Here is a 54077-nt window from a genome sequence, read left to right as displayed (position 1 = left end):
GATTCTGATATTTGAGCCTGTGGCATAAGTAACAAGCGATTCATAGTACAACACAGTGTCTCAGTTGGAGATTATAGACACAGAGATTTTAAAAGAAATGATACATTTAATTGGGAGTTAAATGTTTTAAGAAATGATAATCGACCTTGAATGATAGAGGTGAGAATTTTTATTTGTTTATCCCATGACCAGTAACTTCTTTGTCTCATCTTTGTCTTCACCATGAACAGGACGGATGGTACCGGTTGTTGATGTAACAGAACATTACACTTAATGGACGGTTGTAATAACTAGATTCACTGAGTATAAACTCAGCATTGATATATTGATGTTTGAAGATGTCTAATGGATTTTGGTGATTAAAAACTGTCATTAATTTGTCTCCATATGTTTACACTATTAGGCATTCCAAATGGCTCTGATGGCTCTTGAATGAACTTTCCTGAGCTCCAGAAAATACCTGTTAAAATTTCCTAATAGGAAAGAGCGGTTACAGTGAGCATGAGGTGATTTCTCAAAGACGGGCAAGATTCTCTAATGGCCAACGGAGGACTTCCTAGGCAGGGTGTCACCGCCACTGGGCACCAACCCTGAAGGGGGGTGTTTATGTGAGATGGGTATGGTTGAGCAGATGTTTGTTAGGCCAACAGCATCATTGAGGGTTACAGCAGTCTGCCCAAAAATGTGAGCTCTCCAATGCCTGATCACCAGACACCGCATTCCTTGGATGTGACAAGTGTCATAACTTGATACAACTATGCCAGAGGGAACACCCTGGGGAAAGGAGATTATTTACAAAAGAGCTGATGGGAAAGAGTTTTCAAGAACTAGCTGAGACCATGAGGGTGATTGTCTTTAATTCTGTGGAGACTAAAACAAACATTGTTCATTTATTTTAGAAATATAATGTTAGTTTCCTTATGGACAACATTGTCTAAAGTTTTAGATCTTGAATCATCTGTGAATTATTATGTCTACCATTGTTTTCCCTTTTGCAGATCATTATACATGGCATTTGGACAATTATAAGACATGGTGTTGTTAAGGATGAAGATTGTTTTTGCTAACTCAAGAGAAGTCTGGATAACAGGGGATAAATCAATTCATTATTTAAATGAAAGATAACTTTAGAAATGCTCCTTTGATGAACAAATTGATAAAACCGAGAATGGGACATAAGGAGTGAAATAGGAGATTTTACACATGCTACATTACTTACAAAACACAACCTCACAAACAATGAACACCCGCTTACTGATTTTCAACCCCAAGGGATAGGATCCTTTAACATCAACGTTTATTTTAGTTTATTATTTTGGTTGTTGTTTTGGCCGGGAACTTGAGGAGTACTTAACGAGTCAAGGCACCGGCAGAAGATTTATTAGTTTTTCTTTTCTTAGATGATTGGGGTACATTTTAAATACTTACACATAGACGTTAAATGACACATAGTATGTGGGGACATAACATGGGTTGGGGTTCTTTGTTATTTGTTTTGTTTTCTTTTCTGTTTCCATTCTTCTGTCCTTTTATGTCTATGTCTAGGTCTGTTATTTCTCCTCCTCACTATCACTTCAATAGATTGGCCACCTGGGAATGAAGGTGTGGAACTGACTGTCGTAGTTCCAGTGGAGGGAATGAAGACTGAAAAATGTACTGTTTAATGTTATTTTTTAGTATTATTTTTCTTTATTAATTTTCTTTATAATTCATAATGTATTTTGTGAAGTCAGACTATGTTTGTACATGTGTGCTGAGCAGAGAGCTAGTAGAGTTATGGTAAAGTTATATTTTGCTTAGAGGTATGCAATGTTCACTTAGCGGAGATGTTCCAATGATGACGATACTTCAAATGTGTACAGTTCGTATGTTCTTTGCAAGGAGAATGAATGTTTCAACTGATGCAAATGTACCATTTGTATAACACTAATGTATACACCACTAATGTATACACTGAAGAAATAGTTTCTTAATGTGGATAGTGGATTGACCATGTGCATTAGGTAGACATTCCATCTTTAAACATAAGCAATATGTTTTTCTACCTTACAAGGAAGTTGTAAGTCTCTCTGTGATGTATATAAGCTGAATCGTACTGTACCAACACGGAGAAGCATTAAGGCATGATGAGGGGGTGAGAGGAAGGAGGAAACAGAGATTATGGGGTAAGGAAGGAGAAACCCAGAAACCATTTACATCTAACATGATGAGGTGAGAAGATAGATAATGGAGAATAGAGAAATCTAGAATGAAGACCTCCTCTCATGTAGCCTTATTCTTATATGCCTGTGTTTCTCTCTGTCTGACACATGACACATGTTCAAATAATAAATCTCTTGGCAAGATATCAGGTGTAGCTTCTGTGATTCAACAATTATGGGGGAAGCACGATTTTTAGAATCTACAATTTACTAGTGTGTTCTAATATGTAACTTATAAACTGAATTGAACTGAAATGAATGGTGGTGAACTTAATAGAGATATTAAAGTATCCTAATGTACAATCTAAGTACTGTTGCTTAAACATGCATTGAGGAGAATATGTGAATGTTCTTCTCCCCCTCTTGATCACTACCCATTTGCTTCATCTTTCGGTTTCCTGTCGGTCATGTTCGGTGTTGGTATTACACTCATGTTTAACAATGCTTTGCTCAGGGTATAAGAAGGAAAGGTAACTGTTGATCTGGGAGAAAGGCTTTAACCCCGCCACTCCCGCACACCGGTGCGTAACCTCAAACAATGAGAAAGGCTTTTACGGCCTCTTCTGCACAACAGTCCATTATTTGTTACAATTAAGTTTTCTATACAGTATGTTGTTCCATTTTACTGTCTGAATATTAAAACATGTAACTTAATAAATGACTTAACCTGCTTTAAAGGCTTTGAGAATCTTTCCTTTTATCGCTGATGATGTTGAAAGCTAAAATGATTATAACTTTCATTATCTAAACGTTCAGATTAAATCCTACGTTTTTTCCTAGCAGTTCTAAGACCTTTACCTTTAAAGAATAAGAGGTTAAAGAATAATAACAACTTTAATGTAGTCAGATTAATTATATTGGAGTCAGATAAATATTTGAATTATACACGTCATCCTTCAACTGCCTTTTGTTCCGATTATTGGCTCAAAATAGCAGCGTAAGCTTCCAGCTTTAAATTTTCTTCTAAGAGAGTTGAAAAATAAGCAGATCTAGCAGTTTTTAAGACTTTTCTGTGCGCAATCGTGCTCTCTCCACGAAATCCGAAATACTGTTTTATATTGTTTTCTTCCAGTTGCGCTCCATTTTTCTGGCTGCTCTCTTAAGGGCCTGAGTGTGCTCGTTGTGCCACGGCGTTGGACTATGTTCTTGTAATATTCTTAAAGCACAGAGGAGCAACTGTGTCTAAAGTGCTGGAAAAGAGAGAGTTAAAAGTTTCTGTTGCAATATCAAGTTCTTCTAAGCTATCTGGGATGCTGAGGAGATGAAATTGATCTGAAATAATATTAATAAAGCAATCTTTAGTGACAGAAGTGATAGGTCTAACATATTTGTAAGATGGAGTTGGCTTTGCAGCCTTGGCTAAATGAAGTTTACACGAGACTAGATAATGTTCTGAGATGTCATCGCTCTGCTGCAGAATTTCAACGGCATCAACATTGATTCCATGTGACGATCTAGAGTATGATTATGACAATGAGTGGGTCCTGACACGTGTTGTCTAACTCCAATAGAGTTTAGCATGTCTCTAAATGCCAATCCCAATGCATCTTGTTCGTTATGTATATTAAAATCACCAACAGTTAGGACTTTATCTGCAGCCAGAGCTAACTCTGATAAGAAACCTGCATATTCTTTGATTAAGTGGAATCTACATTGCCCATACAGGCCCGCAAACTCTGGTTTTATTTGGGTAGCCTATTTCTAGAACCTATACCTGTGGGAGTATTACATAATAAACTAAAACAAAGTTTATCATATTTTCTGGCTAGTGTAGCCTACACTGAAAAAAGGTTTTCAAGCAGCAACTCATCCAATTAATAAATTATCTTTCAATTCAGTTTACCATTATTTGTTTTATTTTTCAAGTAATATTTTTTTAGTTTAAAACATTGATAAATATAAATATTTTTAACTAAGAGCTCAACTAAGAAAAATTTGTTTCGACGAATGTACAATTTCAAGGTTACACACAGACCAGCGCGCATGTGCATTACACACAATCTCGAGTCACCACCAGACCGCTTTGTCGACGTATTCGTCTGTTACCCGGCCTCCGTGTATCACTATACTTTCCTGTTCCAGAGAGAATCAAGCTGCAACGCGGAAAAACTTTGGTAAGTGAAACAAACAAACATTTAAATGTGCTGCTGTGTTTAGTAACGTTAGGCTGTTGATTTTATGCCAGACATGGCGCTCTACTGACTTTCTTTGATATAACGTTAACGTTACGTTAGTTTGGAAATGTTAATTTGGTGTTAACGTTAGCTAGTTTAACCTAGGTAACATTAACGTTATGTCGACGTTATGATTAACGTTATTCCTGTCCGATTGCAAAAGGGAACATAAGTTAAAAAATATCCGTGGCTTATTTTGATTTTACAAGGGTAATTCACGGTAACTTAACGTAAGTTACGCATTGGACGTAAGTTATATTGAGTCAGTGTAATAAGAATAACGTTAAAACTGTACAACCTGATTAACAGCTAACTTTTAGTGAAGGAGCTAAGTTAACATTACATGTAAAGGGACTGGCTTAATGGTAACATTAGCTAATGGAGTTGTGACAATGGTAATTTAATTATGGCTAATAAGTATTGCTGCATTAACGTTAATTGGCGCCAATTGGCGATGTCGGTTGGTTTTCAAAAAAACGAAATACTAGCCAGAGGACCTTCAGTTGACAATGAATATAAATGCTTAATGTTTTAACGTTGTCTGTTAATGTAGACGTCTTGTACTTAAGTGTCAAAACACTAACGTTACGTTAGGCTGAGATGAAAATATACGGCCCATGCCTGCAGTATGGCGCTGGGAGACGTCTAATGGCGGACAATGACCTTAAATGTTCAGCACTAGCCATGAGACTGCAGGGTAGAGGCTAATACGGGCTGAATGGATGTGATAGGTCCGCTTTGATCTGAGCATCTCAAAATGATAAAGATGATGCACACAGCTCTTATAATGTAATGTCAATGTTATGATGCATTACAAAACCGTTAAAATTGATTAAAATGTGTGACGATTGAAATTTATTGAGATGATAAAATAGCGCTTTCTACTTTTGACTATTGCCAAGACTTTCTGTTTTGCTCTCTCTCATTCCCTTAACGTTACTTCTTTCTCTTATGCAGGGTATCGGAGTTCTCAGGTGGAAACATCTCATCGGCCTCAACCTTATTATAGCTGCTGTTACGGTGGGAGAAACCCTCTAGAGGTATTTTTGCAGAGTCCAATTTTTGTATAACGTATATTGTGATCAAAATTGTTGACCATAATGTCCGGCCCTACCCTTATGCCCTCATGCACATGTGTGACCATTCATATTCCTACATACACTAGCTCTCAATCTCACACTTAACAAACCTTGACACTCAAATTCATGGATTTTAATTTTTACTATCTTGATGCAGGATACTGACACCGCTACAAAGAGGGAGATTGCACTTAAATGTCTTATCCTTTACATGGGAGAAGCAGTGGAGGACCTCAAAGATTTCCTGGTAAGGCAAGATTACTTTAGAGATGTGAAAATGCTTGCTATATAAGGCTGTCCACTTCCAAATTAGACATCAGACTATGTTCAGATATATGTCTGAAAACAGTCTGAAGGCTAATTTCAAATAGAGATACAATTCCTTTCCACTAAAATTAGAGTCCCATGTGCTGGTAAGTTATTCAATTCAATTCAAATTTATTTGTATAGCACTTTTCACAATACAGTACACAAGTTATGCGACTGTTATATTTATATTTCAACATTGAATTGGAGTAAAAACATAATTTTATAATTAGTTAGAAGTTAATGCTAATTATAAAATTATGTGCAGTTTGTTTGCGCATACAATTTGTTATTTGACTGTTGCGCTTATTATATCTAAAAAATAAATAGCAACTAAAGTTAGCCTTATGGTTTGGGCTCTGTTGTTAACCTTTAATATTATAGTAATGTGCAAGCAAGGGCTACCTTAATAGTTTATAGTAGGGGTGTGCGATATCAAGATTTGATCGTGGACAATTAAAATGTCTTCACGATCTGCTTTTGAAGAAATATCGTAGGATCGTGCATTCTATCAGTTGCAGTTCTGGTGCCTCCGTCTCAACATACTGTACAACACAACGTATATTCACATCAAATGTTAACGCAGAGGAACGGGACACTACAGTTCATAAAAGTTCATTATTTGCATGTGGTCTTATATTCAGACCAATACGGTATTAGCTGGCCTGAATATAAGAATATACGGTATAAGTCTGCGGGCCGTTGGAATATTAATAGGGGGAAACCCAAGCTGTATCGATTCCTTATTCATTTTTCTTTTTTCTACTTAAATTATTTTCCAGGTGTCAGAGAAAGAAGAGGCTGGACAAATTCTTCAGCAAGAAACAATGGCAGTCTTCATCATCAGAGATGCACAAGCTACCCACAAACATTGGCATCATTCTTGAGGGTCAAGAGGTTCTGAGCAACTTGCCGTCTGTCGCAAATGCTGTTGCAATTCTCCTGGGCCTTCTTTATGCGTTCAATCTGAAATATCCTAAGACATTGAAACTGACATTTGAATATATCCAGAAAGTCATCATGGAGCTGGACCCAAAAGGCATGTCCAACAAAGTTAAAAGACCAGCTCTACAATAGAGCTTAATTCAGGGTTCCCACACATCCCAGTTTACACCCGTAACTGATGTCATGTTTGAGTGACTGGCTATGGTTCGGCGTTCTAAAGAAATGGGTTCAGTATTTCAGTAGTAGAACCTGTCATGCCTTGAAGCAGCCCAGTTCAGATACAATTGCGATGAGACTAGTTGGAACCTGCAACTGCTTGCAGTTTATACAAGATGAGATTCTGTACCTTCATTCAAATTTCTGAGTTTTCAACTGTTTTTTTTTTTTTTACGGTTGGATATCATTTGTAGCATCATAAAATACGAGCACAGAGATAGTGAGATACTTATCACAGCTGCATTTCTGACAAAACTGAGTAAAAATCTGACACTTGAGCACTGAAATTGTGGATGTGTGGAAGTTGTGTATAAGATAATAAATATCAATGCAATAAAAATGTATGTCTTTTGTTATTAGATTTTGGATAAGATTGAATATTAAGTACAATGTTCCTTAATGGGAAACATGTTTTATTAAATCCATATATTTTTGTTTGTTTAAAATAAATAATTTCTATTAACTTGTATTTTTAAAAATGAGAAATAATTGTTTAATTAAATCGATATATATTTGATTAGAGAAAACAAATAATTTCTAATACATATATCTTAAATGAGAAGTTTTGTTTTGATTAAATCTATATATTTTTGCTTAGATCAAAAATATAATTTAAATTAATTGACTTAATTCAACAAGAAAAATATACTTTGTGCCAGGTTTTAAAAAATAGTTTTCATTGAAAGAGAAAATATTGGTTAGGGCAAGTTATTTATTTTTCATTGGCTCAAGTTATAAAATATAGATCTGAACCATTACCCTAAATTTTTTTAATTGGATGAATGAAAAACTTTTTTCAGTGTACTTTATTTATATATATTTTTTTTTATCATAACCATAGCGTACTTTTACCCAAACTGAAATAAAAACAAGGTTAAATGGGTCAATTTTCTATAGCCTAAATATTTTTGAGTCTTAATTTTCTTTTCTGACATAGCCTACTCCAGTTCTTGTTAAAACACACTAGACATGAAAATGATGTGCATTTTGGGCACTTTTTGTGTGAAATCATATTTATTTTGAAGAGTGCGCAGGACAGGAAGTCGAGCAAAAAACAGAACAAACCAAAACAAAATAAAATATTCGTTTAATTTTCTAAATAAAATACACCGTGATCATGGCGGATCATATTTCCCTACACTACACCTTGAAAACATCATAATGGGCGGAGACAGGCCTGTTGAAGATTTTTTTCAGACACCTGTTTTAACATATCGCGCGATCACACGTGAATTAGCGAGATCTTGTGGGTCCTCGGCCGCAGCCGTTCCGCAACAAATCTGGACCTGCTGGGTATTGAAGGACAGCGGAGCACGGAGCACGGTTATTTTCAAACAACGTTATTTGAAAGAATTTTTTTAAACGATTTAATGGAAAATATTTATTTTAGATATATATATCAAATATTATAAAACATACGAATTATGTCTTGTCCTATTAACAAAATACAATATACTAGCCTATAATATGAATAGTTTTTTAAACGTTAAAATTATACTTTATACATTTGTTTTGTTGTGTCAAATTATTACAAATATAAATTTAACAAAGCTTAAAAAAATGAAAACAAAGCTTGAGTGTTTGAACATTTGATTTAATTGAAAAGCATGTTTAGACCATACACAACATAATTCTATGATGGACTGAAAAAACAAAAATGATTAATTTAAATAAAATGTGTTTTTTTCCCTCTGAAATAGCAAAAGCATCACACACTGAGCTGTACCAGCTCCAAATAAATAGCCTAATAGTAAATAAATAAAAATACAAAATCGAACTAAAAAATGTTTTTATATAAAACAAAATAAAACCAAAGAAAATAAATCTGGAAACATAATTCGTTAAAACATAAAACAAAATTTAGTTCGATTTTGTATTTTTATTTCATTACTATTGAATATTTGTAATCATTTGAAACAACAAATAAAGTATAATTTTAACTTTTAAAAAACTATTAATATAGACCTATAGCTAGTATATTGTATTTTGTTAATAGGACAAGACATAATTTGTATCTTTTATAACATTTGATATATCTAAAATATATATTTTCCATTAAATCGTTTTTTTAAATTATTTAAAATAACGTTGTTTGAAAATAACGTCTGGCTCCGCCCACTTCCGGCATCAGACCGTTAGGCTGGCGCTGTCGTCCTCACACTGGCGTATGGTTCTGCGGTTCTGCAGTTGGTTAGTATTGCTCTCGGGCTGTGGGCGGGATTGTTGCTCTATTGAGTTTCAGCGTCGAGTCTTCTGAGGTGAGGAGAGCAGTTTACGGTATTTCTCATATTTACACAACCATCACACACACTTTATACAGTTTGATTAAGCGATAGGCTTATTTCTGTATTGTTTTCATCGATCACAGCGATAAGTTACTTGTGCGTCTTTTCTGGCGTCGTCGAGCGAGCATGAGGAGAATATGTTGAGTTCATTCAGACCTGAGCGATTTTGAGTGCTTTTGTGTGTGTTTGTGTGATTGTTTCGTCAAGTCAAAAGTCAAAGTTTAAGATCTGTGAGGGGAATTAATGTGTGAATCGATCTCGAGTGTCATACTGGAACAATGCTAAACATTGAGCCTATGATGAGCCACGTGAGACATTAAAGCAATACTAATATGAAAAGCGTTTTACTCTTGGAACAATATTGCTTTTTGGTGCTCTTTATTTTGAAGAGTGTTATGATAATTAACAGTTTCTGTTATTATTTTAATGATCTTACTACTTTATTGTGATTAATGCTGCTATCATAAGATCAAACTTGCTATATTAGATTATTTTGGACATGTGCTTCTTTAATTATTTATCTGTAGTGGTTTATGAAGATGAGTGTCATTAGTGATTGTTTTTGTGTTATTGATGTTTTATCCATGTCATATTGTGAGAAATAACAGTATTGCCTTTCAGTATAGCAGTAGTTTTATAGGCTTTTATATCCTGACTCAAATAATGTGTTTCTAACAGCAAACACTCAGAATAAAGTGAGATGATCTGCTGATGATCCTGAATGGCTTGTTGAATGAGTGTTGATAGTCTGAGGCTCATCAATATTAACAGATCTGCTGAAAACACTCTTTATTTCATGACAATAGTTCCTGTTTTCACCTCATTTATTATGCTGATGTCTCCAGATCTCCTGTAAATTGTCACTTAAAGCTCATTTCATTGGTGTCAGCAGACTGAGGGGATTTGTTGGCTACTATATGAAAGTTATATTCTGTTTACGATTTTAACTGTTTTTCTTACCATTATTTATATTTGAAATTATTTATATTCTATTAGGGCTGCAGTATCAGGATATATTTAATTCAAACAGTGAAAACAAAGCAATGTTTTATTTTTATATTTTATGATTCAGTATCTTTTATTAAATAACCCTAATGTAGGATAACCTGAAACCCTGTGGTTTACGCTGATGTTAAAATAACACTTCTTATGCTACAGTAAAACACTAATGTTCACTTTCAGAAGTTATAAGGATGTTTTCTTGTCATAAAAAGAATGTGAAACACATGTAGGTTAGGCTATATAATTTTTAAATATATTTTAAAGATAATTTAAGTTTATTTTACACACTTTAAGCATTATCGTATCGAATATCGCATTATTTAAGGAGTTATCGCATATCGCATTTTTCTTCAATATCGCACAGCCCTATATTCTATCTACTATATTTCTAGATAACTGTATTTTAATGAAGAAGCAGAATAATGTTAGGATTAGCAATACAAATAATGAATGAATTGGCATCAGTTACTGTACGGTGAATAGATAGACAGACATAAATGCTTAGAAGTGTAATTTATTATAAAAACAAAACTCAGTAATTTATATTTTTGGCAGATCAGCTTATCCCACATCATCAGTTAAGCTCCTCCCACGCTGGAATTTATCATCAGTGAAGCTCCTCCCACTGCAATCACATCATCAGTGAAGCTCCTCCCACTGCAATCACATCATCAGTTAAGCTCCTCCCACTGCAATCACATCATCAGTGAAGCTCCTCCCACTGCATTTCTCCAATAAATGCTGTTAATCCCCGTCAGCTACAAGTGAAGACGAGCATGAAAGCATCAGGAAGAGCTGAAATCTGCAGAGACTGAGTTTATTAAAGAGGACAGTGAGAACACGAGTGATCCAGAACCCTGCAGAATGAAACACACTGAAGATCCTGAAGAACAGAGAGGTTGGTGTTTATTCTTCATTCGTTAATGATGCTGAAGAACATTCATGTTAGAAACATTCAAGCACATCATCTCATTTAGATAAACAGTTACACTATGAAATTGTACAGAATGTTCTGGGTTTTCTTCAAGTCATCTTCATTTATATTGCGCTTTTAACAATGTAGATTGTTTCAAAGCTGCTTTACAGAGATAAACGTATAATTTAAAGGAGAACTCCGGGCAATTTTAAAGTTAATCTTGATCGTTTAACTTTGTGAGAACTGTCTATAGAAAAAGAAAACGAACCGGATTAGTGCTTGCAACACGGAGCTGCTACCGCTAATGCCCAGAGCTCCACTCAGCTAACGGCAGTTATGGGGCAATAGTGTTTTAGACGGCTAGCTGTAGTCTCGCGCTGAAGTCCCGTGGGAACTCCCGTTGTAGCCGGGAAAGGTATTGTTGACTGAAGAGTGTGAGGCTAGTTCTTCGTCTGTATACTCGGGTTAGAATAAATAAGGACGACCATCAAACTCAAAAGCCTCTTCCATGTGTTCAAAATCTTCTATATTCTCCATAGTCACGTTATGAACCATTTCTTCTTCATTTGTGAGCAACTCCGATCATCACTCTTCACACACACGACGCTCCTCCACCTGCACACTTCCCTATTTACCTTTTCCGGCTACAACGGGAGTTCTCACGTATGTGCCTAATGTCTGTGATTGGCTACATCGCTCAACGCTGCAAACATGTTACAAATAGAAACTCTGGCCTGTGCCCAATCCTGCTCCTGGCGATCGACTGTCCTCAGTGTTTCCTCTAGGATTTTTTCCAGCTGTGGTGGCACGCCTATCGATCGTGGGCGATTCCCATTGAACCTTATACCAAGAATCACGAGCACTTACACAGGCCAGTTTCTGAGGAATTTAAAAATTAAAGGGGTCATGACATGAGAAACCAAATTTGCCTTGATCTTTTGGTATATAAGAGGTCTTTGTACCATTAAAACGTCCTGCAAGTTTCATAGCTTAAGACGTCCTCCCCATTATAAACGAATCATTTATTTAATCAAGCTCTAAATACAGCTCGTTCTGGATCCATGGTAAGAAGTGACGTCACGGTACGAAGTGACGTACCAGCGTTTGCATACGACCGCCTCCCGCACAAGACAGTTACGCTTTCAGCGCAAGGCAGCTACGCTCATTTCGTATCGTTGTCGCGCCCGCGCGCCGCTCGCCTCACAAGCGTTCAGTCGACGGACAGCGAGTGGGTCTGTGTACAGGGAAATTACGATGCCGCAGATGTGCTGTTCCTGGCTGTGGACAAACAACATCTTTGAATACGCTGCGAAAGATCCAGACATCAGGGAAAAATGGATGCACTTTATTTTTTGCGGACGTCTCAGTCACGGCAGTGTTAGTTTAAGCGTGTGTTCTATGACTGTTTTGAGCTTTGCCAGAAAACTGTTGCTCAAAGATAAGTCCGTGCCGACTATTCTTGGCTCAACATCGACGACGCAAACTGTAAGTAATGTATTTAAAACTTTAAACTACTTTTTAAATACGCTGAAAGATCCAGTCGTCAGGGAAAAATGGATGCACTTTATTTTTTGCGGACGTCCCAGTCACGGCAGTGTTAGTTTAAGCGTGTGTTCTATGACTGTTTTGAGCTTTGCCAGAAAACTGTTGCTCAAAGATAAGTCCGTGCCGACTATTCTTGGCTCAACATCGACGACGCAAACTGTAAGTAATGTATTTAAAACTTTAAACTACTTTTTAAATACGCTGAAAGATCCAGTCGTCAGGGAAAAATGGATGCACTTTATTTTTTGCGGACGTCCCAGTCACGGCAGTGTTCTATACATTTGAAGGATGACTGTTTTGAGAAAAAAATCCCAATATGATGCTTGGCTTTGCCAGAAAACTGTTGCTCAAAGATAAGTCCGTGCCGAATATTCTGGGCTCAACAACGACGACGCAAACTTACTTTTTACCATGGCTAATATAAACACATTTGTATAAGAGAATCTTGAAAATATGTCGCCTTTCTAGTAGGCCTACATGTGATATAAAATTAAAAATGTTGCCTTATCAATGCTGCATCTTCAAAGATGGCCTGTGCATGCATTTTTGTCCGTGGTACACCCTATCATTTCATTGGAATTAGTTAAATAATGTTAAACTGTTAGCAAATTAAGCTATAGGAAAATTATGTAACAATAATCCGTTTTCAAGTGTCTCGGGTTAATTTTTTTTTATTAATTCAAAATAGTTTCACTTTCCATGTGGACACGGGCTGATCCAGTCTTCGTTGTTGTGGTGATCGTTCATTTTCCTCTGATTCCGGCTCAAACATAATAAGGTTTTATCATTGCAAGAGCCATCGCTTCGCATGCATCACCCGCTATTAAACAGTTGCGCCGAATCCGCACAGGTTCTGGCTGGGGGCGTTAATAATTGATGCATAGGCACTGACGTTAGCCAATCATAGCAGTGGGCGTTAACACTGAACTCTTAAAGGGGAAACAACCCCAAAACAGACTGTTTGAATCAGAGGATGAGAAACAGGGTGGGAAAAGGTCATAAATCACTACATTTTAAAAGTTTTTTGTAAAAAAAACTATAGTAATACTATATTTGCACCTAAGGGAACATAATAATAAAATAAAAAAAACCATGTCATGACCCCTTTAAAACCAACCATCTCCATCAAAACAAATTATGCAAGATATTTATTTGCAAAGATATAAAGTGCCACAGTAAGAGAAGGCTATATTCATAATATATGGCAAAAATACTATTATAAATTAGTTTAGTGGATAATACATTAGCAAAAGTTATTTTAGAAAAATAGTGAATGCACAATCATTTGATAAAATCTGAACATTTAGTGAGAAAACATTAAGTGGAGAACAAATAAATGGTAAAATGTTCCACCTTGCTCTTTGTATTGTTACACAAGTAGGCCTGGCCCTACATCCTTTTGATCTTTAATTTAAAAAATTGGCAAAAATCTAACCTTTCATTTAATTTTCCATTAACCTATTAAGGCTAAGTTACCTGTTCGTGGTCAGTCAATAGCCGCGTGTCCAAGTTTGTAAATGAAGACTAAATGGCAGCGTCTGATATATTTGTCTGATATATTTGTAGCGATTCATTTTTTACAGGAGTTTCGGCCTCTGTGCTTGCGCTGGCCGTGGAAAAGCGGCTAATGGGTGATGGCATGAAGAAGACTGTACATTTGCGATATGGACGTATGCGCATTAGTCTACTCTGTTCTGTGTTTCCTTTCTAAGCAGTTAGCCTATATTTAGGTGGTGTTTTCATCATGTTTTCATCACGCAATCATGTTTTTAATGCGCTGGTGACGCGTTCGACGGCGGCGCTGCCGATAAAGCACCTAAAAGCTGTCAAAGAACCAGCAAAAGCAATGATTATGAATATGTCAAATATAGCAAGGAGACATTTTAATTGTTGTTTATTAATAAAAATTGATGAATGAAAAGTTGATGATGCTGACTCGCGATCTTCGCATGTAGTGAATGCGCCAGAGAGAAATGCACATTTCATAGGCTACAGATAAGCAGAGAGCAGTCTGTTTTCTTTTGTTTTTAATTGTTCTGTTTAAAAGTAGAAATTTCAATATAGATATATTTTTCAGGTAACCTATGTGAAGAAGCCTACCTTATACGCTGAGTTTCGGTTAATTTATGAGACGCGCTCCAGTTCACGCAGGCGCCTCCGTGTCGTGATTATATCGTCTGCTATAATTACTTCTTATTTATTAAATCCAGGCAATTGGTTGATGAAACATTTATTAAAATTAAGATACAATTAATACAAAACGAAATTCACTTTAAAGAAAGGCTTTGAGCCTTTTGTTTGAGGTGAAAGTTTTAAAGCAGTCTTTTAATGAAGTTATTAAACTCAAAGCTTAGGCTACGATGAATGGCACAGCAGCGGCCGGTGCAGTCGGTGTTTGTTGTCCTCATGTGTGGCCGCGCGCAGCAGATAGGCTACTTAGTAGGCCTACGTGTAACGTACTAGGCAGGTTATAACGGAAGGAGGGGAATAACAGTGAGCTCATCAGACGTTTCCTAAAAATAAACATTGATCACGAGTCCCGCAGCTCGAGTCCGAGTCGAGTCTGAAGTCTTTCGAGGACGAGTCTCAAGTCACTGTGTGTGCGACGCACTCGACTCCGAGTCCCCATCTCTGCACACACACACACGGAACGGAGAGCGCGGCGCGCACACGGAGCGGAAAAGACCCGCTCGTGAAGTTACTAAACAAGCTGCGTGAGAGTGAATGAAACCTGATCGTTTCATTGCATATTATTGGCTTATTTCTGACTTTTTTCTCTTTCGGTCAAAAACCGAAAATGACATTTTCAGCCGATAATTTTCGCGATGCGCTGTTTGAATGCGGAATGGAGAGTGACTGAGGAGAGATACGTTTCCATTAACTTTAACTTAACGACTTAAATATTCATTACCTCACATTAAGCTATTGAATGGCTCCAGAAACCTTGGAATATAGTGGAATAAAAACCCTTTTGGTGCTTTACAATGTTTTATGAATTTAGTGGGGCTTAACTATGACACAGAATAGTGCGCACAATATCAGACGTTACTGAAGCTGCAGCCGTGGCGGGAGGATTTTTGGTGTGGCGGCCCGCCACCACAGAATGAATGTAGCGGAAACACTGGTCCTGCACAGTTCATCTCCAACCCTAATCAAACACGCCTGAAGCAACCAATTAAGGTCTTCAGAGCACGTCAGGATCACTTGAAAATTAAAGGCAGGTGTGTTTGATTTACTGCAACAGATGAATAACAATTTATTAGTTTTTATGTTTTATTCATAGATATTTCTATTTAATTGTTTTATTCTCCCGCAGCCGCACACACAGAGTGAGTTTATTACCGCCCGCGCTCGGACATCACATCTATAGTCCCGCGCCGCACGTCTCTAGATCACGGCCCGGCCCGAGTATAGCGGCGGGAAATATCGGCTCGGGCAGAGAATCTGAGCTCTAAACAGGACAGAGTAACATGGCGGATATCGCTCATATACATTTTGTTGACGCATATGTAGCAAGGGCCCTCAACGTAGGTTGGAGCAATGGACCAGTTTCTAGGTCAGTGGAGAACAGAATATTGGCAGTAAATGAATCACAGACATTAAGTAAGGAAAGTATAACATAGTTAAGGCGGCAGGCGTGTGTTGCTTAGGCGGCCGCCAGTTCCAAAGTGCTGCGGGAAACCCTGTGTTACGCTAACACACCGGACACTATTCAGCTGTTGTTCTGTGTGCTGTTGTGGAGCTGAATAACCTTTCCAGATTAAATGTCTGTTCTTGGTCTTGGATTTTGTGAAATAAATTTCTAAATAAATGCGACTTATATGTTTTTTTCCTCTTCATGACGCATTTTTTGACTGATGCGACTTATACTACAGAGCGACTTATAGTCCAGTAATCAATTTATAAAAAGCCATAAAATTATCATAATATTTTATAGCAGTTGTCTACTTTCTACCATTACATCAGGGCTCACTTTCATATCCTTTCAGTTTATATTTCTCTTTGAATTATTTTGATGTACTGAAAATTAAATGTACTAGTTTTTCTTTCATGTCAGACCCGATGGAAGTGAAGGAGGAGAGTGAAGAACTGAGAGAAGTGAAGGAGGAGAGTGAAGAACTGAGAGAAGTGGAGGAGGAGAGTGAAGAACTGAGAGAAGTGGAGGAGGAGAGTGAAGAACTGAGAGAAGTGGAGGAGGAGAGTGAAGAACTGAGAGAAGTGAAGGAGGAGAGTGAAGAACTGAGAGAAGTGGAGGAGGAGAGTGAAGAACTGAGAGAAGTGAAGGAGGAGAGTGAAGAACTGAGAGAAGTGGAGGAGGAGAGTGAAGAACTGAGAGAAGTGAAGGAGGAGAGTGAAGAACTGAGAGAAGTGAAGGAGGAGAGTGAAGAACTGAGAGAAGTGGAGGAGGAGAGTGAAGAACTGAGAGAAGTGAAGGAGGAGAGTGAAGAACTGAGAGAAGTGAAGGAGGAGAGTGAAGAACTGAGAGAAGTGAAGGAGGAGAGTGAAGAACTGAGAGAAGTGGAGGAGGAGAGTGAAGAACTGAGAGAAGTGAAGGAGGAGAGTGAAGAACTGAGAGAAGTGGAGGAGGAGAGTGAAGAACTGAGAGAAGTGGAGGAGGAGAGTGAAGAACTGAGAGAAGTGGAGGAGGAGAGTGAAGAACTGAGAGAAGTGGAGGAGGATAGTGAAGAACTGAGAGAAGTGGAGGAGGAGAGTGAAGAACTGAGAGAAGTGGAGGAGGAACATCATGTCCAACCTGGAGGAAAACCTTTGAGTCGCTCAAAGACTAAACAGACATTTTTAAAGAAAAGAAGAGCCAAGAAATCTTTCATCTGCACTCAGTGTGGAAACAGTTTCACAACCAAACGACATCTTGAGATTCACATGAGGATCCACACCGGAGAGAAGCCGTTCACATGTGATCAGTGCGGGAAGAGTTTCAGTCGATCATCACACCTTAATGTTCACATGAGGATCCACACCGGAGAGAAGCCGTTCACATGTGATCAGTGTGGAAACGGTTTCACAACCAAACAATGTCTTGAGATTCACATGAGGATCCACACCGGAGAGAAGCCATTCACATGTGATCAATGCGGCAAAGCATTTCTTAGGTCATCAGACCTGAAGAGACACCTTACAGTTCATATGAAGGAGAAGCCATATTCATGTTCTGTGTGTGGAAAGAGTTTTTCATGGCTGCCATGTTTACATACACATGAGAAAACTCACACTGGTGTGAGAGAGTACATGTGCTTTGAGTGTGAGAAGACTTTTACTACAGCGGGCAATTTAAAACTGCACCAGAGAATTCACACTGGAGAAAAACCTTACAAGTGTTCACACTGTGACAAGAGATTCAGTCAGTTTTCATCTCTGAAAAGACATGAGAGGATCCACACTGGAGATAGGATCCACACTGGAGAGAAGCCGCACACGTGTGAACAGTGTGGGTCGAGTTTCTCTATTAAAAGTAACTTGAATCGACACATGAAGATCCATACAGTGGAGAAACCACTTAAACACAGTCTGAGATCTCGGTAAGTAGTTTATTTTCATGTGCTGAGCAACAAAGTCTCTTCTGTGTAAGTTAGCCACACATCACCCTTATAGCCAAATCTCTCCTCTCCACCTATAGCCGGTGTGTGCTGAGCACAGGACACTTTGTTGATTGATTGATATTGGTCGTGTTCAACCAACAGGAATGTGTAATGTGTCAGTTCAGATAAAAAAAAAAAAAAAATTCGCTCTCATGTAGTGTTGTCAAAAGACCCGGTACTTCGGTACCATTTCGGTACTAAAAAAATTAAATGGTTACGGTACCAGCTTTCCTTAAGTACCGGTAGTACCGAAGTTCAGTGGCGGCTGCTGGTCTTTCAAAAAGGGGAAGCTCATTTTCGGCCTACATCATAAAAATGGTCCAAACCTTCCATCAAAATATGTGTATCGTGATTGTCAAAACATTAGGTAATTAAACAGAATTTGATTAAGTTTAGTAAAAACATGTTACAATGTTTACATAGTACAATGACTGTAGGCTACTGATTTTATTATTGCTTGACACAATTTCATTTCAATTCAATTTTATTCTTTTGATTTGATTCGGATCTTGATTCAATATCGATTCATTTGGATAAATATTAGGTAGCCTAACTTAAATTAAAAAAAATTTCAAGAAAAAAAATCTCATCTGATGCTGTAAACATACAGAGAGCCCTGTCAGCTGGTATTATTATTAAAGGTTAAATAACAACTCAAATTAAAGCTGCAAGCAGCCTTTCCGGGGCCAAGCCTTCCAATGGTCCCATGGGTTCAAAAAGTAGTTAAATATACTTTGCTTTCAAAACTTTAAAAGAAACTTTAATAACCAAACCATTCTTAAGTCACAGAACAATTAGAAGCAACTTTTCCACCACTTAAGGCCACAATACTTCTTGCGGTCTGTTCATGTGCCACACAGGATTCGAACCCACAAACGGAACGGTTTAGGATTCATGACACGTGGTTTAGCAACTTGCGCCACTCAGAGGACGTATACTACAAAGCTGCAGAGGAGAGGGTTCAGTGTAAGAATGAGCACACAAAAGCAGGTTAACCAGATTAGCATGCTAAGCTAGCTTAATGCTAAAGTAGCTTATGACGTGGTACATCCAATCCTGGCAAAATAGATATCCTCGGATTCGACATGACGCAAGGAATCGATAGACACCAATTTTATGATTTTGCGACAAACTGTTCACAAGTTACAGCCTCTGAACCAATGTTGGGTCGAACTTGTTAAATTTGCGACATCATAACTTTTTTTTTTCCAGTATAGCAAAAAAATCGGGAACAGTACTTCTGTGCGGCTCGGTCCGAAGATCATTTGAGCAAATTTGGGACAAATTTTGAAGGAGGAGTAGTGAAAAAACTGTTTTACATTCGCTCCAATATGGCGGCCAGTCACATTGTTGAAAAATAGCATATGAGATATCGTTGAAATCGGCATAAGCCAAGGAATATATTGACATAAAGAAATCAAATTTCAAGCAATGTTAGCAAAAGTTATAAGCGTTTTTTCAAAAAACAATGATATCTCTGGAACACTAGGTGGCGCTGTGATCAAACTTCTCAGGTACTTTCGGGCCATGCTAATGATGGTCCATACCAAATTTTATGAAGATATGTCAAATAGTTTGAAAGTTATAGCAAATTATGACAAAATTCAAAATGGCGGACACGTGGTACATCCCATCATGGCAAAATCGATATCCACGGATTCGGCATGATGCAAGGAATCCATAGATACCACAATTATGATTTTCAGACAAACTGTTCAAAAGTTATTGGCCAAAATAGCAATTTGTCATATCTCATAACCTGTAGGTGGCGCTATTCCCAACTTTGGCATTGGACCTCAGAACATGCTTCCAATAAAGTGTACCAATTTTCGTTTCGATTGATCAAACTTTGGCCGAGATACAGCCTCTTAGCCAATTTTGGGTGGACCTCGTTAAGTTTGCGACATCATAACTTTTTTTTCCCAGTATAACAAAAAAATCGGGATCAGTACTTCTATGCGGCTCAGTTCGAAGATCATTTGAGTACATGTTTGGAGAAAATTGGACAAAATTTGAAGGAGGAGTAGCAAAAAAACTGAATACTGTACATTTCAAAATGGCCACTACTGTAATGGGCGGGTTCTTAATGTAAGATATTGGTTGTGATCAGCATGATGAGTGGAATCAGGTGTACTAAGGTTCATGTCTCTAGATCAAAGGGTTCAAAAGTTATAACCATTTCAATGTTAAAATTTTGAACTGGTGGTGGCGCTATAGAGTTGGTCCTAGAGGGTAAAAAATTGGTCCAATTACTATTCATTAGCATCACTACAAGTGTGCCAAATTTCATCATTTTCCTATGTACGGTTCATAGGGCTGCCATAGACTTCCACCGGGAAGAATAATAATAATAAATATAGCTGCAGGCAGCAACACGGGGCCATGCCAGAGCAAGCAGACCAAGCATGGCGCACACATAGCACAGCCAGCACATCATGTACAGCAGCAGAGCAAATACTGCAAGCACAGCAGCACAGTAACAATTTAATCACCTAGAGCAGTGCGGAGCCATAAGAGCAAAACATCTTAAATGTTATGAACATGTTAATGTACATAGAGCACAGCAAGTACTGTAAGCACAGCAGTGCAGCAATCATTTATGAGCAGTGCGGAGCCGTAAGAGCAAAAAAATACGACATTTAATGTACATGTTAATGTACATCAAGCACAACAAGTACTGTCAGCACAGCAGTGCAGCACGCATTTTAGCACCAAGAGCAGTGCGGAGCCGTAAGAGCAAAAAATATGACATTTGATGTACATGTTAATGTACATGAAGCACAGCAGTGCAGCAAGCATTTTAGCACCAAGAGCAGTGCTGAGCCATAAGAGCAAAAGATTAGAACATTACAGGAAAAGACACAACAAAATACACAATTTGTCATAGTCATCCCAAGCGGGATTCGAACCCATGACCAGAATGGTTCGGGATTCATAGCACATGGTTTAGCAACTTGCGCCACTAAGAGGATATGCTGGTTTAGGAAGCTGCAGAGATGTTTCAGTGTAAGAATGAGCACACGAAAGCAAGTTAACAAGGTTAGCATGCTAAGCTAGCTTAATGCTAATGTAGCTAATTACTTATGATGTGGTACATGGTACAAATTATATATCCACGGATTCGACATGACAAAAGGAATCGATAGACACCAATTTTATAATTTTCACTTAAAATGTTTACAAGTTACAGCCTCTGAACCAATTTAGGGTCATCCTCGTTAACTTTGTGACACCATAACTTTTGAACAGAGATGAATATGAAAAATCGGGGACAGTACTTCTGTGCGGCTTTGTCCAAAGATCATGTGAGCAAATTTTGGACAATTTTGAACCAATTTTGAAAGAGAAGTAGCAAAATAACTGTTTTACATTGGTTCCAATATGGCGGCCAGTCATATTGTTGGAAAATGACAAATGAGACATCGTTGGAATCGGCATAAGCCAAGGAATATAATGGCATAAAGAAATAAAATTCAAGCAATGTTTGCAAAAGTTATAAGCGTTTTTGCAAAAAAACATTATATCTCTGGAACACTAGGTGGCGCTGTGATAAAACTTATCAGGTACCTTCAGGTCATGCTAATGATGATCCATACCAAATTTGGTGAAGAAATTTCAAACAGTTTAAAAGATATTGCAAATTTTAACAAAATTCAAAATGGCGGACACATGGTACCGCCCACCATGGCAAATTTGATATCGACAGATTCAGCATGACCCAAGGAATCGATAGACATCAAGTTTAAAATTTTCTGACAAACCAGTCATGAGTTATTGGCCAAAATAGCCATTTTCCGTATCTCATGACCAGTAGGTGGCACTGTTTCCAACTTTGGCATGGACCCTTAGATCAAGCTTCCGATGAAGTGTACCAATTTTGATTTCGATGCATTAAAGTTTGGCCGAGATACAGCTTCTGAACCAATTTTGGGTCGACCTTGTTAACTTTGTGACGTCATAACTTTTGAACAATGACGAATATAAAAAATCGGGCACAGTACTTTTATGCAACTCAGTCCAAAGATCATTTGAGCAAAATGTGGACCAATTTAAATCAATTTTGAATGAGTAGTAGTGATCAGACTGATTACTGTAAGAATAATAATAATAAATATAGCTGCAGGCAGCAACACGGGGCCATGCCCTGCAGGCCAGAGCAAGCAGACCAAGCATGGCGCACATATAGCACAGCCAGCACATCATGTACAGCAGCACAGCAAGTACTGCAAGCACAGCAGCACAGTAACAATTTAATCACCTAGAGCAGTGCGGAGCCATAAGAGCAAAACATCTTAAATGTTATGAACATGTTAATGTACATAGAGCACAGCAAGTACTGTAAGCACAGCAGTGCAGCAATCATTTATGCACCAAGAGCAGTGCGGAGCCGTAAGAGCAAAAAATATGACATTTAATGTACATGTTAATGTACATCAAGCACAGCAAGTACTGTCAGCACAGCAGTGCAGCACGCATTTTAGCACCAAGAGCAGTGCGGAGCCGTAAGAGCAAAAAATATGACATTTAATGTACATGTTAATGTACATCAAGCACAGCAGTGCAGCAAACATTAAAGCACCAAGAGCAGTGCGGAGCCGTAAGAGCAAAAAAAAGCAAGTTAACAAGATTAGCATGCTAAGCTAGCTTAATGCTAATGTAGCTAATTACTTATGATGTGGTACATGGTATAAATTATATATCCACGGATTCGTCATGATGCAAGGAGTCGATAGACACCAATGTTATAATTTTCACTTCAAATGTTTACAAGTTACAGCCTCTGAACCAATTTAGGGTCATCCTCGTTAACTTTGTGACACCATAACTTTTGAACAGAGATGAATATGAAAAATCGGGGACAGTACTTCTGTGCGACCTTTCGCTCCGTTGCTGCTGGCTTGGTCGAGCTGGCGGTGTTGCGCGGGGAAGCGTTGTTGTCTTCGCTCAGCTGAGTCCTCAAGCTGTATATTAAAATATCCTGAGCAATGGAACGGCTTACTTACCAACTACTGTCCGGCCACGCTCCAGGATGAAATCTTCAAGCCTAACTACAAGCTAACCAGCTACCTGCTAATCACGATCTTACTGGCAGGTGACGTTCATTCAAACCCGGGACCATTTTGCAAAGTTGAACGAAAGCCACTTTTGCAACTCCACAAAACACTATTCTTAACCTGAATGGCTGTAAAGAACATTTAAATAGAATGATGACTAAAAGGAAGTTGGAACTTTTTCAACCAGTAAACCAGTTTAAAGTATTGTGGGATAAAAGACTAAAACCCAAAGGCCTGCTCGGTGGACATCTGAATATAAGAAGTATTGTATCAAAGACAGAGCAAATTGAGGAACTGCTGATGGATTCGAATTTGGACTTTCTTTTTATCTCGGAATCATGGCTAACTGAGTTATCACCAAAGACTGCTTTTGCTGTACAGGGTTATCATGTTTTTAGGAAGGATAGAATATCAGGTAGAGGAGGAGGAGTCCTTCAGTATGTTCGTAATCATTGTAAATGTGTGGAGGTTCATCTTAATTCAGCGCAAGATCTAGAATGTATTATTAGGGCCCAAGCCCTGAAAGGGCGCAGAGCCCTATTGTTCTTCTAAGGGTTTTTTGTTCTTCTTCTTCTTTATAATACATTTTTTCAAGGTTTTTGCCACTTTTGGGGGCCTTAACGTGCTCAAAAACTCTTGAAACTTTGCACACTGGTCAGAACCCGCGGCCATTAGAGCCGGACTGAAGCTGGTACCCGGGCGTGGCAGGGGGGCTCGACAGCGCCCCCTGGAACGGGGTCCGAAAACTTGGTCCATAAATCAAACACGCTTGCATGAAATAATATGAAACTCGGTACACTTATAGATCTCATCGGTTTATATATCCTTCGTGCTCTGACTTTTTACCCCAGCCCAACAGGAAGTCGGCTATTTGGCGTAGTTTAAAAAACACATGCAATGGAATTTAAAATACTCCTCCTAGACGATTCAACCAATCACCACGAAACTCGGTGTGCATGAAGTCAAGACATTGAGGATGAAAAGTTGCGAGGGGATTTTTGATATCTCGAACGGTTTGGCCGTGGCGAGGAAACGAATTTATGGCGAATATTGGAAACAGGAAGTGTGTTATAACATCCTCATACATTAACTGATCTTGATGAAACTTCAGCAGTGTGTTCGCTGTAAGAGGCCGATCACATGGATGTGACTATTGTGAGTCAAAGTTATAGCGCCACCAACTGGCAGCAGGAAGTGTGTCACTTTCAAAATGCTTTGAAATCACCCTCTTATTTTTACCCGATTTGCTTCAAACTTCATCTGTATAATGTAAACACACGACAGATGTAGACCTGTGAAAGGATTATTGATATCTTTAATACTGTCGCCATGGCAACGCTTTAAACTTTTATATTCTTTTTGGATGCATTTGAGGCTCTTAAAATGCTTCAAATTGCATGAAACTCAACATGCATTTGACATTTATTGCCTAGTACACTTGTGCGAAGTTTCAGAAACGGGCGTGGTAAGGGGCTCAGTAGCGCCACCTTTAGTCAAAAATGGGGTATTACTTTTACCTACAGTAACCAAACTCGGTACGTATATTCTTCTCTTCGATCCGGACAACTTTCTAATTTACAGTCATTAGCTCCGACCAACAGGAAGTCAGATATTTTGGTTTGAATGTGTACTGTTTGGAGCATTTTCCCTCTGCCCCTCTGTGTGTGTGTGTGTGTGTGTGTGAGGAGGGGGGCTAGTTTAGTTTAACCATTTCCCTGCTGTGTGCAAAATCTCTGGCACTTTTGAGGGCCTTAACGTGCTCGAAAACTCTTGAAATTTTGCACACAGGTCAGAACCCGCGGCCATCAGGGCCAGGCTGAAGCTGGTACCCGGGCGTGGCAGGGGGGCTCGACAGCGCCCCCTGGAATGGGATTCGAACACTTGTCCGTATATCAAACACGCTTGCATGAATTAATATGAAACTCAGTACACATATAGATTTAATCGGGCCGAACAACTTTCCCTGGGTCAAGTTTTACGCCAGCCCAACAGGAAGTCGGCTATTACGGGTTGATTGGAGAACGCTTGCTCTCGCATTTGAAACACTTCTCCTAGAGAATTCATCCGATGACCACGAAACTCGGTCAGCATGAAGTCAAGACATGGAAGATGATAAATTGCCAGGGGATTTTTGATATCTCGAACGGTTTGGCCGTGGCGAGGAAACAAATTTATGATTAAAAAAGGATGCATAAAGTGTGTTATAACTTAGTTATAGTTTTACCTACAGTAACCAAACTCGGTACGTATATTCTTCTCTTCGATCCGGACAACTTTCTAATTTACAGTCATTAGCTCCGACCAACAGGAAGTCAGATATTGTGGTTTGAATGTGTATTTTCTCTCTCTCTGTCTCTCTGCCATTCTGTGTGTGTGTGTGTGTGTGTCTGTCTGTGTGGGGAGGGGAGGGGAGGGGGGATGTGTGTGTGTGTGTGTGTGTGTGTGTGTGATTTTGGTTGGGTGACAGTTGTAGGTTACAGTTTGACAAGAGTTTATAGTTTAATAAAAGCACATTGTTGTGTGTCATTGCGAGTGTACACAAATATTAGGAAACACTTTGCATTTTGAATGGTCTTTATGAACAAAATGACGTAGTATGTTTTTATGTCTCCATTGTTCGATCGAGCCTCACACACACACACACACACACACACACACAGCATTGCAAACTTGACATCGCAGCATGTTCATTATAGCCTTAATAAAATATAATAATAAAATAGTCAACCTTACATATAAAAATTACACTGCTCTGTTTAAATAGTCATTTGTACAGTTTGTGCCGTTCATAGTAAGCACCGCTCCACTGTGATGTTTCCAAGCACATTTTTGCGCATTTGAAGAGGATAATTTTTCTATATTGGAACGTGAGTGTACAAAGTGTACAAAGTACAAAGCCTATAAAAAGAACAGTTTAGCATCCAAAAATGTTAATAATATATATATTATTATTATATATATAATAATATATATGTTAAAAATAGGGGGAAAATAGAATTTACATAATATATATATATATATATATATATATATATATATATATAATTAAAGCTGCAAGCAGCGATTGCGGGCCCAAGCCGGTGGCACCACCACCCGGTGCCTTTAGTGGAACTAAAGGCACCAGGGTGGCGGTGCCACCGGCTTGGGCCCGCAATCGCTGCTTGCAGCTTTAATTGTTACTATTGTCTTATCTCCTCAAATGTCTTTTACTGTGGTTGGATTATACAGACCCCCTAATTCTACAAAGACATTTTATGATAAATTGAAATCCATACTAAAGGAAATTGGTACAAAGAAGGAATTAATTGTTTTAGGTGATTTTAATATAAACTGGTCGGAAAAAGCTAAGAGATATCAACTTAAAAGTATATCAGGGGCTGTATTCACAAAGAATTTTAAGGCTAAAAGTAGCTCCTAACTGGTGAATTTAGGAGCAACTCCTAAAAATAATGGGCGTGTCACTCCTAACTTTAGGACTGCTAATTTTTTTCACTAAGAGTAATTCACGAAGCATTTTAGCCCTAAAAGTAGCACCTAAGTCTGGGACAGCTTAAAAGAAGTCGAGAGGACTCCTAACTCACTAAGACCTATTCACAAAGGATCTTAAAATCGCCGCGCGACACAGTGTGTTGGAGACACTCAATGACACGGAGTTATTACAAAGATACCGCCTTAACCGTGAGGGAATTGTTGTGGATCTTGTGAGGGATGCAATAACAGCGCCAACTAATCGCAACAACCCAATCAGTGCCGAATTGAAATATTTGATAACACTTCGCTACCTGGCAACGCCTGGCAATGCCGACGATCTAGCGATAAGCTATCCCAGCCATCGGTAAGCAGATCCATCCACCAAACCATCAATGCACTCTGTAGACCCCATATTATTCGACAGTTCATAAGTTTTCCTTTGGACATTCGCCAACTCCAAATAAACAAAGCCAGCTTTATGGATATTGCCGGTGTGCCCGGAGTGGTCGGTGCTATAGACGGATCGACACATATTAAAATAATTGCACCACGTCAGGATGAGGACATGTTTGTGAATAGAAAGAAAACCCACTCCATCAATACTCAGATTGTGTTCGATGCAAACTTCACAATTCTCGATGTTGTATCCCAGTGCCGAATTTCCCTTTTATTATTTTTTTTCAGCACCAACTGGGCAGGCAGCAGTAACTGATCCTGCGTACAGTTGGGCTTTCTTTTCCGTTTTGGCGAGTTCATCATAATCCACCATCATTCAACTATTACATTACTTAAATAGGAGGAATATTTCCATGCTTTAAGTAGTCTATTTAGGCTAATAGGATGTCAATTAACCAAGCAAGTGTTAATGCAAGTGTCGTTTTTCATTATTAGGCCAGTAGCGGTTTTCATTACGGTATTAGGCTACCTTGATTTAATTTAATTTAATTCACAACTTTCTCTCTCTCTCTCTCTCTCTCTCTCTCTCTCTCTCTCTCTTTCTCTCTCTCTCTCTCTCTCTCTCTCTCTCTCTCTGCCTTTTTAGAATTACACTTCACTGGGGCCTGCACAAACATGTCATTATATATGCATTTCGATGACATTATTATTATTATTATTTTGTGTAGGACACAGACATATTTAGATGTCGTAATTCCATGATTTGGTACGTCTGTGTTATGGTTCGCATGATGGCCCTGTCATCTAACAACCAATCACCGTGATCATTGCGAGGAAGCTCGTGCATGATAGTTGACGTCATCCATAGCAACGAAGACTCACTCTTAGTTTAGGAGTTGTCTTTTTCCTTACTAAGAGTAGGTCTGAAAGGCGTTGTGAATAACTTTTAAGAGAACACTCCTAGCTAAAATCTTTTAGTGCGATTTAGGAGTACTCCTAGTGGTAAGATAAAATTCTTTGTGAATACGGCCCCAGATCAGTTGAATCTTACACAAATAATCCTTGGCCCAACTAGGATTACTCAATCAACACAAAGTCAGAGAGATTTAATTTTTACTAATAAACCTGAAATAATTACAAAATCATTTAATTTGGTTACAGGTATGTCAGACCACAACCTGACCTTAATTGTAAGAAAGTTGACCAAAAAAAAAGGTTTTTATACAGACAAGAAGGCAAAAGCTTTTTTTAATATTATACCAAAATCCCTAATTGGCCAATTCAAGGAGAAATTAAAGCACCTGGACTGGAATAGTGTTATGCAGTCTGGTGATATAGAACAAGCATTTATCTGTATGATGGATAGAATTAATACAACTAAAAATTAATTCAGTAAAAATATATCTTACTCGAGTAAAGTACATCTGCCGTGGTTAAATGAGCGGCTCTGGAAGCTAATGAAGCAGAGAGACTTGGCATTAAAGGCTGCTCTTAAATCTAAATTACCACATGATAAGAAAAAATTCCAGAATTTGAAATAAAGTAGTAAAAGAATTAAGACAGACCAAAGCTAATTATTTTATTAAATTAATTGAGGATTCTAAAGGAAATAGTAAATTAATTAGGAAAAATATTGCTAAAATTACAAATAAGGGAAATAAAACAGTTCAAAACTGGATTATACGTGACCAATCAAAATTAATAGAAGATAAAGAAAAAATAGCTACAATCTTTATTTCCTTCTTCTTGAACTCTGTACAGTGTCTGGCTAGGAAATTTGGTGCTAGATCTGGAGTACTAGAACCCATAAACAATGAAATGCCTGTCTTCACTATTGAAAATGTCTCAGAATCTATTGAAAATAATTGATAATTTAAAAGGATCTAGGTCTAAAGATGTTTATGATACTGATGCACAATTTTTTAAAACTTATAAATAAATATTTTGCTAACCTCTAACACACTTGACAAATCTGTCAATAACAAACTCCTATTTTCCAAATTGCTGGAAGGCGGCAGTAGTGACGCCTATTTTTAAAGCAGGTGATAGGACTCTTCCATCAAATTATAGACCCATAAGTATCCTTCCAATAGCATCAAAATTTGCAGAAAGAGTAGTTTGTGATCAATTAGTTTCTTATTTAAACGAAAGTGAAGTGAATCTACACCCAATGCAATTTGGGTTTCGAAAAAAATATTCTACTGAAACTGCTAATTGTTATTTTCTCGAACAAATTAGAAGTTAACTTTGGTGTTGTTGGAGCTGTGTTCTTAGACATAACAAAGGCATTTGACACAGTGAATCATAACTATTTAATGTCAAAACTTCAGAATTTTAATTTATCAGATGCTGCCTTGAATGTGGATGAAATCATACCTCAGTAATAGAAGTCAATGCACAAGAGTGGCTGATAAATGCTCTTCATTTGCTAGCTGTCCTATGGGGGGTTCCTCAGGGGTCAATTTTAGGACCGATTTTATTTAGTATTTATATTAAAGATCTGCCTCAAATATGTCCAGGTTTAAATGTTATAATGTATGCAGATGATACTGTGCTTTTTACTCATGCAAGAACCAAAGAACTAGCTGCGAGCAAACCGTCATCTGCAATGGTGAAAAGTCTCAAATTGGTTGAATGAGTCTTGTTTGTCACTAAATGTGAGTAAAACTGTATGCACGTATTTCACTGCACGACAACAAAATTCTGTGAATCCAGATATCATATTTAATGGTGAAGCAATTAACTTTGTGACACGTTAAATATTTAGGAATAATAATAGCAAATAAAAAGGGTTATAAATAATGTTAAATTAAATAGTGTGACCCATAACGGAAGTGCAGGTAGGACTAGAGCATCTGCCAGGGGAGATTTGGTACCGCAGTACAGAAAAACAGCCTTTGGGCAAAAAGCTTTCTCAGTTAGAGTAGTGGGGCTGTGGAATTCCTTACCTACAAACATTCGAAGCCTCATTAGCTTCTCAATTTTTAAAAATAAGCTTAAGTACTGGCTACTATCTCAACAGATCTGCAACCACTAATGACTGTGTTGTACATTATCTGTTTTATATTCTGGTTTTAAATTTTATATTCCTGGACCTGTAGCCTATGTATTGTGATGTTTTATGTGGTTTATGAGTAATGTATGTTATTTGATTTGTTTACCTGCCCAGGGACAGCAGATGTAAACTAACTATTAGCTAATTCTGGTGCAATTACTTTTAATTGTGCCTGTAAAAATAAACAATAAAATGAAATGAAGCTAAACCATTTAGTGCTTTGTAAGTAATCAGCAATATTTTAAAATGTATACGATGTTTAATAGGCAGCCAATGCAGTGTTGACAGAACGGGGCTAATATGGCCATACTTCCTGGTTCTGGTAAGAACTCGAGCTGCTGCGTTTTGAACTAGCTGTAGTTTGTTTATTAAGTGTGCAGGGCAACCACCCAGTAGATCATTCAACAATACTATTTTAACTGTTTTATTTTACATTTATTTTATATCTGGTTCCCAATTTGCTACAACGTTACCAGAATTTGAGTCATTTTCAACATAGTTAAAAAATATTTTTTCAGGAATAATCAGTGAACACCAAGTTACTGATAAGTTGTATTTGTCAAATATCATATAAGCTATTCATAGTTCTAGAGATTCTTCTTACAATAACTTTGGTAACAGGGTTGATGAATATAGTCAATGTTACAGTTTGTGTAAAAACTGAGACAATGGATTGAGATTATTCTCCTGTCTTCCCATCATGCAGTAGAAAGAGCTCCTTCATAGAGCCGTTCATGAAGGAAAAGTCTAGTGTGAATAACCATTAATAATTAAAGTTTTAGTAAAATAAATATCAATCTCAAAGTTGGTGTCAAAACATGGCTGTATTGTATATGTTAACCCTCTGGGGTCGGCAATCACGCCGGCGTGATCTGCTCGCTTTTTTTCTTATCAGTGCAAAAGAGATTAAAAATACTCTGTTGGTTTTGATCTTACATTTAAGTGTTTTACATCATTCGATCCAGTTAAGTTTCTATTTTTTTTATGTATACTCACAATAAAAACAAAGTGTTGTGTCTTTCGCCAAATAAAGAAAAATAAACATGATGCGAGTTCTGCCTTCTCTCTGTCAGGGAAGTCCATTCTGAAACGCGTCCGAAAATGAACTGTAACTCAGCGAATACTTGTCACTCAGGAAGGAGAGATGTCTTTATGAAGCTAGAATTCTCTTCTTTTAAATGAAGTAATTTATATTAAAAAACACATATTCTTAGTTTATGTTATCCTTTTGAAACCAAGGAGAGGCACAGTTTTCCGTTCTCCCTTCATTATTTTTAATGAGCTGAGGCCGCCACGCCCACCGGCGCTATTCACATGGTAATAGTTGAGGTGATCTATACGCCTCGCACACGCCCCCGATCAATGCCATGAAAAGACGCAGTTTCTTCGTCAGATTCACGGATAGTTCATCGCGTTTTGAGGATGGCATGCTTCTCCGGTAAAGACTCTCTTCAGATGATTCTTCTGGTTAGCGTTCACCTTTTCCTCAGAGAAACGGTTGCATCTCAGACGGAGAACGGCTGCATTTTCAAAAGCGTGATCCCGCCGAGGACACAATTTCGAGTAAGTTGTTTAGTGTTATATAATTATTTTTCTGATTATATAGAACTCATGTGAATTTTCAGACTATATTTTGCTTAGTTTTGGTTAGCTTTTGACATCTTACAGGAAAGATTGCCTTACAATATCCCTAACATTTGTGTAGATGGTCGTTTCAAGGTGATATTACTCTCTAAACATGTGTGTATTATATTTCACTCCGTTTTGATTAGCTTATGACACTGATTATCATGCTAAAAATACTGACTTTTGCGTAATGTAGCTTATTTGCGAATATCTGCTTAGGTGTAAATATGATTTCGTGCAAATATATTTCAGCCTCCGGTAAAATGTGATACTGTCTAAATACTAGACATTATATTTTTATATATAAATGTTTGGTTTTGATTAGCCTATGACACTTATCTTGCTAAAATATTGCCACAGATGATTGTGAATACAGGTGTAAATGTTTGAAATGCTCTAAATGTGTGCGGTCTATAGACCATATGGCCATCAACAGCTCACGGTGACGCGATCTATGGCCCATAAATAGATATTTCTCCGTCCTATGGCCCATTAACAGATATATAGACTACATGCATTGTGCGTCCATACCCATTAATCGCCCATCTTTGGATAATGTATGCTAACAGTTTTTTTTTTTTTTTTAGGAATGTGTCTGCATCACGCTCTCCTTCTCCAGCACCTCGCAGAGGGACACGTTCAGTTCTCAATCGAGAATGAGAGTAAGTGCAAAGACGTAATATTTTACTGATGAAATGTAATTGTGTTTACATCGTCATAATATACAAGTAGGGCCTACCTATTCTTGTGTGAAATTACAAAAACTGTTGTCTTTTTTTTTTAATCCATGGCCATTAGTGATTGATAATGATAATAATACAGTTTCTTTGATTGTGTTATCAACAGATGTGACAATGAACATGTCCAAGCACCGGTCCCGAAGAGAGCCATGGCAAACAAGCAACAGGTCCAAGTCCACCCTGTCATGGAAAACCGAGACTGATGTTGACATGGTTGCACAGACTGCGCGATTCCTGCCCGCACGGGAAACTGGACCGCAACTGACCTCTGTTGACTCACATTCCCCCATGAGTCTGTTTGTAACAGTATACACTACCTTTCTTTCTTTTTTTGAAAGGATGTGTTAAGTTATATTGTTAGGAAAGATTTCTATTTTGAATAAATGCTTTTCTTTTTAATCAGTGAATCATGAAAAAAGTATCACAGGTTATAAAAAAATATTAAGCAGCACAACGGTTTCCAACATTGATAATACCTGATTATCAAATGATATTAGAATGATTTCTGAAGGATCATGTGACACTGAAGACTGGAGTAAGGATGCTGAAAATTCAGCTTTGATCAAAGAAATCAATTATATTTTAAAGTATATTAAAATAGAAAATCATTATTTTAAATTGTAATAATATTTCACAATATTACTGTTGTTTCTGTATTTTTTATCAAATAAATGCAGCCTTCTTCCAAAAATATTAAAAATGGTAATGTGTCCAAACGTTTGACTGGTACTATATGTTTATATATGTACGGCAGCACTGTGGTCTTGTGAGACACAACATTTAGTTCCTCCACATAGAGGAATTACAATAAAAACAGATTAAAAAACAAAACCTTTGAATGTCCTCTCATTCTCAGATTCTCCTCTCGGCCCCACAGCACCTTGATGGGGGCATTAGCCATTGGGGGAGTGTCTATTGTCTCCCCTCATTCATATTCATAGCCATCAACACCCCTACGCATAAACCAGAGCTGGCACAAAAACTGATTTGCAAAGTTTAAATCATTATATTGTTGTTTTGTGAAAGAGTGATCAGAATGATTTTCACATAATTTTGTAGTAAACATTCTAGCCTACAAGAATGGTATCTCAAAAGTCTTGTGCCAAACTATTCAGTATGAGTTATATGTGCTCATTGTAGTGACAATTTTTTTCCCAAAACTTACTAACCACGCATAATATTTTTTTTCTATAAAGTGCAAACATGTAACTTCCATTTTGCTCACATATTATTGTAGCAGAGTTTGTGCTGAATACAGCAGAATTATGTGTTGGCCAAAGGTATGTTGTAAGTTGCTGAGATAAGCACAAATGTCAGGGCATGTCAAAACATCTGAAGGGCCCCTAAAACCCCTCAGACCCCAGAGCGTTAATGTCATGTTAGATAATGGTGTCATTGATCAAAGTAATAGTTCTTGCTAAAGATGCATGGGATTCGTGCCTAAAATGTTTTAAAAATAATAATTGGAAGATAAATTGACCTCATTCATGGAAATTTTCAAGGACATAATATTTTATAGCAGTTGGCTACTTTCTACCATTACATCAGGGCTCACTTTCTTGGCCTTTCACTTTATATTTCTCTCTTTGAGTCATTTTGATGTACTGAAAAATAAATGTAATATTTGTTTCTTTCATGTCAGACCCGATGGAAGAGAGCGAGGAGAGTGAAGAACTGAGAGAAGTGAAGGAGGAGAGTGAAGAACTGAGAGAAGTGAAGGAGGAGAGTGAAGAACTGAGTGAAGTGAAGGAGGAGAGTGAAGAACTAAGAGAAGTGAAGGAGGAGAGTGAAGAACTGAGAGAAGTGAAGGAGGAGAGTGAAGAACTGAGAGAAGTGAAGGAGGAGAGTGAAGAACTGAGAGAAGTGAAGGAGGAGAGTGAAGAACTGAGAGAAGTGAAGGAGGAGAGTGAAGAACTGAGAGAAGTGGAGGAGGAGAGTGAAGAACTGAGAGAAGTGAAGGAGGAGAGTGAAGAACTGAGAGAAGTGGAGGAGGAGAGTGAAGAACTGAGAGAAGTGAAGGAGGAGAGTGAAGAGCTGAGAGAAGTGAAGGAGGAGAGTGAAGAACTGAGAGAAGTGGAGGAGGAGAGTGAAGAACTGAGAGAAGTGGAGGAGGAGAGTGAAGAACTGAGTGAAGTGAAGGAGGAGAGTGAAGAACTGAGAGAAGTGAAGGAGGAGAGTGAAGAGCTGAGAGAAGTGAAGGAGGAGAGTGAAGAACTGCGTCAAGTGGACGAGGAGAGTGAAGAACTGAGAGAAGTGAAGGAGGAGAGTGAAGAACTGAGAGAAGTGGAGGAGGAGAGTGAAGAACTGAGAGAAGTGAAGGAGGAGAGTGAAGAACTGAGAGAAGTGAAGGAGGAGAGTGAAGAACTGAGAGAAGTGAAGGAGAGTGAAGAACTGAGAGAAGTGAAGGAGGAGAGTGAAGAACTGAGAGAAGTGAAGGAGGAGAGTAAAGAACTGAGAGAAGTGAAGGAGGAGAGTGAAGAACTGAGAGAAGTGAAGGAGGAGAGTGAAGAACTGAGAGAAGTGGAGGAGGAACATCATGTCCAACCTGGAGGAAAACCTTTGAGTCGCTCAAAGACTAAAAATATTTTTTTAAAGAAAAGAAGAGCCAAGAAATCTTTCACATGTGATCAGTGTGGAAACAGTTTCACAACCAAACAAAGTCTTGAGATTCACATGAGGATCCACTCCGGAGAGAAGCCGTTCACATGTGATCAATGCGGCAAAACATTTCTTAGTGCATCACACCTGAAGACACACCTGAGAGTTCATATGAAAGAGAAGCCTCATTCATCTGTGTGTGGAAAGAGTTTTTCACAGCGGCATCATTTACATGGACATGAGAAAACTCACACTGGTGTGAGAGAGTACATGTGCTTTGAGTGTGAGAAGACTTTTACTACAGCAACCAGTTTAAAACTGCACCAGAGGATCCACACTGGAGAAAAACCTTACAAGTGTTCACACTGTGACAAGAGATTCAGTCAGCCATCATCTCTGAAAACACATGAGAGGTTCCACACTGGAGAAAAACCTTACAAGTGTTCACACTGTGACAAGAGATTCGTTTTGTCAGAACATCTAAAAACACATGAGAGGATCCACACTGGAGAGAAACCTTACAAGTGTTCACACTGTGACAAGAGATTCAGTCGATCATCAAATCTGAAAACACATGAGAGGATCCACACTGGAGAGAAGCCGCACACGTGTGATCAGTGCGGGAAGAGTTTCTCTTTTAAAAGTAACCTGAAGATACACATGAGGATCCACACTGGAGAGAATCTGCATGTATGCCATCAGTGTGGAAACAATTTCACAACCAAACAAAGTCTTGATGATCACATGAGGATCCACACCGGAGAGAAGCCGTTCTCATGTGATCAGTGCGGGAAGAGATTCAGTCAATCATCACACCTTAATTCTCACATGAGGATCCACACCGGAGAGAAGCCATTCACATGTGATCAATGCGGCAAAACATTTCTTAGGTCATCAGACCTGAAGAAACACCTGATAGTTCATACGAAGGAGAAACCGTATTCATGTTCTGTGTGTGGAAAGAGTTTTTCACAGCTGCCATATTTACATGGACATGAGAAAACTCACACTGGTGTGAGAGAGTACATGTGCTTTGAGTGTGAGAAGACTTTTACTACAGCGGACAATTTAAAACAGCACCAGAGAATTCACACTGGAGAAAAACCTTACAAGTGTTCACACTGTGACAAGAGATTCAATCAGTCAGCACATCTGAAAACACATGAGAGGATCCACACTGGAGAGAAACCTTACAAGTGTTCACACTGTGACAAGAGATTCAGTCGATCAGCACATCTGAAAACACATGAGAGGATCCACACTGGAGAGAAACCTTACAAGTGTTCACACTGTGACAAGAGATTCAGTCGATCAGCACATCTGAAAACACATGAGAGGATCCACACTGGAGAGAAGCCGCACACGTGTGGTCAGTGCGGAAAGAGTTTCTACATTACAAGTCACCTGAAGCGACACATGAAGATCCATAGAGTGGAGAAACCACTGTGATGCACATGAGTCACATGATGCACTGAGTCACATGATGTGTGGAGCACATGGCTTAAGAGAGTTGGAAGATGGCAGTTTGAGAATGCCTTGTGCAGTGGAAAGATGTGGGAAGTTAATCCCTGCATATCTCCAAAAACACCTGTGAAGTAAAAGGAACAGTTCATTGATTGTCTTGGGGATTTATGGACCTTATGGAAGTAGCTGGATGTTCAGAGTAACCACCAATGGTCCAAACGACGATGGAGGACAGATCATTTGACTGACTGACTGACTGACTTACTGGACAAGACCAAACAAGTATTGCTTTTTTTCTTCCCCCCTTATATTCTTATTGTGGGTTTGTCAGTTAAGACTTCTGTCCTTGAGACTTCTGTCCTTCTGTGTTTGAGTCTAAGTGCATATAAACTCTGATGAACAAGCCACTATACTGGATTGAGAACTCAGTCAAGAACTGTTAATATACACTTGCGAAACTGGTGGTTTGCACACCCAATGAGTTGAAATTGAATGAATTTAATTTTTGAATGAACTGATTTATTTTGTTGAAAGATTATGCCATGTTAAATGGGACCCAGAATTGGGAATTAAGTTTTGGAATCATTTTTTTGGTTTCTTGTTTTGTTTTAGTTTTTTTACATTTTGTGAATCATTAATGCTTTCCCCTTAAATAATGTTATAGTGCTCAAAAACGAATAACACTTTATTTGAATTGAGCCTGTTGCTGTTGTGTGATCATTCTTCATCCACATATTAAGGGTTCCTATTTTTATGTTTGAATCTGTTGTATGGTTGACTGACTCAAATAAATTTAGTAGGTTTAAACACCTGCTTGGCATCCCAATTAGGTCAATCTGTTACACCACTTAAACACAGTCTGAGATCACGGTAAGTAGTTTATTTTCATGTGCTGAGCAACAAAATCTCTTCTGTGTAAGTTAGCCACACATCACTCTATAGCCAAATCTCTCCTCTCCACCTATAGCCGGTGTGTGGTGAGCACAGGACACTTTGTTGATTGATTGATATTGGTCGTGTTCAACCAACAGGAATGTGTAATTTATCAGTTCAGATCAATGCAAAAAAAAAATTCGCTCTCTGACAGTAGGTGGCGCTCATGTAAAGCAGAAATACAGCACTATACATTTACATTTAGTCATTTAGCAGACGCTTTTATCCAAAGCGACTTAGAACTGAGGACTACAGCAAGCAAGTCATCGTGAAGAGGCAAAAATAACGCAAGAAGTGCTCAAAATACAAAGTACATAAGCCAAAACAAGGGAGGATTAAAGAGAGGTTTTTTCTTTTTTCTTTATGTCAAGTGCTCACGGAAGAGATGAGTCTTCAGTTGTCTTTTGAATGTGGTCAGGGATTCTGCATTCCGGACGAGGGTAGGAAGATCATTCCACCAGCAAGGAACCGTGAATGAGAATGTTCTGGAGAGTGATTTTGTAGCTCTCTGTGATGGTACCACGAGTCGTCTCTCATTGACCAAACGCAGGCTTCTGGTAGGGATGTAGACTCGTAGGAGCGAGTGAAAGTAGGAGGGAGCTGAGCCTGTGGTCGATCTGTAAGCAAGCGTCAATGCCTTAAACTTGATGCGAGCAGCGAGTGGTAGCCAGTGCAGAGAGATGAACAGAGGAGAGACGTGGGCCCTTTTGGGCTCGTTGAAGACGAGACGGGCTGCAGCATTCTGGATCAGTTGTAGAGGTATAGTTGCACATGATGGAAGACCGGCCAGAAGAGCATTGCAGTAATCAAGCCTAGAGATAACCAAGGCCTGGGCGAGAAGTTGTGTTGCATGCTCAGTTAGGATGGGCCTGATCTTCCTTACCCCTTTTCCACCAAGGCAGAGCTGGTGCTGGTTCGGAGCCAGAGCCTAGTTTCAAATCGGTTCTTTGTTTTTCGACCACCAAAGCACCAGCTCCGAACCAGTAAAAGTGGTTCTTAAGTAGCACCAAAACATTGCTGGGCTAGAGTAAGAACCGCTTGCGTCAGGGGCTGGGGGCGGGGTTACCGTGACCAACAAGACGAAAAGAAACTTGTGACCGCCATTTTTTAAATAGCTGCTAATCGAGCTAATAGCTGCTCGATTGTAATCTCCGTCTATGCAAGTTACGGCGAGCTGCACGAACGTGTTGGATTCACCGTGTTTGGATGCCGATGTAGTTTCGCAAAGCCATAAGCATCAATAGTAACGCAACGAACGCCATTGTTGATGTAAGACTTGTTCGAGATGCATCGGAGCGGTGCGGACCGATCAGAGCTCCGGGAGAATTTGGAGAGCATACGACTCCTTGTGCTTTTGGATCGCTTTCGCAGTGCTTTAATGTCACGCGGCGATCGGCCTGCGTGAAGCCGAACCATCTCGAACAAGCCTGGTGTGTTTTTGTTTGGCGCTGCCGCGCTAGCGTTGCTGGGCAACATGAGATGTATACACAGTGACGTAAGATCTGGCTCTGTTTTGGCTCTCTAGCCTGTGGAAAGGCAAACCGGTTCTTAGAAGAACCGTCAGTAGAACCAACTCCGAACCGGCTCTAGCTCTAGCTCTGAACCAGCACCTGGTTCTTGTTGGTGGAAAAGGGGTAAAAGATGTTGTGCAGTGCAAACCTGCATGATCGAGCTGTCTTTGTGATGTGGTCTGTGAAGGTCAGATGCTCATCAAATGTTACTCCAAGGTTTCTGACCGACCTTGATGGGGTGATTAAAGTTAAGTCTAGCTGGATAGTGAAGTCGTGCTGTAGAGATGGATTGGCAGGGAGGACGAGAAGCTCAGTCTTTGCCAGGTTGAGCTGCAGGTGATGTTCCTTCATCCATGCCGAGATGTCCGCCAGGCAGCTTGAGATACGTGCAGCTACTGTGGGATCATCAGGTTGAAATGAGAGGTAGAGCTGGGTGTCATCAGCATAGCAATGGTAAGAGAAGCCATGTGCCTGTATGATGGGTCCCAGTGATGTGGTGTAAATGGAGAAGAGGAGCGGTCCAAGAACTGAACCCTGAGGAACCCCTGTAGTCAGTTGATGTGCATTGGATACCTCGCCACTCCATGCAACCCTGAAGGACCTACCTGTGAGATAGGACTCAAACCAGTGGAGAGGAGTTCCTGTGATGCCCAGTGATGAGAGGGTGGACAGGAGGATCTGATGATTCACAGTGTCGAAGGCAGCAGACAGATCCAGGAGAATGAGAACTGATGATTTGGAGGCAGCTTTTGCGATCCGTAGGGCTTCTGTGACTGACAGCAATGCAGTCTCGGTTGAATGCCCTTTCTTGAAGCCAGATTGGTTTACGTCTAGTTGGTTGGTCAGAGAGAGGAAAGATGATACTTGGTTGAAGGCAACCCGTTCAAGTGTTTTCGCAATGAATTGTTTGGAGAGAGACAGGTCTGTAATTCTCTAAGAGTGATGTGTTTAATGTGGGTTTCTTAAGCAGTGGGGTTACCCGAGCCTGCTTGAATGCTGTAGGAAAAGTGCCAGTGTGGAGGGATGAGTTGATGATGTGTGTGAGTGCTGGTAGAAGTGTGGGAGAGATGGCTTGTAGAAGGTGTGAGGGGATGGGGTCTAGAGGGCAGGTGGTAGGGTGACTGGAGAGGAGAAGTTTAGATACTTCTTCCTCGGTTAGTGGAGAGGAGGAGGAGAGAAGGTGTTTGGGAGTGGGAGGGGTTGGACTGGGTTCATGTGTGTGTGGAGCTGAGAACTGACTGCTGATAGTTGTTGTTTTGTTGGTGAAGAAGTTAGCAAAATCATCAGCAGTTAAAGAGGAGGTGGGTGGTGGTGGAGGTGGACAGAGGAGAGAGTTGAATGACTTGAAAAGAGTTTGTGTGTTAGCGGTGCTGTTGATCTTGTGGAAATAAGAAGATTTTGCAGCATGAACATCAGCAGAAAAGGAAGAGAGCAGAGATTGATACATACTAAGGTCAGTTGTGTCTTTTGGTTTGCGCCATTTCCTCTCTGTTGCCCTGAGTTTGGTCCGGTGTTCACGAAGAACCTCAGATCACCAGGGGTTAGAGGGAGTAGTACGTGCTGGCCTGGAGGAGATAGGGCAGATATTGTCTAAAGAAGAAGTTAAAGTGGAGCATAAAGTATCTGTTGCGGTATTAACATCCAGAGATGAGAATTGTGAGTGTGAGGGAAGAGAAGATGACACAGCAGAGGAAAGATGGGAGGGAGAGAGTGAGCGCAGGTTTCGTCTGAAAGTAACTGGTAGGGGGGTTGGTGGAGCATGGGTAGAGAGTTGTAGATTGAAAGTAATGAGGAAATGATCAGAAACATGGAGAGGTTTCACCAAAATGTTGTTCGTGATGCAGTTGCGTGTGTAAACCAGGTCTAGTTGGTTGCCTGATTTGTGAGTACCTGTGGTGATGAGCCGTTTGAGATCGATTGAGGCTAGGAGAGATATGAAGTCTGTTGCATTCGGCTTCTCTAGATGAATGTTGAAATCACCAAAGGCTGTTCCAGGCGGGGTACACTGTAAAAAAAAATCCCGTAAAAAAACGGTAAATCTCTGGCAGCAAAGTTTCCAGACAGATTCCGTTAAATTACAGCAAATAACCATTTCACAAAATTACAGGCAAAAGCCGTAAAAATACAGAATTGACTTTACGGTCAATTAAATGACAGTATATTACTGTTGATAATGGTTTAATTAACCGTGGAAAAACATATATATTATGTCAAATAACATTAAAAAAACATTTAACTTTCAGGTTAATCTGTAAATTTAGGGTTTTATAAAGTTTTTTTATGATAATGCTGTCTTAATCTACAGTAATTTTCTTATAGTTTTTCTGTGTAAAATAACTATGAAGTTATGTATAAAAATGCAATAAGTACATAAATTAAAATACAAAGTTTGAATATTTATGGTAGTTTTCATTTTTATTTTTTCAATCCAATTTACAATCCCAAACTTTTTTGAATAACTAAATGTATAAGTACAGAATACCTGCACATTTACAGTATTAGTCATTAAACAAACACTGAACATCAAGATATGTGAATGATAGGAAATACAAGCTTAGTATATAATTTAGAACATGTAAAAATATCCACATTAAAAGGCCATTGCTGAATACCTTTATACTCTAATAGAACTAATTTTATACAATTACATTTTATCCAAAGTGACTTACCAATTAAGAGAACAATAGGAGCAACAGGTGCAGTGACAAGTCCCAGTTTAGTCTAGCACAGTACACAAAGCAAGTTTTTTTTTTTTTTTTTTTTTTTTTTTTTTTTAAACAAAGATGGTATTATTGGGTCAAGTGTTTACGAAAAAGATGGATCTTTAGCAGTTTCTTGAAAATGTATTGAGTTGTGCTGGTCATTCCACCAGCAGGAAACAGTCCAGGTAAAGGTCAGTGAAAGTGATTTTGTCTCTTCGGGATGATGGCACCACACTTGCAAAACACAAGCTTCTGGAGGACACATAGATCTGAAGCATTGAGTTTAGGTCTTGCTGGAAGGCCTGCCAAGAGAGCATTACAATAGCCCAGTCTGGATAGAGCAAGACAAGGAGTTGTGTAGCTCCGATAGGAAGAGCCGGATCTGTTTGATGTTGTATAAGGCAAATCAGCAGGATCACACAGCAATGATGGTTTGGCTGAAACCAGAAGCAGTTGGCAAGGTTGAGTTGAAGGTCATTCGTTCAGCAAGAGTTGTCCATCAGGTAGGCTGAGATGCAAGCAGCTCCCATCAGATCATCTGGCTGGAATGAAAGATAGATATATGTGTCAATAAGATAGCAGTGATAGGAAAAGCTATGTTTCTAAATGACAGAGCCTAGTTAAAAAACAAAAAAACAAACAAAAAAACAAACAATAAAACAATAGAATAGATGGGTGAAATCTAACACTCGTGGTCTTATTGTAGCAAAACCAAAACCTTGTGCAGCCACAGTGGCCCCACAAGGATCAAATTAATATTCACATGGGAAAATATACAGTATAAAACAAATACTTATTTTTATGCCATTTTTAGTGCAATCATGTCAGAAGACTCAGCCATTACAATTTTTAAAGTTACTGCTTACCTTGTTTGCCATGATCAGCTGCTTTCCAGATGACCTGAAATCATAAAAAAATATTATTATTTTTTAAAACTCAGTATTACATGTAAGAATATGTTCTAATGGGACAATGCAAAACCTCAACTGAACTGACTATGATCTGGAAGCTGAGCAGGAAAGGCTAACAGTTATGTTTTGAGCATGTGGTTTTAGCTACATTTATAGAAAGTAAATGTAACTTTATATGATTTACTGTGACTTAGCAGCATCAGTTACAAATTGTAAATAAGTTAATTTCTTTATCAGAACACAAACATGCTATATATTTTATTTATAAGCATCATTATACACATAACGTTATGCATTATATAGCTAGCAGCTAGGCCTATGTGTTGGCATTGGCAAGCAGATGCTGCCAGAATTGCAATTCATCATGTTGTGCTCATATTCTAGTCTCATGTGCTGTTAGTTTAAGTTACTGAATTTGATTTATTAACGGTCTCGGTAGAGTTAACGTTACTCACCATTACGAAAATTGACCACGTGGTTTAACTAACGTTACAAAGAAAATAAATATGGTAACAGTTAGGCCTATTTGTAGTAAAACTGTGGTTATTAAAATGGTAATAAATACACCAAAAAACAATTTCACTAACGTTAACGTTATATTAAAGCAAGGATATTTTTAAGAGAAGAGTTTTCAGCTTCCAGACAGTATTTTAAAATGCCCGCCATTTAAGATATTGATTTACTGACTCATTATAACGAAGATTTTATACAATTGAACGGACTTTGATATGAATAACAAGTCTAACGTTACTTAAGTTTGTATTAGGTATTTTGAGATGTGGGTTCAACAATCTTTCTTAAAACAGATGGAAAATTTAAAGACTCATGCTGCATTTTCAGTGTTTTGCCGTCCTCGACGCCAGTTATGACATCATTTAAGAATGCTAATGTTAGCTTGTAAACAAACTGTCAACTGAAAAATGTTATCAAATATAGTGCAAATGTAACTTAGTATGATGAGACTCTTACCTCAGGGATCGGTTGGCATGATGTCCGGTGTGACGAACCAGGCTCAATGGTCAGGGGATCTCTGGATAATCCGTAATTCGTTGGTAATTATAAAATGAAAATACCGTTTTTCTGTTTTTTGTTTCAAAACGAAAAACCAAATAACCGTTTTTGGTGTCAGAATCAAAAAACGAAAAACCAGTTAAAATCGGGCCGTTTTTCATTTTTGGCGATCATTTTATCGTTATTCCTTTTTGAACAAAGAATGAAGAGAGTCTTTGAACTTCAGTCAATTCGTTTTTCGTTTATAAACCAAAAACGGAGGTCACGTGGTGGATAATCCGTAATTAGTTTTTCTGTTTCAAAACGAAAAACCAAATAACCGTTTTTGGTGTCAGAATCAAAAAACGAAAAACCAATTAAAAACGGCCGTTTTTCGTTTTTGGCGTTCATTTTATCGTTATTCCTTTTTGAACAAAGAATGAACGAAAAACGGAAGTCACGTGGTCTATTCCTTTTTTGGAAGCGAAAGTAGGCTAACCCTTTCAAAATAAAAGTAACTAGTTCGCGAGGTGATTGTAGACTAAAACTGAACTAATATAACGTTTTTTAGGACAACTAAAGTAGGCTAGCACTGGGTGTGAAAAAAAAACACTTTAGTTAACTGAAATAAAAATTAAAAATAATAAAATAATAACTGGCTGTTAGGGAGAATTAAACATTTGTAAGACCATTTTGCCACATGCACAACCAACACCACACTTTATATAAAAAAGATTGGTGAACATTATTTATTATCTATGTAAAACACTACAAGGGGAATGTGTTGCTCTCAGGAGGAGGCTGTATTGGCACCTGGCTCTGGCTAAATCTACATCTGTCCACTGCAGAGGCTATAACCACAACCTGGAGGAGGAACTAGTATAAATGTATAAAAGTATAATATAACATTAACATTATAACATTTACAGTAGGTTTTAGTCTTCACTCACCCACTATGCTTGTAAATCATTTAAGGGCATATATGCAAGTGAAAGAGTTGCAATGCAGAGCCCTGCTTCACTGTTCCGTTGTACATTATGATGTACATTTGTATTTAAAGACATAAGTTGACATCATCCAATTCCACAAAAGTAGTGCCACAATTCAAAGATGTGGCTTACCATAAACCATGATGTAAATATTTGAAAGTAACAACAAGGCCCTTTTATGGTGCCGGAGGAAGGAGTGGTGTGCTGCTTTGTCCTGCCAGTCCAGCATTTATTTGAAGAGAGAGTGATGGTAGGTGACTGCATGGGGCCAGTCTTGCTACTATCATCAGTCCCACACAGTGCACAGGTATTGTTCCTCCAGGTATTGGGGAAACTCTGGGAGGCCCTGACACGAGTACCAGGGAGAAAAACTAAATGATTTAACTTCACTTTTATTTTACTTTACACAAGTACCAAGAGTACAGAGCACTGCCTTTCCCTGATGGTTCATCAAACAGAATTAAACCTAAAAAAGCACTAAAAGATCTGAAAGTCCCAGAGCTAGAGATAATTTTTGACTGAGTAAGGCTAGGTTTCACACACAAGGTCTACATAACTAATGAGAACTACGAGCTGCATAAAAAAATATTTAATCTACTTTACTAACATAATAAGTATATTACACTGGAGAAAAATGCAAAGGAAAATAAAAAGTATACAACTTTATAGATTTGTTTTGGAAGAGTTTTGTTTTTTGACACAGAAAGGGGTAACAGTATGGTGGATGCTGAGAGTTTTTAGCAGCTTTAGTGCCATAGAAAGAGGAGCTGGAAGGCAGGTGAATTTCTGCACACCCTTTAAACTCAATGATTAGCTTCTGTTGGTAGCAGTGCTTGCCTTCTCTTTGATAAAAACACAAGTCAAAAGGTCAAACCCTTGTTGCCTGTTGTCGCCACAGAAAGAGTCGGTGCACAGAAGGGGGACCTGCTGGTTGAGCTTCCACATAGCAAGAAGGGCTATAAATATGTTACAAAACTAAAATGTGAATTAAATAATAGAAACTTATAAATAAATAGGCTACCTGCTATCCTAAGCTACATATAAAATGAGTTCACTTGTCTTAATCTGAAGTTACAGGTCACCAATGGTCTTACAAATGTTTAATTCTCCCTAACAGCCAGTTATTATTTTATTATTTTATTATGTTTTTTTTCACACCCAGTGATACTTTAGTTGTCCTAAAAAACTTTATATTAGTTCAGTTTTAGTCTACAATCACCTCGCGAACTATAGTTACTTTTATTTTGAAAGGGTTAGCCTACTTTCGCTTCCAAAAAAGGAATAGACAACGTGACTTCCGTTTTTCGTTCATTCTTTGTTCAAAAAGGAATAACGATAAAATGAACGCCAAAAACGAAAAACGGACCGTTTCTAATTGGTTTTTCATTTTTTGATTCTGACACCAAAAACGGTTATTTGGTTTTTCGTTTTGAAACAGAAAAACGAATTACGGATTATCCACCACGTGACCTCCGTTTTTGGTTTATAAACGAAAAACGAATTGACTGAAGTTCAAAGACTATCTTCATTCTTTGTTCAAAAAGGAATAACGATAAAATGATCGCCAAAAACGAAAAACGGCCCGTTTTTAATTGGTTTTTCGTTTTTTGATTCTGACACCAAAAACGGTTATTTGGTTTCTCAATTTGAAACAAAAAAACAGAAAAACGGTATTTTCGTTTTATAATTACAAACGAATTACGGATTATCCAGAGATCCCCTGACCCTCAATGAAAAAGGCGCGTTATATCCGAACAGACTGAATGACAACCGGACTATAACTCGTGTTCAGCGCTCCTGCTCACGGCTGCTCTTGACGAAAACGATTGCTTTGACCCACTGTTGATCTCACAATGGAGTAGCTGCTACTGAATTCAAATCTCCCGCTTCGCTTGCGCTTGATACACAGATCCAAACTTGACAACAGATCATCATCAGACCAGCTAACCGTTGTGGGCGGGACTAAGCAACGGAAAAGTGGCGGATCATTTGAATCTGCAGCGCGCGCACACGCACACAATGCCATGCAATGTGCAGCAACGCAGATTTTTTTAAATATTAATAAAATGCATAAAATATACATGATATTAGGGGGAGAATTGTACAAATGATGAATCAAAATGAGCAAGACAATTAAAAGACTATAAGTCAATAGGCCTGCCTACTGTAGGCTATAGGCCTACTAAATAGCCTACTATTAACCTTAAAACTCACTTTAACCCCCACATGCTTAATGGTCTTCAAGGAAAACATGTTGAATAATTGCTGATTTCTGCAGCTACACCTTCTATTCTTTGTTTTCTAATTTCACAGAAATAATCTGTAAAATATTACTTAATATTTTATGTAAAATTACACATAACTCTGTAAAAATACAGAAAATTTATTTAAAAAATACAGAAAATTTATGTAAAACCAAAACACAAGCAATTGCCTGTAAATTTAATAGTGGACCTTTAAATTACAGCAAATATCTGTAAAATAACAGACATTCACTGTATAATGACAAAACGGTAAAATTCTGTAAAAGAACGGTAAAAAAATACAGACAATTACCTGTAAAATTAAGATTTTTTTTACAGTGTACATGAGCGCTGAGCGGCCGGTGATAACCTGGATCTCACAACTCCGAAAACTTTAGATCAAAATGTAAAATAGGCGCTTTCTGTATAAATAAACAACATATTTGCGCTTTAAACAACTACATTGTGACTGAAAAACTATAAAAACTACATTTCGTGACACAATAATAGTAGTATTTTTAAATTTAGCTACAAGTTATCGCGAGAACCGATTTAGATCAGGCATACTACTGGCATACTGATGGGGTCCTTAGCCCGGACTCAACACTTCAGCCGGACCCAACACTTCACCGCACCGGCACCTAAGCTCCAACTGCAGAACCGCAGAACCATACGCCATAGCAGTGTGAGGACGACAGCGCCAGCGTTATTTTCAAACAACGTTATTTTTAAAGATTTTTTTTTAAACAATTTAATGGAAAATATATATTTTATATATATATATCAAATATTATAAAAGATACGAATTATGTCTTGTTCTATTAACAAAATACAATATACTAGCCTATAATATGAATAGTTTTTTAAACGTTAAAATTATACTTTATACATTTGTTTTGTTGTCAAATTATTACAAATATAAATTTGACAAAGCTTAAAAAAATGAAAACAAAGCTTGAGTGTTTTTTTTATTTTTTTGATTTAATTGAAAAGCATGTTTAGACCATACACAACATAATTCTATGATGGACTGAAAAAACAAAAATGATTAATTTAAATAAAATGTGTTTTTTTCCCTCTGAAATAGCAAAAGCATCACACACTGAGCTGTACCAGCTCCAAATAAATAGCCTAATAGTAAATAAATAAAAATACAAAATCGAACAAATTTTTTTTAATATAAAACCAAAGAAAATAAATCTGAAAACATAATTCGTATCTTTTATAATATTTGATATATATATATATATATATAAAATATATCTTTTCCATTAAATCGTTTAAAAATAAAAAAAATTGACTCATGCTAGCAAATAAAATAAATCTTATAAAAGTTATTAAAACTTATAAAAGTTTTCTTAAGAACATAATTATTTTTAATAAAGTTAAAATATATATATAAAAGTTATGCAGGCACACATTTAACAATAATTGTTAAGTGACAAATAAATAAAATAAATTAAAACTCCATGCGTTAATCCTGAGGCGCCTTTCGTCATGACACTGGTAAAGAAAAACTTCCATGTCTTCTTTCAACTAGAAACGAAACATGAAAGGCTCTTTTATTCAATGTGTCCCATCTTGACGGTTTAAAAATACTGGGCGCCTCAGGATTAACGCATGGAGTTTTTATTTATTTGTCACTGGACAATTATTGTTAAATGTGTGCCTGCATAACTTTTATAAGATTTATTTTCTTTGGTTTGATTTTGTTTTATATATAAAAAAAAATTTTGTTCGATTTTGTATTTTTATTTAATTACTATTGGATATTTGTAATCATTTGAAACAACAAAACAAATGGATAAAGTATAATTTTAACTTTTAAAAAACTATGAATATTATAGACCTAGCTAGTATATTGTACTTTGTTAATAGGGAAAGACATAATTTGTATCTTTTATAATATTTGATATATATATCTAAAATATATATTTTCCATTAAATCGTTTTTAAAAATCTTTAAAATAACGTTGTTTGAAAATAACGCCTGCCTCCGAAGATAATCAGTTAAGTTTCTGCACTTCTTTTAGTGCATACTCTGATTCACCCTCACTTGTCGTATTGTATAACACATTGGTATATTCTGGTATATTCTGGTTTTAAATTTTATATACCTGGACCTGTATGTATTGTGATGTTTTATGTGGTTTATGAGTAATGTATGTTATTTTATTTGTTTACCTGCCCAGGGACAGCAGATGTAAACTAGCTATTAGTTAATTCTTGTGCAATTACTTTTATTGTGCATTGTGCCTGTAAAAATAAACAATAAAATGAAATGAAGCTAAACCATTTAATGCTTTGTAAGTAATCAGCAATATTTTAAAATGTATACGATGTTTAATAGGCAGCCAATGCAGTGTTGACAGAACGGGGCTAATATGGCCATACTTCCTGGTTCTGGTAAGAACTCGAGCGTCCTTTCTTTTTATATTTCTCTCTTTGAATCATTTTGATAAAATGTAATTTGTTTTCTTTCCTGTCAGACCCGATGGAAGAGAGCGAGGAGAGTGAAGAACTGAGAGAAGTGAAGGAGGAGAGTGAAGAACTGAGAGAAGTGAAGGAGGAGAGTGAAGAACTGAGAGAAGTGAAGGAGGAGAGTGAAGAACTGAGAGAAGTGAAGGAGGAGAGTGAAGAACTGAGAGAAGTGAAGGAGGAGAGTGAAGAACTGAGAGAAGTGAAGGAGGAGAGTGAAGAACTGAGAGAAGTGAAGGAGGAGAGTGAAGAACTGAGTGAAGTGGAGGAGGAGAGTGAAGAACTGAGAGAAGTGAAGAACTGAGAGAAGTGGAGGAGGAGAGTGAAGAACTGAGAGAAGTGGAGGAGGAGAGTGAAGAACTGAGAGAAGTGAAGAACTGAGAGAAGTGAAGGAGGAGAGTGAAGAACTGAGTGAAGTGGAGGAGGAGAGTGAAGAACTGAGAGAAGTGAAGAACTGAGAGAAGTGAAGGAGGAGAGTGAAGAACTGAGAGAAGTGGAGGAGGAACATTATGTCCAACCTGGAGGAAAACCCTTGAGTCGCTCAAAGACTAAAAATAATTTTTTAAAGAAAAGAAGAGCCAAGAAATCTTTCACCTGCACTCAGTGTGGAAAGAGTCTCGCAACCAAACGATGTCTTGCTCGTCACATGAGGATCCACACCGGAGAGAAGCCGTTCTCATGTGATCAATGCAGCAAAACATTTCTTAGTTCATCAGACCTGAAGACACACCTGACAGTTCATACGGAGGAGAAGCCGCATTCATGTTCTGTGTGTGGAACGAGTTTTTCACGAGGGCACACTTTACATAGACATGAGAAAACTCACACTGGTGTGAGAGAGTACATGTGCTTTGAGTGTGAGAAGACTTTTACTACAGCAGACAGTTTAAAACATCACCAGAGAATTCACACTGGAGAAAAACCTTACAAGTGTTCACACTGTGACAAGAGATTCAGTCAGTCAGCAGATCTGAAAACACATGAGAGGATCCACAGCAGAGAGAAGCCGCACATGTGTGATCAGTGTGGAAAGAGTTTCTCTATAAAAAGTGCCCTGAAGCGACACATGAAGATCCATTCAGTGGAGAAACCACTTAAACACAGTCTGAGATCACGGTAAGTAGTTTATTTTCATGTGCTGAGCAACAAAGTCTCTTCTGTGTAAGTTAGCCACACATCACCCTATAGCCAAATCTCTCCTCTCCCCCTATAGCCGGTGTGTGCTGAGCACAGGACACTTTGTTGATTGATTGATATTGGTCGTGTTCAACCAACAGGAATGTGTAATGTGTCAGTTCAGATAAAAAATCAAATAAAATTCGCTCTCATGTAAAGCAGAAATACAGCACTATACAGGGCCCTAGAGACTGTGCTATGCATTTCATCTCAAACCTAAATAATTTTTTATATCAGCTATGCATTCCGTTAATTTTGTGACTTGGTAAGTTTCATTAGGTTTTGAAGAAATATACAGCCGAGCATCGTCAGCTTAACAGTGAAAGCTTGGAAACAAACCTTTGTTTTTAATTTTAAAAGCAGAAATTCAACAATACCTAAACACAATAATGGGCTTGAAAAATAAGAAAGCTGCAAAGTGCGTTTCATTCTGTAAACATTTTCACATCTTTGTTTAACTTTTAAGTTTGTCGCTATGTCTGTACTGTACGTATTTTTATATTTGCTTGTTTGGTTTACTCATTGTACTCCCCTGACTATACTTGTAATTCTTAAAATTCAATAAAAAAAAATAACAGTGAAAGCTAATTCCATGTTTCCTAATGATATCTCCTAATGGTAGCATGTACAGAGTGAACAGCAGCGGTCCTAGTACTGAGCCTTGGTGTACGCCATACTGAACTTGTGATCGATAAGACATCTCTTCATTTACTGCTACAAACTGATCACGGTCAGATAAGTATGATTTAAACCATGCTAGTGCTATTCCACTAATGCCAACATAATGTTCGAGTCTATTTAAAAGGATGTTGTGGTCAATGTTTTTTGAGGAGTATTCTGGAATTGAAGGTGTTATCCACAACAGTGTAATTCTCCTTGAATTACTGCTTTGTAGGACATTTGTTTAATATTGATGAACTTACAAACTGACTTCCTGACATTTACACACACACACACAAAGGCCGAGGCCCAAAGCGCGGAAGACGCAAAGGCCGGAAGAATGCCCATATATGGAACACAATGACATCACCGGAGGCCACAATGAGTGTGGCAATAACTCATCCAGTTCCTCTGGAAAACTACCAGACAAATGCATAAGGGACAATGTAACCCCGTCCCGTATATATAAGACTGCTTTTTGACTGTGAAGTGTTGAGCATTTTTGACTTTGTGTCGTGTACCTCCCTGGAGATAAATTAGTTATCTACCTGTTCAGTTTTCTAACTGAAATAATTTTTTGCTCGATTTGCTCTGTTGTATTATTTTAAAGGCACAATATGCATTTTTTTGCTTTAAAAATATAAAAAATCACTATATCTATTAGGGGTGTGCAAAGCAGCCGCTATTTGTATCTGTATTTGTATTTGTTGAGGGGGGAAAAGTATTTGTATTTGTATTCGAGTAAAATTCAAAATTGGCGTAAAAATCGTAATCGTACAAAAAAAAATTTCGTTACACTTCTAATTTACGTTATGTGTAAGTATTCTTTAATTATATCCATCATAATAATTATGGATATGCAATATTGGTCGATGTTTTTTTCCATAAATCCAGCAATGAAACAAGGAATGTCATTGAAAATAAAATAACATAACAGCCATTACCTCATCCATGGTTAAACCAACAACTAAAATACCATTGTGAACATTATGAAGCCTACAGCCTACATCTTGCTGTCTGCAAAAGACAGAGTAACTTAAACGTACCATAACTCCCACACGTGCATACGATTCGACACAACTACACAAGCATTTTTAAACTTTTTAACCGAACGTTAACGTTACTCTGTCAACAGCCTATTGTCTAAATTACCGCGCTAAACAGCTGACGTTACGTAAACAGAGTGAACATGAGAGCACCCGACTGCAGACGTCAATAATGCCGCGTAATGGAATAATCTCCCGATCAAACTCCGCTTCTCGAAAGTTATAAACTGCCTCAGGAACCCAGTTAAGGTACAAACATCTATTCAACAAAAATAGTGATGGAGTTGAGTGTTTTTTCGCTCAGCCGAGCGCTCTCTGTTGCTGTGTGGAGCAGCCGGTGTCCGTCACTCTCTCACTCGTCCGGGCGTGCACTGCGGTCTCATGAGGAAACGCAGCTTTTTGATATAAAGTTTTTCTTGTTCCCGAATACAAATATTTTTTAAAGTATTTGTTCGAAATAAGTATTTGTAAAAAACACGTTATTTGTGCCTTTCCGAATACCGTATTCGGGTTCGGCTCCAGCCCTAATATCTATGTTATATATTTTTTAAAGTTGTGTATTTACATTATCCCGACAGTTCCAATTAACTTCTAAATCCAGAGAAATTAATATTTTAATTCGAAGACACGGACCGTGTCTTTATTTCCGTTATGTCGCCTGTCTATCACGTCATATCCGTGTTTGCGTCTTCCTGCGTAACCATAGACAGTATGTGCGTAACCGCCAAACTCAAACAGGAACACTGGCAGTATAAGGGGAACACCCGTATAAAAAAGTCTGTATTATAATGGATCATGACTACGTTCTGCCAGCTCAACAAAGCGCAAACGTACGGGTGAAAAAAAATGACCCGAGAAGATTTTGGGACAGTTAGAAGAATCGTATAATCATAGCATGCTGTATGTTTGCATATTGCATAGCAGTGTCTCCACGTGATCATCTGACTAATGCCGGGCGTACACCAAAGGATTTTCACAGTCCCAGACTAAAGACCGGCAGTCTTTAGGAATCTCACTGGAGTCTCGGCGCGCTCCCGTCGTCTCGATCGTTAAATGTGAGGGGATAATCTGCAGTCGGCGACCTGATTTATGCCAGTCTTTCTCTAGTCTTTCATATCAAACATGTTTGATATTATCGCAAGTCCTAGCGTAGTCATAGTGACGTAAAACAATCAACAACCAATAAATTTGTTCTCAGAAAACCGGAAACAGGAAGCCATCAGTCACAACAAAGAAACATGTCAACGGACGTGGAAACACAACGAGCGCCAATGGCGCCAAGTAGGCGAAAATGGACCGTGGATAAAGAGGAGCGCCTTGTCGAGCACGCAAATGCGTCTCTATAGCACGCAGTGTTTTTATCGTGCAATTTATACGCGAAAATGAGTTTTTACGTGGATATGATACGCAGTTTTGCGCGTTCATATGATACGCACTTTATTGTGTGATATACACACGCACCCCACCCTAAACCTACCCATGTGCTATCCATGCGTATACTATGCACATAAAAACTCATTTTCGCGTATATATTACACGATAAACACACTGCGTGCTGTATAGACGCATTTGGTGTGATCGGGTTGGGGCAGAGCAGCCGTGTCTTTTTGATGTAAACTGCCATTTATACCACGACAGAGTGGAAAAAGAAAAGAAGTGGACCCATATTGCCGAAGCCATCGACATGCCTGCATTTAAAATTATACCCTTTCAAGACATTTAGTTCAAACTATTGTTCTCATCATATAATGATATAGATTCATAACCC

At 38.2% G+C, this 54077-nt stretch overlaps 1 protein-coding gene and 2 long non-coding RNA genes across 4 annotated transcripts; 2 read left to right on the top strand and 1 right to left on the bottom strand.

Annotated features, from left to right (window-relative positions):
- Positions 1 to 4189: 4189 nt before the first annotated feature.
- Positions 4190 to 7239, top strand: LOC307004904. The gene is made up of 4 exons (XR_013799180.1): positions 4190 to 4315; positions 5333 to 5415; positions 5612 to 5701; positions 6543 to 7239. It is a non-coding gene; the product is annotated as an uncharacterized lncRNA (long non-coding RNA).
- Positions 7240 to 9143: 1904 nt separating this feature from the next.
- LOC307006171 (uncharacterized protein) lies at positions 9144 to 37757 on the top strand. 2 transcript variants are annotated; one of them, XM_079626865.1, is made up of 3 exons: positions 9144 to 9179; positions 10764 to 11106; positions 34251 to 37757. In XM_079626865.1, the coding sequence occupies exons 2-3, from the start codon at positions 11073 to 11075 to the stop codon at positions 36653 to 36655; spliced, it is 2439 nt and encodes an 812-aa protein (XP_079482991.1). In that variant the 5' UTR covers positions 9144 to 9179; positions 10764 to 11072; the 3' UTR covers positions 36656 to 37757. The 2 variants fall into 2 exon arrangements, 1 of the variants encoding a protein (XP_079482991.1); XR_013799413.1 differs by lacking the exons at positions 9144 to 9179; positions 34251 to 37757 and adding exons at positions 32456 to 32530; positions 32715 to 34243 and having other exon boundaries at positions 10770 to 11106.
- Positions 37758 to 41908: 4151 nt separating this feature from the next.
- Positions 41909 to 43743, bottom strand: LOC306996984. The gene is made up of 3 exons (XR_013797221.1): positions 43697 to 43743; positions 42683 to 42716; positions 41909 to 42358 (listed from the first exon to the last, which is right to left on the bottom strand). It is a non-coding gene; the product is annotated as an uncharacterized lncRNA (long non-coding RNA).
- Positions 43744 to 54077: the final 10334 nt, after the last annotated feature.

The sequence above is a fragment of the Phoxinus phoxinus genome (assembly GCF_949152265.1).
Source record: "Phoxinus phoxinus genome assembly, chromosome: 1".
Taxonomy (NCBI): domain Eukaryota; kingdom Metazoa; phylum Chordata; class Actinopteri; order Cypriniformes; family Leuciscidae; genus Phoxinus; species Phoxinus phoxinus.
Note: the sequence above shows the minus strand (reverse complement) of the source record. Positions and strands in the feature narration are given on the sequence as shown.

Excerpts from the sequence above, each read along its gene's own strand:
- LOC307006171 (XM_079626865.1), top strand. The coding sequence starts at position 11,073 with ATGAAACACACTGAAGATCCTGAAGAACAGAGAG. Across the intron at positions 11,107-34,250 it reads AGATCCTGAAGAACAGAGAG|ACCCGATGGAAGAGAGCGAG; the intron begins GTTGGTGTTTAT and ends CTTTCATGTCAG.